This window comes from Oncorhynchus nerka, linkage group LG11 (genome assembly GCF_034236695.1).
Source record: "Oncorhynchus nerka isolate Pitt River linkage group LG11, Oner_Uvic_2.0, whole genome shotgun sequence".
Classification (NCBI taxonomy): Eukaryota; Metazoa; Chordata; class Actinopteri; order Salmoniformes; family Salmonidae; genus Oncorhynchus; species Oncorhynchus nerka.
The window spans coordinates 3,539,607-3,611,695 of NC_088406.1; positions in this window are offsets into that span (position 1 = coordinate 3,539,607).

Here is a 72,089-nt window from a genome sequence, read left to right on the forward strand (position 1 = left end):
TTATATCAGAGTTTAAGATAAGACAGCTACGGTAACAGAACATGTAGGTGTGCTGTCCCTCCTGAGCTAATAACAAAAGCATTATCCTCCGTGCAACGTGACTATTCTTCAGTTTTATTTAGACAAAGCTGACGAGGCACAGGGGTCATATTCTCCATGAGAGTGACTCCACCATCCACAGTGCAGGAAGCGGTTCCCGTACTAGGATATAACTCTTGAGTCTATAGTAGTTCGCAGTGTAAACTGTTCAGTGTAGAGTCAGTAGAGGAGAGGTAGAGGAGGGGAGAGGAGAGGAAAGGTAGAGGAAAGGAAAGGAAAGGAGAGGAGCAGTAGAGGAAAGGTAGAGGAAATGTACAGGAGAGGAGAAGAGAAGAGAAGAGAAGAGAGGCGAGGAGAGGAGAGGAGAGGAGAGGAGAGGGAGAGGAGAGGAGAGGGAGAGGAGAGGGAGAGGGAGAGGAGAGGAGAGGAGAGGAGAGGAGAGGGAGAGGAGAGGAGAGGGAGGGAGAGGAGAGGAGAGGGAGGAGAGGGAGAGGGAGAGAGAGGGAGAGGAGGAGGAGAGGAGAGGAGAGGAGGGGAGAGAGAGGGAGAGGAGAGGAGAGGGAGGAGAGGAGAGAGGAGAGGGAGAGGGAGAGGAGAGGGAGAAGAGGGGAGAGGAGAGGAGAGGGAGAGGAGAGGAGAGGAGGAGAGGAGAGGAGAGGAGAGAGAGAAGAGGAGAGGAGAGGGAGAGGAGAGGAGAGAGGAGGGGAGAGGAGAGAGGAGAGGGAGAGGAGAGAGAGGAGAGAAGAGAAGAGGGAGAAGAGGGGAGAGGAGAGGAGAGGAGAGGAGAGGAGGGAGAGGAGAGAGAGAGGAGAGAAGAGAAGAGGGAGGGAGAGGAGGAGAGAGAAGAGAGAGAGGGAGAGGAGAGGAGAGGAGAGGAGAGGAGAGGAGAGGAGGGGAGAGGAGAGAAGAGAAGAGGGAGAAGAGGGGAGACGAGAGGGAGAGGAGGGGACAGGAGAGAAGAGAAGAGGGGAGAGGAGAGGGAGAGGAGGGGAGAGGAGAGAAGAGAAGAGGGAGAGGAGAGGAGGGGAGAGAAGAGAAGAGGGAGAGGAGGGGAGAGGAGAGAAGATGGAGAAGAGGAGAGAGGAGAGAAGCGGGAGAGGGGGAGGAGGAAAAAATCCAGTCCCCATCCATCTTCTTCAAAACACACAGACATACATACACAGATACACATACACAGATACACATACACACACACACAGACGGACGGACGGACGGACGGAGGGAGGGAGGGAGGGTTGTTGTGTCCTGCAGAACAAGGCTGCTGAGCACAATGCTGTTTTGAAATAACAGTAAAACAACTGTGTAAAACAACATCCATGTTTTCTCCTAAGTGGAGATGATCTTTTCTCCCTCTCTCACTTGTCCATCTCCTCAGTTGAATTCCATGCTGTCGCTGTCACACGTCCAGCTTAACATTGTTGTTATCTATCGCCCACCAGGTGCCCTTGGAGAGTTCCTCAATGAGCAGGACTCCTTGACTCCTCATTTCCTGCTGATGGCTCATCACTCTTCGTACTTTGGCGACTTCAACCTCCCAACGTCTGCCTTTGATGTCTTTCTTTCCAAGCCTCTCTTTCCCCTCCCAGGTCTTTGTTCTCCTACTAATCTCACTACCCCCCCCCCAGGTCTCTGTTCTCCTACTAATCTCACTGTAACCCCCCCCAGGTCTCTGTTCTCCTACTAATCTCACTGTAACCCCCCCCAGGTCTCTGTTCTCCTACTAATCTCACTGTAACCCCCCCCAGGTCTCTGTTCTCCTACTAATCTCACTGTAACCCCCTCCCCCTCCAGGTCTCTGTTCTCCTACTAATCTCACTGTAACCCCCCCCCCTCCAGGTCTCTGTTCTCCTACTAATCTCACTGTAACCCCCCCAGGTCTCTGTTCTCCTACTAATCTCACTGTAACCCCTCCCCCTCCAGGTCTCTGTTCTCCTACTAATCTCACTAACCCCCCCCCCAGGTCTCTGTTCTCCTACTAATCTCACTGTAACCCCCCCCAGGTCTCTGTTCTCCTACTAATCTCACTGTAACCCCCCCCAGGTCTCTGTTCTCCTACTAATCTCACTGTAACCCCCTCCCCCTCCAGGTCTCTGTTCTCCTACTAATCTCACTGTAACCCCCCTCCCCCCAGGTCTCTGATCACTACTTTGTTTTCTCTTCTGTCTCCCGGTCCTCCAATCCTAGCCATCATCTCTCCCTTCTGTCTGCTGAATCTACCTCTTCAGCCCTACTCTCCTTCCTTTCCTGAATACTATGACTCTCAGTGTTCCGTTTCCTCCTGGCCGGCCATCCCCTCCTGCTCCGTGGCTGAGTGACTCATTGTGAGCTTACAGGACAGGGCTGTGGATCATCCTTCCACTGTCTACCTTCTGTTCTTCTGTATCCACTGCTAAAGCCACTTTCTATCACTCTAAATGTCAAGATTCTGCCTCTAACCTCTAGAAAACTATGTTCCACCTTCTCCTCCCTCCTTAATCCTCCACCTCATCCTCCTCCCCCTCCAACTCATCCTCTCCCCTCCACCTCATCCCCTCCCCCTCCACCTCATCCCCTCCCCTCATCCCCTCCCCCTCCCTCCTCCCTCCTTAATCCTCCACCTCATCCCTCTCTGCGGACAACTTTGTCAACCACTTTGAAAAGAAGGTTGACAACATCCTCATTAGCTCAGCCTACTGAGTCCACTGGTCCCACTCACACAGAACTAACCTATGCCTCGACCTCTTTCTCTCCTCTCTCTCTCCAGAACTAACCTACGCCTCGACCTCTTTCTCTCCTCTCTCTCTCCAGAACTAACCTACGCCTCGACCTCTTTCTCTCCTCTCTCTCTCCAGAACTAACCTACGCCTCGACCTCTTTCTCTCCTCTCTCTCTCCAGAACTACCCTACGCCTCGACCTCTTTCTCTCCTCTCTCTCTCCAGAACTACCCTATGCCTCGACCTCTTTCTCTCCTCTCTCTCTCCAGAGGACATCCTGCGACCAGTGAGGTCCGGGCGCCTAACATCCTGCCCGCTCGACCCCTTCCCCATCCCCTCCTCCCTCCTCCATCCCCTCCTCCCTCCTCCATCCCCTCCTCCCTTCTCCATCCCCTCCTCCCTTCCCCATCCCCTCCTCCCTTCTCCATCCCCTCCTCCCTCCTCCATCCCCTCCTCCCTCCTCCATCCCTTCTCCATCCCCTCCTCCCTCCTCCATCCCCTCCTCCCTTCTCCATCCCCTCCTCCCTTCTCCATCCCCTCCTCCCTCCTCCCTTCCTCCATCCCCTCCTCGCTCCTCCATCCCCTCCTCCTTTCTCCATCCCCTCCTCCCTTCTCCATCCCGTCCTCCCTCCTCCATCCCCTCCTCCCTCCTCCATCCCCTCCTCCCTTCTCCATACCCTCCTCCCTCCCCTCCTCCCTTCCCCATCCCCTCCTCCCTCCTCCCTCCTCCATCCCCTCCTCCCTTCTCCAGACCAAAATGGCACGAGTCGCTCCCCTCCTCAAGAAACCCTTGACTCCGCTGACGTCAAAAACAGACCGGCATCCTTTCTTTCTTTCCAAAACATTTTGGCGTTCTGTCTCTGACCAACTGTCTCACTATATCTCTCAGAACGATCTCCTTGACCCTTCACCAAAGACGGGTCATTCAACTGAGACTGCTCTTCTCTGTGTCATAGAGGATCTCCGCTCTGCCAAAGCTGACTCTCTCTCCTCTGTTCTCATCCTGCTAGATCTATCCGCTGCCTTTGAGACAGTGAACCATCAGATTCTCCTCTCCACCCTCTCAGGGCTGGGTATCTCAGGATCTGCCTCCTTTCCACCCTCTCAGGGCTGGGTGTCTCAGGATCTGCCTCCTCTCCACCCTCTCAGGGCTGGGTGTCTCAGGATCTGCCTCCTCTCCACCCTCTCAGGGCTGGGTGTCTCAGGATCTGCCTCCTCTCCACCCTCTCAGGGCTGGGTGTCTCAGAATCTGCCTCCTCTCCACCCTCTCAGGGCTGGGTGTCTCAGAATCTGCCTCCTCTCCACCCTCTCAGGGCTGGGCGTCTCAGAATCTGCCTCCTCTCCACCCTCTCAGGGCTGGGTGTCTCAGGATCTGCCTCCTCTCCACCCTCTCAGGGCTGGCCGTCTCAGAATCTGCCTCCTCTCCACCCTCTCAGGGCTGCGTGTCTCAGAATCTGCCTCCTCTCCACCCTCTCAGGGCTGGGTGTCTCAGAATCTGCCTCCTCTCCACCCTCTCAGGGCTGGGTGTCTCAGGCTCTGCCTCCTCTCCACCCTCTCAGGGCTGGCCGTCTCAGAATCTGCCTCCTCTCCACCCTCTCAGGGCTGGGTGTCTCAGAATCTGCCTCCTCTCCACCCTCTCAGGGCTGGGTGTCTCAGAATCTGCCTCCTCTCCACCCTCTCAGGGCTGGGTGTCTCAGAATCTGCCTCCTCTCCACCCTCTCAGGGCTGGGTGTCTCAGAATCTGCCTCCTCTCCACCCTCTCAGGGCTGGCCGTCTCAGGATCTGCCTCCTCTCCACCCTCTCAGGGCTGGCCGTCCCAGGATCTGCCTCCTCTCCACCCTCTCAGGGCTGGCCATCTCAGGATCTGCCTCCTCTCCACCCTCTCAGGGCTGGCCATCTCAGGATCTGCCTCCTCTCCACCCTCTCAGGGCTGGGTGTCTCAGAATCTGCCTCCTCTCCACCCTCTCAGGGCTGGGTGTCTCAGAATCTGCCTCCTCTCCACCCTCTCAGGGCTGGGTGTCTCAGAATCTGCCTCCTCTCCACCCTCTCAGGGCTGGGTGTCTCAGAATCTGCCTCCTCTCCACCCTCTCAGGGCTGGGTGTCTCAGAATCTGCCTCCTCTCCACCCTCTCAGGGCTGGGTGTCTCAGAATCTGCCTCCTCTCCACCCTCTCAGGGCTGGGCGTCTCAGGATCTGCCTCCTCTCCACCCTCTCAGGGCTGGGTGTCTCAGAATCTGCCTCCTCTCCACCCTCTCAGGGCTGGGTGTCTCAGAATCTGCCTCCTCTCCACCCTCTCAGGGCTGGCCATCTCAGGATCTGCCTCTTCTCCACCCTCTCAGGGCTGGGCGTCTCAGGATCTGCTCCAACCCTACACCCCAACCCATCCACTACAAGACCATGGAGATTACCTACGGAGCAGAAAGAGGAACTGTCCCTCCCTACCTTCAGGCTCTGCTCCAACCCTGTACCGAACACGAGCACTCCGTTCTGGTCTCTTGGCCCCCCTAACCCTACGGGAGTCATCTCCCACTTAGCCCAGTCAAAGCATTGCTCTGTCCTGGCAACCCAATGGCGAAACCAGCTTCCCCCTGAAGCTAGGACAGCAGACTCCCTGCCCATCTTACAATAGTCAGTATTCTAGCATGGCGTTCTGAGAGATAATCAGGATGCTAGCACGGTGTTCTGAGAGATAATCAGGATGCTAGCACGGTGTCCTGAGAGATAATCAGTATGCTAGCATGGTGTTCTGAGAGATAATCAGTATGCTAGCACGGTGTTCTGAGAGATAATCAGTATGCTAGCATGGTGTTCTGAGAGATAATCAGGATGCTAGCACGGTGTTCTGAGAGATAATCAGTATGCTAGCATAGCGTAGCATAGCATGGTGTTCTGAGAGATAGCATAGCGTAGCATAGCATGGTGTTCTGACAGATAGCATAGCGTAGCATAGCATGGTGTTCTGAGAGATAGCATAGCGTAGCATAGCATGGCGTGCACACTCTTACAGCCAAACCGCACCGTCCACGTTGAGTGTGCGAGCGTTGCAAAGTAAATGCACGTGTTATTCAATCATTTTCATCCACACTGCTCTCGTAGCCGGGAGCTAAAATAGAACTTGGTTCAATTTGAGACGCTTGATGCACTGCAAGGCCCGCCTCTCCCATCTCCTCATTGGTTTTCAGGAGCGTACAACCCCACGTGGGTGATTGAAAGATGAACGGGGAGAGATTAATCATAGATTAACTAACTAAAAGCCAACTGCATCTGTTGATTAACACTAGAAGGTATAATCAACACGTTGTCGTTGTTAGAAATTTCAATTTCAACACACATAGTTTGTGTTATAAGACCCCCCACCCCCACCCCCGCACCCGCCCTTCACCTGACACTTGACTGCCATCTGACAACGGCCCCTCGAAACTACACCTAAATTATATTGAAACTCATTTCACACATAGGCCTGTACTAAATACACGTAGCTTAAAGACCAGACTAAATGGATAAGTCTGATGCGTGACAATATTAGCAACTACCTTTAGCACAGTATTGGGTAATTAACAAAAGAAGGTATATTAGCAACTACCTTTAGCACAGTATTGGGTAATTAACAAAAGAAGGTAATATTAGCAACTACCTTTAGCACAGTACTGGGTAATTAACAAAAGAAGGTAATATTAGCAACTACCTTTAGCACAGTATTGGGTAATTAACAAAAGAAGGTAATATTAGCAACTACCTTTAGCACAGTACTGGGTAATTAACAAAAGAAGGTAATATTAGCAACTACCTTTAGCACAGTACTGGGTAATTAACAAAAGAAGGTAATATTAGCAACTACCTTTAGCACAGTACTGGGTAATTAACAAAAGAAGGTAATATTAGCAACTACCTTTAGCACAGTATTGGGTAATTAACAAAAGAAGGTAATATTAGCAACTACCTTTAGCACAGTACTGGGTAATTGATAAAAGAAGGTAATATTAGCAACTACCTTTAGCACAGTACTGGGTAATTGATAAAAGAAGGTAATATTAGCAACTACCTTTAGCACAGTACTGGGTAATTAACAAAAGAAGGTAATATTAGCAACTACCTTTAGCACAGTACTGGGTAATTAACAAAAGAAGGTAATATTAGCAACTACCTTTAGCACAGTACTGGGTAATTAACAAAAGAAGGTAATATTAGCAACTACCTTTAGCACAGTATTGGGTAATTAACAAAATAAGGTAATATTAGCAACTACCTTTAGCACAGTACTGGGTAATTGATAAAAGAAGGTAATATTAGCAACTACCTTTAGCACAGTACTGGGTAATTAACAAAAGAAGGTAATATTAGCAACTACCTTTAGCACAGTATTGGGTAATTAACAAAAGAAGGTAATATTAGCAACTACCTTTAGCACAGTACTGGGTAATTGATAAAAGAAGGTAATATTAGCAACTACCTTTAGCACAGTACTGGGTAATTGATAAAAGAAGGTAATATTAGCAACTACCTTTAGCACAGTATTGGGTAATTAACAAAAGAAGGTAATATTAGCAACTACCTTTAGCACAGTACTGGGTAATTGATAAAAGAAGGTAACGGAGTTTCCCAAACAAGCAGGTAAGATCGTCTGATTTCGTAGCCTGCCGTTAAGAGTATGTTTCTAAAACACATACTTTTGCCAAGCCAATAAGTAATTAAAATAACGGCGTGGGCTCTATTTCACAATATCCCTTCATTTGTAGAATAACCACTGTTTCACATGAACACGTGTAGCAGCTTAGCCTGGGCTACTGCATGGGCTCTATTTCACAATATCCCTTCATTTGTAGAATAACCACTGTTTCACATGAACACGTGTAGCAGCTTAGCCTGGGCTACGGCATGGGCTCTATTTCACAATATCCCTTCATTTGTAGAATAACCACTGTTTCACATGAACACGTGTAGCAGCTTAGCCTGGGCTACTGCATGGGCTCTATTTCACAATATCCCTTCATTTGTAGAATAACCACTGTTTCACATGAACACGTGTAGCAGCTTAGCCTGGGCTACTGCATGGGCTCTATTTCACAATATCCCTTCATTTGTAGAATAACCACTGTTTCACATGAACACGTGTAGCAGCTTAGCCTGGGCTACTGCATGGGCTCTATTTCACAATATCCCTTCATTTGTAGAATAACCACTGTTTCACATGAACACGTGTAGCAGCTTAGCCTGGGCTACTGCATGGGCTCTATTTCACAATATCCCTTCATTTGTAGAATAACCACTGTTTCACATGAACACGTGTAGCAGCTTAGCCTGGGCTACTAACATCATAAAACGTAAAATATCATCTAAAACATCTAAAAACATATTCATATCTGACAACAAGACATGTGAAAAATGGCACGTTTCCATGGAAAAATGTACATGTTTTACTACAAGACATAGAAACTTGCCATTTTCACATACACTGGAGTATACCAAACACTGGGGTATACTATAATATTTGTCGGAGCACGGACTCTACAAGGTGTCGAAAGCGTTCCACAGGGCCAATGTTGACTCCAATGGTTCCCACAGTTGTCAAGTCTGGCTGGATGTCCTTTGGGTGGTGGATCATTCTTGATACACTCGGGGAAACTGCTGAGCGTGGAAATCCCCAGCAGTGTTGCTACCCTTTTCAAAGGCACTTCAATCATTTCAATCATTCACCCTCTGAATGACACACACACACAATCCATATCGCAATTCTCTCAAGGCTTGAAAATCCTTCTTCAACCCGTCTCCTCCCCTTCATCTACATGTCTCCTCCCCTTCATCTACATGTCTCCTCCCCTTCATCTACATGTCTCCTCTCCTTCATCTACACTGATAGAAGTGGATTTAACCAAGTGACATCAATAAGGGATCGTAACTTTCACCTGGATTCACCTGATCAGTCGATGTCATGGAAAGAGCAGGCGTTCTTAATGTTTTGTGTACTCAGTGTATGTTGATGAGGTGGTGCTGGAGATGACGAATATATAGAATCATTTGTTTAAGTTGAAAAATAATATCCCTTTAAGACCTGCCTAAACACTTGAATTGTGGTGAAGGGGAGGCTCTACGGGGCGGCAGATATTTCAGCTTGGTGGTGTCGGCCCACCACGTCAAGCCCAACCTCGACAAGGCAGAGCCCCATAAACCTGAAATCATTACCATGTCCGGTAGCACAGACCGGAACAAGAGGTGTCACGTATCCTAACCACTCCGGCTGCTCATTATTACGCACACCTGTCACCATCGTTACCAGCGCCTCATCAGACTCACCTGGACTCCTTTACCTGCCTGATTACCTCCCCTATATCTGTCACTCCCTTTGCTTCTTTCCTCAGGCGTTATTGTGTTTCTGTTAGTTTCATGTCTGTACGTTACTCTTGTTTCTTGTTTTGCTCCTCGTGTTATATATTATTAAAAGTAACTCCCTTGAACTTGCTTACCGACTCCCAACACGTTACAAGAGACTATATGCCTGTGTGCGCTCATGATCTGAGGGGGGATGTAATATTTAGTAGTTAAAATGGTAAAATACATTCTGATTGTCATAAGGTACCGCTTATTTTTTACCTTGTAAAAAAATAAAAACGCAAAACGCAACAATTTCAAAGATTTTACTGTGTTCAGAAATCAGTCAATTGCTATGAATTCATTTGGCAGGACGGCCAGTTGGACATAAGATAAATGAACATTTAAGTATCTGCCAACAGCTCCGGTGGACATTCCTGCAGTCAGCATTCCAATTGAACGCTGCCTCAAAACTTGAGACATCTGTGGCATTGTGTTGTGTGACAAAACTGCACATTTTAGAGTGGCCTTTTATTGTCCCCTCTTTGACGAGACATGGTCAGTAAATCATCTCCATGGTAACCAGAGACTCTTTCTGCCATATACGCCTTCAAACTACTGTAAAATCCTTACATTATGCCCTTCCCTACGGAAGTGGTTTAGAGGCTCTGTGCAACCTCGTAAACAATTCCCTTAGGTATTCCTGATTCAAACAGAGAGAGAGAGAGATACAGAGAGAGAGAGAGAGAGAGAGAGAGAGAGAGAGAAAGAGAGAGAGAAAGAGAGAGAGAGAGAGAGAGAGAGAGAGAGAGAGAGAGAGAGAGAGAGAGAGAGAGAGAGAGAGAGAGAGAGAGACAGAGACAGAGAGACGAAGACAGAGACAGAGAGACAAAGACAGAGAGAGAGAGAGAGAGAGAGAGAGAGAGAGACAGAGACAGAGAGAGAGAGAGAGACAGAGACAGAGAGACAGAGAGAGACAGAGAGAGAGAGAGAGAGAGAGAGTAAACTATAGGACAAAATACAAACCCTCCAACCCAAAAAGGCCTGTGGGGTTGATGATATCCTCAATGAAATGATAAAATATACAGAAATATACAGACAACATATTCCAATTGGCTATACTAAAACTCTTTAACATCATCCTCAGCTCTGGCATCTTCCCTAATAATTTGAACCAAAGACTGATCACCCCAATCTACAAAAGTGGAGACAAATTTGCCCCCAATAACTACCATGGGATATGCTTTAAGAAACCTTGGGGAAATCCTCTGCATTATCATTAACAGCAGACTCGTACATTTCCTCAGTGAAAACAACGTACTGAGCAAATGTCAAATAGTATTTTTACCAAATTACTGTACGACAGACCACGTATTCACCCTGCACACCCTAATTGACAAACAAACAAACCAAAACAAAGGCAGTCTTCTCATGCTTTGTTGATTTAAAAACAACTTTTGACTCAATTTGGCATGAGGGTCTGCTATACAAACTGATGGAAAGTGGTGTTGGGGAAAAACATACGACATTATAAAATCCATGTACACAAACAACAAGTGTGCCGTTAAAATGAGCAAAAAACACACATTTCTTTCCACAGGGCCGTGGGGTGAGACAGGGATGCAGCTTAAGCCCCACCCTCTTCAACATATATATCAACGAATTGGCACGGGCACTAGAACAGTCTGCAGCACCCGGCCTCACCCTACTAGAATCTGAAGTCAAATGTCTGCTGTTTGCTGATGATCTGGTGCTTCTGTCCCCAACCAAGGAGGGCCTACAGCAGCACCTAGATCTTCTGCACAGATTCTGTCAGACCTGGGGCCTGACAGTAAATCTCAGTAAGACCAAAATAATGGTGTTCCAAAAAAGGTCTAGTCGCTAAGACCACAAATACAAATTCCATTTAGACACTGTTGCCCTAGAGCAGACAAAAAACTAGACATACCTTGGCCTAAACATCAGCACCACAGGTAACTTCCACAAAGCTGTGAAAGATTTGAGAGACAAGGCAAGAAGGGCCTTCTATGCCATCAAAAGAAACATAAAATTTCAACATACCAATTAGGATTTGGCTAAAAATACTTGAATCAGTCATAGAACCCATTGCCCTTTATGGTTGTAGTGGTCTGGGGTCCGCTCACCAACCAAGACTTCACAAAATGGGACAAACACCAAATTGAGGCTCTGCCTGCAGAATTCTGCAAAAATATCCTCTGTGTACAACGTAGAACACCAAATAATGCATGCAGAGCAGAATTAGGCCGATACCCACTAATTATCAAAATCCAGAAAAGAGCCGTTAAATTCTATAACCACCTAAAAGGAAGCGATTCCCAAACCTTCCACAACAAAGCCATCACCTACAGAGAGATGAACCTGGAGAAGAGTCCCCTAAGCAAGCTGGTCCTGGGGCTCTGTTCACAAACCCAAACACACCCTACAGAGCCCCAGGACATCAGCACAATTAGACCCAACCAAATCATGAGAAAACAAAAAGATAATTATTTGACACATTGGAAAGAATTAACAAAAAAAACAGAGCAAACTAGAATGCTATTTGGCCCTAAACAGAGAGTACACAGCGGCAGAATACCTGACCACTGTGACTGATCTAAACTTAAGGAAAGCTTTGACTACGTACAGACTCAGCGAGCATAGCCTTGCTATTGAGAAAGGCCGCCGTAGGCAGACCTGGCTCCCAAGAGAAGGCAGGCTATGTGCTCACTGCCCACACAATGAGGTGGAAACTGAGCTGCACTTCCTAACCTCCTGTCAAATCTATGACCATATTAGAGAGACATGTTTCCCTCAGATTACACAGACCCACAAAGAATTAGAAAACAAATCCAAATTTGATAAACTCCCATATCTACTGGGTGAAATATCAGTGTGCATCACAGCAGCAAGATGTGTGACCTGTTGCCACGAGAAAAGGGCAACCAGTGAAGAACAAACACCATTGTAAATACAACCCATATTTATGCTTATTTATTTTCCCTTTTGTACTTTAACTATTTGCCCATCGGTACAATACTGTATATAGACATAATATTACATTTGAAATGTCTTTATTCTTTTGGAACTTCTGTGAGTGTAATGTTTACTGGTAATTTTGATTGGTTATTATGTTCTTCACTTGCTTTGGTAATGTTAACATATGTTTCCAATGAAGCCCCTTGAATAGAATTGGGAGAGAGAGGGTAAGGAGCAGAGCAGCTACCATCCTAAACTGTCCACTAGGACCACTAAAGCACTGATCTGAGCGGCAACTAATACAGCAGACGTTCTTAGAGTGGGGGAGTGCAGTGTAATTAATCACAGCTGAGGTTTGCCGGTTTGTCCAATCCACTGGTGACTCTAAAGCTTTGAAGTGTTATTCTGAGTCTTTCAGCTTCTTCATCTCTCTCTCTCTGGTTGTGACCAATGTTTAGAGTCTTTCAGCTTCTTCATCTCTCTCTCTCTCTGGTTGTGACCAATGTTTAGAGTCTTTCAGCTTCTTCATCTCTCTCTCTGGTTGTGACCAATGTTTAGAGTCCTTCAGCTCCTTCATCTCTCTCTGGTTGTGACCAATGTTTAGAGTCTTTCAGCTCCTTCATCTCTCTCTGGTTGTGACCAATGTTTAGAGTCCTTCAGCTCCTTCAGCTCTCTCTCGCTGGTTGTGACCAATGTTTAGAGTCTTTCAGCTCCTTCATCTCTCTCTCTCTGGTTGTGACCAATGTTTAGAGTCCTTCAGCTCCTTCATCTCTCTCTCTCTGATTGTGACCAATGTTTAGAGTCGTTCAGCTCCTTCATCTCTCTCTCTGGTTGTGACCAATGTTTAGAGTCCTTCAGCTCCTTCATCTCTCTCTGGTTGTGACCAATGTTTAGAGTCCTTCAGCTCCTTCATCTCTCTCTCTCTGGTTGTGACCAATGTTTAGAGTCCTTCAGCTTCTTCATCTCTCTCTCTCTGGTTGTGACCAATGTTTAGAGTCTTTCAGCTCCTTCATATTTTTCTCTGGTTGTGACACAACAAGACAAGCATCCATGTTGAATCCCACTTGGACATGAAGAAGTCAAATCAAAAGACTCTTTAGAATCTTCTAAGTGGAATGTTGTAAATGTTTAAGTGGAATGGTGTAAATGTTTCTAAGTGGAATGTTGTAAATGTTTCTAAGTGGAATGTTGTACATGTTTCTAAGTGGAATGTTGTACATGTTTCTAAGTGGAATGTTGTACATGTTTCTAAGTGGAATGTTGTACATGTTTCTAAGTGGAATGTTGTAAATGTTTCTAAGTGGAATGTTGTAAATGTTTCTAAGTGGAATGGTGTAAATGTTTAAGTGGAATGGTGTAAATGTTTCTAAGTGGAATGTTGTAAATGTTTCTAAGTGGAATGTTGTACATGTTTCTAAGTGGAATGTTGTACATGTTTCTAAGTGGAATGTTGTACATGTTTCTAAGTGGAATGTTGTAAATATTTCTAAGTGGAATGTTGTACATGTTTCTAAGTGGAATGTTGTAAATGTTTCTAAGTGGAATGGTGTAAATGTTTAAGTGGAATGGTGTAAATGTTTCTAAGTGGAATGTTGTAAATGTTTCTAAGTGGAATGTTGTACATGTTTCTAAGTGGAATGTTGTACATGTTTCTAAGTGGAATGTTGTACATGTTTCTAAGTGGAATGTTGTAAATGTTTCTAAGTGGAATGTTGTACATGTTTCTAAGTGGAATGTTGTACATGTTTAAGTGGAATGTTGTAAATGTTTCTAAGTGGAATGTTGTAAATGTTTCTAAGTGGAATGTTGTACATGTTTCTAAGTGGAATGTTGTACATGTTTCTACATGGAATGTTGTAAGTGTTCTATAGAACAGAATGTGTTGTCCCCCTCTCTGCAAGTAGCCGAACCAGTAACTATATCAAATGCACCCGGCACCAAAATATACTGCAGAAAGTCTAAATTAAATACTGCATTCATTAATAATAAATATGCCTAGAATATCTATATTAAATGTAACACACCACACAGAGGCTGGGAAGATGAGGGAACATCTAGTTCAATGTGGATTCGTCCTCAACACTACATAACATTAAAATCTAAGCACCATTGAGGTGAATCCGGGTAGATTACATGCTACTAAAATATAAATCTATTAAGTGGAATAATGGACTAAATGAAGTAAGATTTCAGCTGTTAAAGGTGTGTCTGAACTTCATATTAATCACAAGTGTTTTTTTTCCCAGTTAATTTATTTCTTCTCCTTATAGGTTGTTCATTTAAAACTGATTTTAATGCATATTAAGAGTCAAATATAGCATAAAAACAGATGTGAAAATACAGATCAATAATATACTATATTCAGAGATTGAAAATAATATACTATATTCAGAGATTGAAAATAATATACTGTATTCAGAGATTGAAAATAATATACTATATTCAGAGATTGAAAATAATATACTATATTCAGAGATTGAAAATAATATACTATATTCAGAGATTGAAAATAATATACTATATTCAGAGATTGAAAATAATATACTGTATTCAGAGATTGAAAATAATATACTGTATTCAGAGATTGAAAATAATATACTATATTCAGAGATTGAAAATAATATACTATATTCCGATATTGAAAATGATATACTGTATTCCGATATTGAAAATAATATACTATATTCAGATATTGAAAATAATATACTATATTCAGATACATTTTTGTAATCTAGCAGACGCTCTTATCCAGAGCGACTTACAGGAGCAATTAGGGTTAAGTGCCTTGCTCAAGGGCACATCGGCAGATTTTCACCTAGTCGCGTCAGTGACTGGAACCAGAAACCTTTTGTTTACCGGGCCAAAACTAACCGCTAGGCTACCTGCCAGCCAGTCTATAACCAGATTTCTCCGTCAGTCGATCCAGCTCGAAGACGCCAGAAACCACTGAACACCCCTCTCTCCATCCTCTCCACTCCAGGGGAAAACAATGACGTGCTCATCGTAGCGTTGCATAGATTTGTTGGGATAAATGGTTATTCAGTTTATCAGTAAACACAGGGGCACTGTTGTGCTCATTCAGATCTGACAACTGATTTTCCTATAAAATTATTACTGCATTACTGCTCAGACGGTCATTACTGCTCGATGTGTGTGTGTGTGTGTGTGTGTGTGTGTGTATGCTTACGTGTCTGTGTGTGAATCGTCCCGTCACCACTTTCTCACCAAGCCAAAGTCACATAGAGACAGAGGTCAACCTTCTACCCTGTCTGTTGTTGAGGTGTTCTACTGTAACCCCTAATGAAACCCTCCCTCTACCCTGTCTGTTGTTGAGGTGTTCTACTGTAACCCCTAATGAAACCCTCCCTCTACCCTGTCTGTTGTTGAGGTGTTCTACTGTAACCCCTAATGAAACCCTCCCTCTACCCTGTCTGTTGTTGAGGTGTCACAGTGTTCTACTGTAACCCCTAATGAAACCCTCCCCTCTACCCTGTCTGTTGTTGAGGTGTTCTACTGTAACCCCTAATGAAACCCTCCCTCTACCCTGTCTGTTGTTGAGGTGTTCTACTGTAACCCCTAATGAAACCCTCCCTCTACCCTGTCTGTTGTTGAGGTGTTCTACTGTAACCCCTAATGAAACCCTCCCTCTACCCTGTCTGTTGTGGAGGTGTCACAGTGTTCTACTGTAACCCCTAATGAAACACTCCCTCTACCCTGTCTGTTGTGGAGGTGTCACAGTACCCTGTCTGTTGTGGAGGTGTCACAGTGTTCTACTGTAACCCCTAATGAAACCCTCCCCTCTACCCTGTCTGTTGTGGAGGTGTCACAGTGTTCTACTGTAACCCCTAATGAAACCCTCCCTCTACCCTGTCTGTTGTTGAGGTGTCACAGTGTTCTACTGTAACCCCTAATGAAACCCTCCCTCTACCCTGTCTGTTGTTGAGGTGTCACAGTGTTCTACTGTAACCCCTAATGAAACCCTCCCTCTACCCTGTCTGTTGTTGAGGTGTCACAGTGTTCTACTGTAACCCCTAATGAAACCCCTCCCTCTACCCTGTCTGTTGTTGAGGTGTTCTACTGTAACCCCTAATGAAACCCTCCCCTCTACCCTGTCTGTTGTCGAAGTGTTCTACTGTAACCCCTAATGAAACCCTCCCCTCTACCCTGTCTGTTGTTGAGGTGTCACAGTGTTCTACTGTAACCCCTAATGAAACCCTCCCTCTACCCTGTCTGTTGTTGAGGTGTTCTACTGTAACCCCTAATGAAACCCTCCCTCTACCCTGTCTGTTGTTGAGGTGTTCTACTGTAACCCCTAATGAAACCCTCCCCTCTACCCTGTCTGTTGTCGAGGTGTTCTACTGTAACCCCTAATGAAACCCTCCCCTCTACCCTGTCTGTTGTTGAGGTGTCACAGTGTTCTACTGTAACCCCTAATGAAACCCTCCCCTCTACCCTGTCTGTTGTTGAGGTGTCACAGTGTTCTACTGTAACCCCTAATGAAACCCTCCCCTCTACCCTGTCTGTTGTTGAGGTGTCACAGTGTTCTACTGTAACCCCCAATGAAACCCTCCCCTCTACCCTGTCTGTTGTTGAGGTGTCACAGTGTTCTACTGTAACCCCAAATGAAACCCTCCCTCTACCCTGTCTGTTGTTGAGGTGTCACAGTGTTCTACTGTAACCCCTAATGAAACCCTCCCTCTACCCTGTCTGTTGTTGAGGTGTTCTACTGTAACCCCTGATGAAACCCTCCCTCTACCCTGTCTGTTGTTGAGGTGTCACAGTGTTCTACTGTAACCCCTAATGAAACCCTCCCCTCTACCCTGTCTGTTGTTGAGGTGTCACAGTGTTCTACTGTAACCCCTAATGAAACCCTCCCTCTACCCTGTCTGTTGTTGAGGTGTCCCAGTGTTCTACTGTAACCCCTAATGAAACCCTCCCCTCTACCCTGTCTGTTGTTGAGGTGTCACAGTGTTCTACTGTAACCCCTAATGAAACCCTCCCCTCTACCCTGTCTGTTGTTGAGGTGTTCTACTGTAACCCCTAATGAAACCCTCCCTCTACCCTGTCTGTTGTTGAGGTGTTCTACTGTAACCCCTAATGAAACCCTCCCTCTACCCTGTCTGTTGTTGAGGTGTTCTACTGTAACCCCTAATGAAACCCTCCCTCTACCCTGTCTGTTGTGGAGGTGTCACAGTGTTCTACTGTAACCCCTAATGAAACACTCCCTCTACCCTGTCTGTTGTGGAGGTGTCACAGTGTTCTACTGTAACCCCTAATGAAACCCTCCCCTCTACCCTGTCTGTTGTGGAGGTGTCACAGTGTTCTACTGTAACCCCTAATGAAACCCTCCCCTCTACCCTGTCTGTTGTTGAGGTGTCACAGTGTTCTACTGTAACCCCTAATGAAACCCTCCCTCTACCCTGTCTGTTGTTGAGGTGTCACAGTGTTCTACTGTAACCCCTAATGAAACCCTCCCTCTACCCTGTCTGTTGTTGAGGTGTCACAGTGTTCTACTGTAACCCCTAATGAAACCCCTCCCTCTACCCTGTCTGTTGTTGAGGTGTTCTACTGTAACCCCTAATGAAACCCTCCCCTCTACCCTGTCTGTTGTCGAAGTGTTCTACTGTAACCCCTAATGAAACCCTCCCCTCTACCCTGTCTGTTGTTGAGGTGTCACAGTGTTCTACTGTAACCCCTAATGAAACCCTCCCTCTACCCTGTCTGTTGTTGAGGTGTTCTACTGTAACCCCTAATGAAACCCTCCCTCTACCCTGTCTGTTGTTGAGGTGTTCTACTGTAACCCCTAATGAAACCCTCCCCTCTACCCTGTCTGTTGTCAGGTGTTCTACTGTAACCCCTAATGAAACCCTCCCTCTACCCTGTCTGTTGTTGAGGTGTCACAGTGTTCTACTGTAACCCCTAATGAAACCCTCCCCTCTACCCTGTCTGTTGTTGAGGTGTCACAGTGTTCTACTGTAACCCCTAATGAAACCCTCCCCTCTACCCTGTCTGTTGTTGAGGTGTCACAGTGTTCTACTGTAACCCCAATGAAACCCTCCCCTCTACCCTGTCTGTTGTTGAGGTGTCACAGTGTTCTACTGTAACCCCAAATGAAACCCTCCTCTACCCTGTCTGTTGTTGAGGTGTCACAGTGTTCTACTGTAACCCCTAATGAAACCCTCCCTCTACCCTGTCTGTTGTTGAGGTGTTCTACTGTAACCCCTAATGAAACCCTCCCTCTACCCTGTCTGTTGTTGAGGTGTCACAGTGTTCTACTGTAACCCCTAATGAAACCCTCCCCTCTACCCTGTCTGTTGTTGAGGTGTCACAGTGTTCTACTGTAACCCCTAATGAAACCCTCCCTCTACCCTGTCTGTTGTTGAGGTGTCCCAGTGTTCTACTGTAACCCCTAATGAAACCCTCCCCTCTACCCTGTCTGTTGTTGAGGTGTCACAGTGTTCTACTGTAACCCCTAATGAAACCCTCCCTCTACCCTGTCTGTTGTTGAGGTGTTTTACTGTAACCCCTAATGAAACCCTCCCCTCTACCCTGTCTGTTGTTGAGGTGTTCTACTGTAACCCCTAATGAAACCCTCCCTCTACCCTGTCTGTTGTTGAGGTGTCACAGTGTTCTACTGTAACCCCTAATGAAACCCTCCCCTCTACCCTGTCTATTGTGGAGGTGTCACAGTGTTCTACTGTAACCCCTGATGAAACCCTCCCTCTACCCTGTCTGTTGTTGAGGTGTCACAGTGTTCTACTGTAACCCCTAATGAAACCCTCCCTCTACCCTGTCTGTTGTTGAGGTGTCACAGTGTTCTACTGTAACCCCTAATGAAACCCTCCCCTCTACCCTGTCTGTTGTTGAGGTGTCACAGTGTTCTACTGTAACCCCTAATGAAACCCTCCCCTCTACCCTGTCTGTTGTCGAGGTGTTCTACTGTAACCCCTAATGAACCCCCCCTCTACCCTGTCTGTTGTTGAGGTGTCACAGTGTTCTACTGTAACCCTAATGAAACCCCCTCTACCCTGTATGTTGTGGAGGTGTCACAGTGTTCTACTGTAACCCCTAATGAAACCCTCCCCTCTACCCTGTCTGTTGTTGAGGTGTCACAGTGTTCTACTGTAACCCCTAATGAAACCCTCCCTCTACCCTGTCTGTTGTGGAGGTGTCACAGTGTTCTACTGTAACCCCTAATGAAACCCTCCCTCTACCCTGTCTGTTGTTGAGGTGTCACAGTGTTCTACTGTAACCCCTAATGAAACCCTCCCCTCTACCCTGTCTGTTGTCGAGGTGTTCTACTGTAACCCCTAATGAAACCCTCCCTCTACCCTGTCTGTTGTTGAGGTGTCACAGTGTTCTACTGTAACCCCTAATGAAACCCTCCCCTCTACCCTGTCTGTTGTGGAGGTGTCACAGTGTTCTACTGTAACCCCTAATGAAACCCTCCCTCTACCCTGTCTGTTGTCGAGGTGTTCTACTGTAACCCCTAATGAAACCCTCCCTCTACCCTGTCTGTTGTTGAGGTGTCACAGTGTTCTACTGTAACCCCTAATGAAACCCCTCCCTCTACCCTGTCTGTTGTTGAGGTGTTCTACTGTAACCCCTAATGAAACCCCCCCTCTACCCTGTCTGTTGTTGAGGTGTTCTACTGTAACCCCTAATGAAACCCTCCCTCTACCCTGTCTGTTGTTGAGGTGTCACAGTGTTCTACTGTAACCCCTAATGAAACACTCCCTCTACCCTGTCTGTTGTTGAGGTGTCACAGTGTTCTACTGTAACCCCTAATGAAACCCTCCCCTCTACCCTGTCTGTTGTTGAGGTGTCACAGTGTTCTACTGTAACCCCTAATGAAACCCTCCCTCTACCCTGTCTGTTGTTGAGGTGTTTTACTGTAACCCCTAATGAAACCCTCCCCTCTACCCTGTCTGTTGTTGAGGTGTTCTACTGTAACCCCTAATGAAACCCTCCCTCTACCCTGTCTGTTGTTGAGGTGTCACAGTGTTCTACTGTAACCCCTAATGAAACCCTCCCCTCTACCCTGTCTGTTGTCGAGGTGTTCTACTGTAACCCCTAATGAAACCCTCCCTCTACCCTGTCTGTTGTTGAGGTGTCACAGTGTTCTACTGTAACCCCTAATGAAACCCTCCCCTCTACCCTGTCTGTTGTGGAGGTGTCACAGTGTTCTACTGTAACCCCTAATGAAACCCTCCCTCTACCCTGTCTGTTGTTGAGGTGTCACAGTGTTCTACTGTAACCCCTAATGAAACCCTCCCTCTACCCTGTCTGTTGTTGTTGAGGTGTCACAGTGTTCTACTGTAACCCCTAATGAAACCCTCCCTCTACCCTGTCTGTTGTTGAGGTGTCACAGTGTTCTACTGTAACCCCTAATGAAACCCTCCCCTCTACCCTGTCTGTTGTTGAGGTGTCACAGTGTTCTACTGTAACCCCTAATGAAACCCTCCCTCTACCCTGTCTGTTGTTGAGGTGTCACAGTGTTCTACTGTAACCCCTAATGAAACCCTCCCTCTACCCTGTCTGTTGTTGAGGTGTCACAGTGTTCTACTGTAACCCCTAATGAAACCCTCCCCTCTACCCTGTCTGTTGTTGAGGTGTCACAGTGTTCTACTGTAATCCCTAATGAAACCCCCCCCTCTACCCTGTCTGTTGTTGAGGTGTTCTACTGTAACCCCTAATGAAACCCTCCCTCTACCCTGTCTGTTGTTGAGGTGTCACAGTGTTCTACTGTAACCCCTAATGAAACCCTCCCTCTACCCTGTCTGTTGTTGAGGTGTCACAGTGTTCTACTGTAACCCCTAATGAAACCCTCCCTCTACCCTGTCTGTTGTTGAGGTGTCACAGTGTTCTACTGTAACCCCTAATGAAACCCTCCCTCTACCCTGTCTGTTGTGGAGGTGTCACAGTGTTCTACTGTAACCCCTAATGAAACCCTCCCCTCTACCCTGTCTGTTGTTGAGGTGTCACAGTGTTCTAATGTAACCCCTAATGAAACACTCCCTCTACCCTGTCTGTTGTGGAGGTGTCACAGTGTTCTACTGTAACCCCTAATGAAACCCTCCCTCTACCCTGTCTGTTGTGGAGGTGTCACAGTGTTCTACTGTAACCCCTAATGAAACCCTCCCTCTACCCTGTCTGTTGTTGAGGTGTCACAGTGTTCTACTGTAACCCCTAATGAAACCCTCCCCTCTACCCTGTCTGTTGTCGAGGTGTTCTACTGTAACCCCTAATGAAACCCTCCCTCTACCCTGTCTGTTGTTGAGGTGTCACAGTGTTCTACTGTAACCCCTAATGAAACCCTCCCCTCTACCCTGTCTGTTGTGGAGGTGTCACAGTGTTCTACTGTAACCCCTAATGAAACCCTCCCTCTACCCTGTCTGTTGTCGAGGTGTTCTACTGTAACCCCTAATGAAACCCTCCCTCTACCCTGTCTGTTGTTGAGGTGTCACAGTGTTCTACTGTAACCCCTAATGAAACCCCTCCCTCTACCCTGTCTGTTGTTGAGGTGTTCTACTGTAACCCCTAATGAAACCCCCCCTCTACCCTGTCTGTTGTTGAGGTGTTCTACTGTAACCCCTAATGAAACCCTCCCTCTACCCTGTCTGTTGTTGAGGTGTCACAGTGTTCTACTGTAACCCCTAATGAAACACTCCCTCTACCCTGTCTGTTGTTGAGGTGTCACAGTGTTCTACTGTAACCCCTAATGAAACACTCCCTCTACCCTGTCTGTTGTTGAGGTGTCACAGTGTTCTACTGTAACCCCTAATGAAACCCTCCCCTCTACCCTGTCTGTTGTTGAGGTGTCACAGTGTTCTACTGTAACCCCTAATGAAACCCTCCCTCTACCCTGTCTGTTGTTGAGGTGTCACAGTGTTCTACTGTAACCCCTAATGAAACCCGTGGTCTCTGTGATCCAGGAAGTGTGATATCTCTTCCCTCCACAGGGCTGGCTGGTAATATGGTGGCAGGCCGGGCACAGAGGAGGGAGAGAGTTCTGAGGACAAGCTGCAGATATAAAATGCATTTGAAATGTAGAGCATCAGTGGAACAATGGGATATGCCTGTTCCTGCTTCTTCTTCTTCTGTTACAACGACTACCCCTCCAGGTGGGAGATTACCCCTCCAGGTGGGAGGTTACCCCTCCAGGTGGGAGATTACCCCTCCAGGTGGGAGATTACCCCTCCAGGTGAGAGGTTAACCCTCCAGGTGGGAGGTTAACCCTCCAGGTGGGAGGTTACCCCTCCAGGTGGGAGGTTACCCCTCCAGGTGGGAGATTACCCTCCAGGTGGGAGGTTACCCCTCCAGGTGGGAGATTACCCCTCCAGGTGGGAGGTTACCCCTCCAGGTGAGAGATTACCCCTCCAGGTGGGAGGTTACCCCTCCAGGTGGGAGGTTAACCCTCCAGGTGGGAGATTACCCCTCCAGGTGAGAGATTACTCCTCCAGGTGAGAGATTACCCCTCCAGGTGAGAGATTACCCCTCCAGGTGGGAGGTTACCCCTCCAGATGGGAGGTTACCCCTTCAGGTGGGAGGTTACCCCTCCAGGTGGGAGGTTACCCCTCCAGGTGGGAGGTGATATCAGAGGCATCTCAGCTTTACCATGAAAACCAGCTGTGGTACAGCACAGAAAATATATGAATGATTTATTATTGCTTCATTGGTATAAGTCATCTGGTAGATTACATTTTCGTAGATAAATGCTAAATTGAGAGATTGACTACGAACAAAAATGCATTGTTTACTGCTCAGTTATTCAATTTTATTTATTTATTTCACCTTCATTTAACCAGGTAAGCCAGTTGAGAACAAGTTCTCATTTACAACTGCGATCTGGCCAAGATAAAGCAAAGCAGTTCGACACAAACAACACAGAGTTACACGTGGAGTAAAAGAAACGTACAGTCAATAATGCAGTAGAAGAATAAGTCTATATACGATGTGAGCAAATGAGGTAAGATAAGGGAGGTAAAGGCAACAAAAAAAAGGCCTTGGTGGCGAAGTAAATACAATATAGCAAGTAAAACACTGGAATGGTAGTTTTGTGGAAGATTGTGCAAAGTAGAGATATAAATAATGGGGTGCAAAGGAGAAAAATAAATCAATAAATACAGTACAGGGTAGTTGTTTGGGCTAAATTATAGGTGGGCTATGTACAGGTGCAGTAATCTGGGAGCTGCTCTGACAGTTGGTGCTTAAAGCTAGTGAGGGAGATAAGTGTTTCCAGTTTCAGAGATTTGTGTAGTTCGTTCCAGTCATCTTTCCCTCTCTCTGAATACACCCATAGAGCAGAATGCTGCTCATGGTATGAGCCCATTGTATTAGCCCATGGTATGAGCCCATGGTATGAGCCCATGGTATGAGCCCATGATATTAGCCCATGGAATTAGCTCATGGTATTACCTCATGGTATTAGCCCATGGTATGAGCCCATGGTATGAGCCCATGGTATTAGCTCATGGTATTAGCCCATGGTATTAGCCCATGGTATGAGCCCATGGTATGAGCCCATGGTATTAGATCATGGTATTAGCTCATGGTATTAGCCCATGGTATTAGCTCATGGTATGAGCCCATGGTATGGGCCCATGGTATGAGCCCATGGTATGAGACCATGGTATTAGCTCATGGTATTAGCCCATGGTATTAGCCCATGGTATGAGCCCATGGTATGAGCCCATGGTATTAGATCATGGTATTAGCTCATGGTATTAGCCCATGGTATTAGCTCATGGTATGAGCCCATGGTATGGGCCCATGGTATGAGCCCATGGTATTAGCTCATGGTATTAGCTCATGGTATTAGCTCATGGTATTAGCCCATGGTATGATATCATGGTATTAGCTCATGGTATTAGCTCATGGTATTAGCCCATGGTATTAGCTCATGGTATGAGCCCATGGTATGGGCCCATGGTATGAGCCCATGGTATTAGCTCATGGTATTAGCTCATGGTATTAGCTCATGGTATTAGCCCATGGTATGATATCATGGTATTAGCTCATGGTATTAGCTCATGGTATTAGCCCATGGTATGATATCATGGTATTAGCTCATGGTATTAGCCCATGGTATGAGCTCATGGTATTAGCTCATGGTATGAGCCCATGGTATTCGCTCATGGTATTAGCCCATGGTATTAGCCCATGGTATAAGCCCATGGTATTAGCCGATGGTATTAGCTCATGGTATTAGCCCATGGTATTAGCTCATGGTATTAGCCCATGGTATTAGCTCATGGTATGAGCCCATGGTATGAGCCCATGGTATGAGCCCATGGTATTAGCTCATGGTATTAGCTCATGGTATTAGCTCATGGTATTAGCTCATGGTATTATCCCATGGTATTATCCCATGGTATTAGCTCATGGTATTAGCTCATGGTATTAGCCCATGGTATTAGCCCATGGTATTAGCTCATGGTATTAGCCCATGTTATTAGCTCATGGTATTAGCTCATGGTAATAGCCCATTGTAATAAGCCCATTGTATTAGCCTACACAATGGACAATTATGTTCTATCAACACTGCTTGGTTGTCCTTCAGTCAGTCATGAACAACACAACACAAATGCCACAAATAAGACATTGCATCAATGGTAGTCATAAACATAACACATTGTCTCTATGTCAGATACATTAACCATCTCACAAATTACAAAATGGCACCCTATTCCCTATGAAGTACACTACTTTAGACCAGAGCACCCTATTCCCTATGAAGTACACTACTATAGACCAGAGCACCCTATTCCCTATGAAGTACACTACTATAGACCAGAGCACCCTATTCCCTATGAAGTACACTACTATAGACCAGAGCACCCTATATAGTACACTACTATAGACCAGAGCACCGTATATAGTACACTACTATAGACCAGAGCACCCTATATAGTACACTACTATAGACCAGAGCACCGTATATAGTACACTACTATAGACCAGAGCACCCTATATAGTACACTACTATAGACCAGAGCACCGTATATAGTACACTACTATAGACCAGAGCACCGTATATAGTACACTACTATAGACCAGAGCACCGTATATAGTACACTACTATAGACCAGAGCACCGTATATAGTACACTACTATAGACCAGAGCACCGTATATAGTACACTACTATAGACCAGAGCACCGTATATAGTACACTACTATAGACCAGAGCACCCTATATAGTACACTACTATAGACCAGAGCACCCTATATAGTACACTACTATAGACCAGAGCACCGTATATAGTACACTACTATAGACCAGAGCACCGTATATAGTACACTACTATAGACCAGAGCACCCTATATAGTACACTACTATAGACCAGAGCACCCTATATAGTACACTACTATAGACCAGAGCACCGTATATAGTACACTACTATAGACCAGAGCACCTATATAGTACACTACTATAGACCAGAGCACCGTATATAGTACACTACTATAGACCAGAGCACCCTATATAGTACACTACTATAGACCAGAGCACCGTATATAGTACACTACTATAGACCAGAGCACCGTATATAGTACACTACTATAGACCAGAGCACCCTATATAGTACACTACTATAGACCAGAGCACCCTATATAGTACACTACTATAGACCAGAGCACCGTATATAGTACACTACTATAGACCAGAGCACCCTATATAGTACACTACTATAGACCAGAGCACCGTATATAGTACACTACTATAGACCAGAGCACCGTATATAGTGCACTACTATAGACCAGAGCACCGTATATAGTACACTACTATAGACCAGAGCACCCTATATAGTACACTACTATAGACCAGAGCACCGTATATAGTACACTACTATAGACCAGAGCACCCTATATAGTACACTACTATAGACCAGAGCACCGTATATAGTACACTACTATAGACCAGAGCACCGTATATAGTACACTACTATAGACCAGAGCACCGTATATAGTACACTACTATAGACCAGAGCACCGTATATAGTACACTACTATAGACCAGAGCACCGTATACAGTACACTACTATAGACCAGAGCACCCTATATAGTACACTACTATAGACCAGAGCACCGTATATAGTACACTACTATAGACCAGAGCACCGTATATAGTACACTACTATAGACCAGAGCACCGTATATAGTACACTACTATAGACCAGAGCACCGTATATAGTACACTACTATAGACCAGAGCACCGTATATAGTACACTACTATAGACCAGAGCACCGTATATAGTACACTACTATAGACCAGAGCACCGTATATAGTACACTACTATAGACCAGAGCACCGTATATAGTACACTACTATAGACCAGAGCACCGTATATAGTACACTACTATAGACCAGAGCACCCTATATAGTACACTACTATAGACCAGAGCACCGTATATAGTACACTACTATAGACCAGAGCACCGTATATAGTACACTACTATAGACCAGAGCACCCTATATAGTACACTACTATAGACCAGAGCACCGTATATAGTACACTACTATAGACCAGAGCACCGTATATAGTACACTACTATAGACCAGAGCACCCTATATAGTACACTACTATAGACCAGAGCACCCTATATAGTACACTACTATAGACCAGAGCACCGTATATAGTACACTACTATAGACCAGAGCACCCTATATAGTACACTACTATAGACCAGAGCACCGTATATAGTACACTACTATAGACCAGAGCACCGTATATAGTGCACTACTATAGACCAGAGCACCGTATATAGTACACTACTATAGACCAGAGCACCCTATATAGTACACTACTATAGACCAGAGCACCGTATATAGTACACTACTATAGACCAGAGCACCTATATAGTACACTACTATAGACCAGAGCACCGTATATAGTACACTACTATAGACCAGAGCACCGTATATAGTACACTACTATAGACCAGAGCACCGTATATAGTACACTACTATAGACCAGAGCACCGTATATAGTACACTACTATAGACCAGAGCACCTATATAGTACACTACTATAGACCAGAGCACCGTATATAGTACACTACTATAGACCAGAGCACCCTATATAGTACACTACTATAGACCAGAGCACCGTATATAGTACACTACTATAGACCAGAGCACCGTATATAGTACACTACTATAGACCAGAGCACCGTATATAGTACACTACTATAGACCAGAGCACCGTATATAGTACACTACTATAGACCAGAGCACCGTATATAGTACACTACTATAGACCAGAGCACCGTATATAGTACACTACTATAGACCAGAGCACCGTATATAGTACACTACTATAGACCAGAGCACCCTATATAGTACACTACTATAGACCAGAGCACCCTATATAGTACACTACTATAGACCAGAGCACCGTATATAGTACACTACTATAGACCAGAGCACCCTATATAGTACACTACTATAGACCAGAGCACCCTATATAGTACACTACTATAGACCAGAGCACCCTATATAGTACACTACTATAGACCAGAGCACCGTATATAGTACACTACTATAGACCAGAGCACCGTATATAGTACACTACTATAGACCAGAGCACCGTATATAGTACACTACTATAGACCAGAGCACCGTATATAGTACACTACTATAGACCAGAGCACCGTATATAGTACACTACTATAGACCAGAGCACCCTATAAACCGGGAATTAAAATAGATTTGGGGGGGTTGTATCATTTGATTTACACAACATACCACTTTGAAGATGCAATTTTAAAAAAAATTGTGAAACAAACAAGAAATAAGAACAAAAAACCCGGAAAACTTGAGCGTGCATAACTAATCACCCCCACAAAGTCAATACTTTGTAGAGCCACCTTCTGCAGCAATTACAGCTGTAAGTCTCTTGGGGTATGTCTCTATTAGCTTGGCACATCTAGCCACTGGGATTTTTGCCCATTCTTCAAGTCAAAACTGCTCCAGCTCCTTCAAGTTGGATGGGTTCCACTGGTGTACAGCAATCTTTAAGTCATACCATAGATTCTTAATTGAATTGGGGTCTGGACTTTGACTAGGCCATTCCAAGACATTTAAATGTTTGCCCTTAAACCCTTCAAGTGTTACTTTAGCAGTATGCTTAGGGTCATTGTCCTGCTGGAAGGTGAACCTCCGTCCCAGTCTCAAATCTCTAGAAGACAAACTGTTTCCCTCATCATTCCTTCAAATCTGATCAGTTTTCCAGTCCCTGCCGATGAAAAACGGATGGTGTTCTCTGGGTGATGCGAGGTGTTGGGATGGCGCCAGACATAGCATTTTCCTTAATGGCCAAAAAGCTCAATTTTAGTCTCATCTGACCAGAGTACCATCTTCCATATGTTTCAGGAGTCTCCCACATGACTTTTGGCGAACACCAAACATGCTTGCTTATTTTTTTTCTGGCCACTCTTCCGTAAAGCCCAGCTCTGTGGAGTGTACGGATATCCTATGGACAGATACTCCAATTGTCATTGGTCCCTTTGTTGCCTCTCTGTTTAATGCCCTCCTTGCCTGGTCCGTGAGTTTTGGTGGGCGGCCCTCTGTCCTCCTTGCCTGGTCCGTGAGTTTTGGTGGGCGGCCCTCTGTCCTCCTTGCCTGGTCCGTGAGTTTTGGTGGGCGGCCCTATGTCCTCCTTGCCTGGTCCGTGAGTTTTGGTGGGCGGCCCTCTGTCCTCCTTGCCTGGTCCGTGTGTTTTGGTGGGCGGCCCTCTCTTGGCAGGTTTGTTGTGGTGCCATATTCTTTCCATTTTTGAATAATGGATATAATGGTGCTCCGGGGGATGCTCAAAGTTTCGGATATTTTTTTATACCCCAACCCTGATCTGTACTTCTCCACAACTTTGTCCCTGACCTGTTTGGAGAGCTCCTTGGTCTTCATGGTGTCGCTTGCTTGGTGGTGCCCCTTGCTTAGGGGTGTTGCAGACTCTGGGGCCTTTCAGAACAGGTACATTCAGTTGAAGTCGGAAGTTTACATCCACTTAGGTTGGAGTCATTAAAACTAGTTTACATCCACTTAGGTTGGAGTCATTAAAACTAGTTTACATCCACTTAGGTTGGAGTCATTAAAACTAGTTTACATCCACTCAGGTTGGATTCATTAAAACTAGTTTACATCCACTTAGGTTGGAGTCATTAAAACTAGTTTACATCCACTCAGGTTGGATTCATTAAAACTAGTTTACATCCACTTAGGTTGGAGTCATTAAAACTAGTTTACATCCACTTAGGTTGGAGTCATTAAAACTAGTTTACATCCACTTAGGTTGGAGTCATTAAAACTAGTTTACATCCACTCAGGTGAAATTACAGATTGTAATGCAACAAAAACAGGAAAAACGTCAAGGGGGTTGAATACTTTTGCAAGGCACTGTAGTACATAATATTGGGAATAGGGTGGAGGTATCTAAAGAACATCACATTCAGGTCATTGTCGTTTGCTGTGACATTTGTAAAAGCTCTCATTTATTCCAACCATCATGTAACATCCCATGTTACATTCATTGGAATGATGATGTTTGTGCAACGTTTGAGCAATCATGGTAGAACGTAGAACGTACTGCAGAGCACCCCTTCCTCCCCGGGCGGGGGGTTATTTCCCCACGATAAGATGACTGAATAAACATGTTGTATAGCTGTACACACACACACAGACGCCATAGTCTGATACAGCTACTAACGACTAGCACCTACAATAACACAGAGAGGGAATTAACCGCACAACATCTGGTCCTGCAATAAGACCTAGATTCAGCTTCTTGTCAGGTTTATCAGGAGGGCTGCTGAATGGCTGAGCTGTGACGAGGTTAAACTCCCTGAAGTCCTCTTTCATGCACTGAAAACTACAAGAACATGATGATGATTTGTCTGGGGTTGTCTATCTCCACACGAAGAACCTCCCCTGCACACACACACACACACACACACACAGGCACACAGAGAGAGAGAGAGAGAGAGAGAGAGAGGGGGAGAGAGAAATACACCCTCCCTCAGCCTCAGAGAGATGGATAAGGCACCACCCTGGAGCTGCTCTTAGCCTCAATCGTTTAGGCAGTTCAAAGGTCTCTCTGCGTCGGCAGCATCTTGAAGGTGACACCTACCATCACCCAGGACGGGGGAGAACTAACAACGAACAGAGCTACAGAATCCTCACTGTGAAACGTGCTAACAAACCAAACCTATTCGTCTCTCTCTTCAATACAACTGTGAATCTAGTGAAGATGATTCCCACTTTAAATACACACAAGGGAAGCACATACAGTATACTGACTCAAAACCCTTCCACTTGTTTTGTGTTACTAACAGCCAGACTCAGCACACATGCAGTTAACTAGAAAGGGCCTCCTGTAAAGGGCCTCCTGTAAAGGGCCTCCTGTAAAGGGCCTGCTGTAAAGGGCCTGCTGTAAATGGACTCCTGTAAAGGGACTCCTGTAAAGGGCCTGCTGTATATGGCCTGCTGTAAAGGGCCTGCTGTAAAGGGCCTCCTGTAAAGGGCCTCCTGTAAAGGGCCTCCTGTAAAGGGCCTGCTGTAAAGGGCCTGCTGTAAATTGACTCCTGTAAAGGGCCTGCTGTAAAGGGCCTGCTGTAAAGGGCCTGCTGTAAAGGGCCTGCTGTAAAGGGCCTGCTGTAAATGGACTGCTGTAAAGGGCCTGCTGTAAAGGGCCTGCTGTAAAGGGCCTGCTGTAAAGGGCCTCCTGTAAAGGGCCTGCTGTAAAGGGCCTGCTGTAAAGGGCCTCCTGTAAAGGGCCTCCTGTAAAGGGCCTGCTGTAAATGGCCTCCTGTAAAGGGACTCCTGTAAAGGGCCTGCTGTAAAGGGCCTGCTGTAAAGGGCCTGCTGTAAAGGGCCTGCTGTAAAGGGCCTGCTGTAAATGGACTCCTGTAAAGGGCCTGCTGTAAAGGGCCTGCTGTAAAGGGCCTGCTGTAAAGGGCCTGCTGTAAATGGACTCCTGTAAAGGGACTCCTGTAAAGGGCCTGCTGTAAAGGGCCTGCTGTAAAGGGCCTGCTGTAAAGGGACTCCTGTAAAGGGACTCCTGTAAAGGGCCTGCTGTAAATGGACTCCTGTAGGGGGACTCCTTTAAAGGGACTCCTGTAAAGGGCCTGCTGTAAATGGACTCCTGTAAAGGGCCTCCTGTAAAGGGCCTCCTGTAAAGGGCCTCCTGTAAAGGGCCTCCTGTAAAGGGCCTGCTGTAAAGGGCCTGCTGTAAAGGGCCTGCTGTAAAGGGCCTCCTGTAAAGGGCCTGCTGTAAATGGACTCCTGTAAAGGGCCTGCTGTAAAGGGCCTGCTGTAAAGGGCCTCCTGTAAAGGGCCTGCTGTAAAGGGCCTGCTGTAAAGGGCCTCCTGTAAAGGGCCTGCTGTAAATGGCCTCCTGTAAAGGGACTCCTGTAAAGGGACTCCTGTAAAGGGCCTGCTGTAAAGGGCCTGCTGTAAAGGGCCTGCTGTAAAGGGCCTGCTGTAAATTGACTCCTGTAAAGGGCCTGCTGTAAAGGGCCTGCTGTAAAGGGCCTGCTGTAAAGGGCCTGCTGTAAATGGACTCCTGTAAAGGGCCTGCTGTAAAGGGCCTGCTGTAAAGGGCCTGCTGTAAAGGGCCTGCTGTAAATGGACTCCTGTAAAGGGACTCCTGTAAAGGGCCTGCTGTAAAGGGCCTGCTGTAAAGGGCCTGCTGTAAAGGGACTCCTGTAAAGGGACTCCTGTAAAGGGCCTGCTGTAAATGGACTCCTGTAGGGGGACTCCTTTAAAGGGACTCCTGTAAAGGGCCTGCTGTAAATGGACTCCTGTAATGGGCCTCCTGTAAAGGGCCTCCTGTAAAGGGCCTCCTGTAAAGGGCCTCCTGTAAAGGGCCTGCTGTAAAGGGCCTGCTGTAAAGGGCCTCCTGTAAAGGGCCTGCTGTAAAGGGACTCCTGTAAAGGGACTCCTGTAAAGGGTCTGCTGTAAATGGACTCCTGTAAAGGGCCTGCTGTAAAGGGCCTCCTGTAAAGGGCCTTGTGTAAAGGGACTCCTGTAAAGGGCCTGCTGTAAAGGGCCTGCTGTAAAGGGACTACTGTAAAGGGCCTGCTGTAAAGGGACTCCTGTAAAGGGCCTGCTGTAAAGGGCCTGCTGTAAAGGGACTCCTGTAAAGGGACTCCTGTAAAGGGACTCCTGTAAAGGGCCTGCTGTAAAGGGACTCCTGTAAAGGGCCTGCTGTAAATGGACTCCTGTAAATGGACTCCTGTAATGGGCCTGCTGTAAAGGGCCTCCTGTAAAGGGCCTCCTGTAAAGGGCCTCCTGTAAAGGGCCTGCTGTAAAGGGCCTGCTGTAAATGGACTCCTGTAAAGGGCCTGCTGTAAAGGGCCTCCTGTAAAGGGCCTGCTGTAAAGGGACTCCTGTAAAGGGACTCCTGTAAAGGGCCTCCTGTAAAGGGCCTCCTGTAAAGGGCCTGCTGTAAATGGCCTGCTGTAAAGGGCCTGCTGTAAAGGGCCTGCTGTAAAGGGCCTCCTGTAAAGGGCCTCCTGTAAAGGGACTCCTGTAAAGGGACTCCTGTAAAGGGCCTCCTGTAAAGGGCCTGCTGTAAAGGGCCTCCTGTAAAGGGCCTCCTGTAAAGGGACTCCTGTAAAGGGACTCCTGTAAAGGGCCTGCTGTAAAGGGCCTGCTGTAAATGAACTCCTGTAATGGGCCTGCTGTAAAGGGCCTCCTGTAAAGGGCCTGCTGTAAATGGACTCCTGTAAAGGGCCTCCTGTAAAGGGCCTGCTGTAAAGGGCCTCCTGTAAAGGGCCTGCTGTAAATGGACTCCTGTAAAGGGCCTGCTGTAAAGGGCCTGCTGTAAAGGGACTCCTGTAAAGGGCCTGCTGTAAAGGGCCTGCTGTAAAGGGCCTGCTGTAAAGGGACTCCTGTAAAGGGCCTGCTGTAAAGGGCCTGCTGTAAAGGGCCTGCTGTAAATGGACTCCTGTAAAGGGCCTGCTGTAAATGGACTCCTGTAAAGGGCCTGCTGTAAAGGGCCTCCTGTAAAGGGCCTCCTGTAAAGGGCCTCCTGTAAAGGGCCTGCTGTAAAGGGTCTGCTGTAAAGGGACTCCTGTAAAGGGACTCCTGTAAAGGGACTCCTGTAAAGGGCCTCCTGTAAATGGACTCCTGTAAAGGGCCTCCTGTAAAGGGACTCCTGTAAAGGGCCTGCTGTAAATGGACTCCTCTAAAGGGCCTCCTGTAAAGGGCCTGCTGTAAAGGGCCTGCTGTAAAGGGCCTGCTGTAAATGGCCTGCTGTAAAGGGCCTGCTGTAAAGGGCCTGCTGTAAAGGGCCTCCTGTAAATGGCCTCCTGTAAAGGGCCTCCTGTAAAGGGCCTCCTGTAAAGGGCCTCTTGTAAAGGGCCTCTTGTAAAGGGCCTCCTGTAAAGGGCCTCCTGTAAAGGGCCTCCTGTAAATGGACTCCTCTAAAGGGCCTCCTGTAAAGGGCCTGCTGTAAAGGGCCTGCTGTAAAGGGCCTGCTGTAAATGGCCTGCTGTAAAGGGCCTGCTGTAAAGGGCCTGCTGTAAAGGGCCTCCTGTAAATGGCCTCCTGTAAAGGGCCTCCTGTAAAGGGCCTCCTGTAAAGGGCCTCTTGTAAAGGGCCTCCTGTAAAGGGCCTCTTGTAAAGGGCCTCTTGTAAAGGGCCTCCTGTAAAGGGACTCCTGTAAAGGGCCTCCTGTAAAGGGCCTCCTGTAAAGGGCCTGCTGTAAATGGACTCCTGTAAAGGGCCTGCTGTAAATGGACTCCTGTAAAGGGCCTGCTGTAAAGGGCCTCCTGTAAAGGGCCTCCTGTAAAGGGCCTCCTGTAAAGGGCCTGCTGTAAAGGGCCTGCTGTAAAGGGACTCCTGTAAAGGGACTCCTGTAAAGGGACTCCTGTAAAGGGCCTCCTGTAAATGGACTCCTGTAAAGGGCCTCCTGTAAAGGGACTCCTGTAAAGGGCCTGCTGTAAATGGACTCCTCTAAAGGGCCTCCTGTAAAGGGCCTGCTGTAAAGGGCCTGCTGTAAAGGGCCTGCTGTAAATGGCCTGCTGTAAAGGGCCTGCTGTAAAGGGCCTGCTGTAAAGGGCCTCCTGTAAATGGCCTCCTGTAAAGGGCCTCCTGTAAAGGGCCTCTTGTAAAGGGCCTCTTGTAAAGGGCCTCCTGTAAAGGGCCTCCTGTAAAGGGCCTCCTGTAAATGGACTCCTGTAAAGGGCCTGCTGTAAAGCCGGGTAACAATGGACAGACAGAACAGGTAACGATCATCAACGATATGACTCTGCAGCGTGTCTAATCCCCCACTACACACACACACACACACACACACACACACACACACACACACACATCGTACCAATGGGGAGTCAGAAAACAACCAAGGTACCCTTCAAGACATATGGATGCGTTACGTACACTCACTATGGTAGATAGGCTACATGTTAGACAACAGTGGATTTACTGTGTTGTGGAACCCTATTCCCTATAGATAGGCTACATGTTAGACAACAGTGGATTTACTGTGTTGTGGAACCCTATTCCCTATAGATAGGCTACATGTTAGACAACAGTGGATTTACTGTGTTGTGGGACCCTGTTCCCTATAGATAGGCTACATGTTAGACAACAGTGGATTTACTGTGTTGTGGAACCCTGTTCCCTATAGATAGACAACAGTGGATTTACTGTGTTGTGGAACCCTATTCCCTATAGATAGGCTACATATTAGACAACAGTGGATTTACTGTGTTGTGGAACCCTATTCCCTATAGATAGGCTACATGTTAGACAACAGTGGATTTACTGTGTTGTGGAACCCTGTTCCCTATAGATAGGCTACATGTTAGACAACAGTGGATTTACTGTGTTGTGGAACCCTGTTCCCTATAGATAGGCTACATGTTAGACAACAGTGGATTTACTGTGTTGTGGAACCCTGTTCCCTATAGATAGGCTACATGTTAGACAACAGTGGATTTACTGTGTTGTGGAACCCTGTTCCCTATAGATAGGTTACATGTTAGACAACAGTGGATTTACTGTGTTGTGGAACCCTGTTCCCTATAGATAGGCTACATGTTAGACAACAGTGGATTTACTGTGTTGTGGAACCCTGTTCCCTATAGATAGGCTACATGTTAGACAACAGTGGATTTACTGTGTTGTGGAACCCTGTTCCCTATAGATAGGCTACATGTTAGACAACAGTGGATTTACTGTGTTGTGGAACCCTGTTCCCTATAGATAGGCTACATATTAGACAACAGTGGATTTACTGTGTTGTGGAACCCTGTTCCCTATAGATAGGCTACATATTAGACAACAGTGGATTTACTGTGTTGTGGAACCCTATTCCCTATAGATAGGCTACATATTAGACAACAGTGGATTTACTGTGTTGTGGAACCCTATTCCCTATAGATAGGCTACATATTAGACAACAGTGGATTTACTGTGTTGTGGAACCCTGTTCCCTATAGATAGGCTACATATTAGACAACAGTGGATTTACTGTGTTGTGGAACCCTGTTCCCTATAGATAGGCTACATGTTAGACAACAGTGGATTTACTGTGTTGTGGAACCCTGTTCCCTATAGATAGGCTACATATTAGACAACAGTGGATTTACTGTGTTGTGGAACCCTATTCCCTATAGATAGGCTACATATTAGACAACAGTGGATTTACTGTGTTGTGGAACCCTGTTCCCTATAGATAGGCTACATGTTAGACAACAGTGGATTTACTACAACACAAACCAGTGGCCTGTGGCTCACCTCTTTTCATGACATGGGCCCTTTTTGGATGCAACTAAGTATGCCAACTACAACTACGGTGGCATCCCAAAATGGCAAAAGACCAGCCCTATTTCCTATATAGTACACTACTAATGACCAGCCCTATTCCCTATATAGTGCACTACTAATGACCAGCCCTATTTCCTATATAGTACACTACTAATGACCAGCCCTATTCCCTATATAGTACACTACTTACGACCAGCCATATTCCCTATATAGTACACTACTTACGACCAGCCCTATAGAACCCTATTCCCTATATAGTACACTACTTACGACCAGCCCTATAGAACCATATTCCCTATATAGTACACTACTTATGACCAGCCCTATAGAACCCTATTCCCTATATAGTACACTACTTATGACCAGCCTTATTCCCTATATAGTACACTACTTACGACCAGCCCTATAGAACCATATTCCCTATATAGTACACTACTTACGACCAGGCCTATGGGCCCTGGTAAAAACGGTCCACTTAATCGGGGATAGGGTCCCATATGAAACATAACTATGGGTCCCTCCCTGGTTTGGCTCTAAACAGACATCTACATGAAGTCAACCAGCTCCAGCTCCAGCTCCCACCCCCAGATCCAGCTCCCACCCCCAGATCCAGCTCCTACCCCCAGATCCAGCTCCCACCCCCAGATCCAGCTCCTAACCCCAGATCCAGCTCCCACCCCCAGATCCAGCTCCTAACCCCAGATCCAGCTCCCACCCCCAGATCCAGCTCCTAACCCCAGATCCAGCTCCTAACCCCAGATCCAGCTCCTAACCCCAGATCCAGCTCCAAACCCCACCTCCTACCCCCAGATCCAGCTCCTAACCCCAGATCTAGCTCCTAACCCCACCTCCTACCCCCAGATCCAGCTCCTAACCCCAGATCCAGCTCCTACTCCCTAGATCCAGCTCCTACTCCCTAGATCCAGCTCCTACCCCCAGATCCAGCTCCTATCCCCAGCTCCAACCCCCAGATCCAGCTCCTACCCCCAGATCCAGCTCCTAACCCCAGATCCAGCTCCTACCCCCAGATCCAGCTCCTATCCCCAGATCCAGCTCCGATCCGCCTCCTACCCCCAGATCCGCCTCCTACCCCAGATCCGCCTCCTACCCCCAGATCCGCCTCCTACCCCCAGATCCGCCTCCTACCCCCAGATCCGCCTCCTACCCCCAGATCCTATTTACACCACAGGACCAGAAGTATGTGGACACCTGCTCATCGAACATCTTGTTCCAAAATCATGGGCATTAATATGGAGTTGGTCCCCCCCTTTGCTGCTATAACAGCCTCCACTCTTCTGGGAAGGCTTTCCACTAGATGTTGGAACATTGCTGCTATAACAGCCTCCACTCTTCTGGGAAGTCATTAAAATGGAGTTGGTCCCCCTTTTGCTGCTATAACAGCCTCCACTCTTCTGGGAAGGCTTTCCACTAGATGTTGGAACATTGCTGCTATAACAGCCTCCACTCTTCTGGGAAGGCTTTCCACTAGATGTTGGAACATTGCTGCTATAACAGCCTCCACTCTTCTGGGAAGGCTTTCCACTAGATGTAGGAACATTGCTGCTATAACAACCTCCACTCTTCTGGGAAGGCTTTCCACTAGATGTTGGAACGTTGCTGCGGGGACTTGCATCCTGGCTCGCAGTCGGCGTTCCAATTCATCCCAAAGGTGTTCGATGGGGTTGAGGTCAGGGCTCTGTGCAGGCCAGTCAAGCTCTTCCACACTGATGTTGACAAACCATTTCTGTATGAACCTTGCTTTGTGCACGGGGCCATTGTCATGCTGGAACAGGAAAGGTCCTTCCCCAAACTGTTGCCACATTGTTGGTAGCCCAGAATCGTCTAGAATGTTATTGTGTGTTGTAGCATTAAGATTTCCCTTTACTGGAACTAAGGGGCCCGAATCATGAAAAATAGACCCAGACCATTATTCCTCCTCCACCAAACATGTAGAGAGGTAAAGGGGTCTCAGGCTTGAATACAGCAGGGTCAGGTTGGTCACATGTAGAGAGGTAGAGGGGTCTCAGGCTTGAATACATTAGAGGGAAAGTACACGGTTTGTTGATTTAAGGAGATTAAAGCACACGCAAGCAAAGCAGCTCAATGGATTTTAATTAACTTGCCATGTATGAAATGTATGTTATTAAGGCATTACTAGATTAAATGGCAAACGCAATAGAAAGCCATTTAGAAGCAGGTCTAGTTTCCTACAGACAAATAGAGTGTGATGCTAGTAGGGCTGCTACTGCTGCTGGCTTGGTGAATAGGACAGGCCTACATACAATCTGAAACACGGTCTCCTCCTAACAACCATGCAGGGGGATCCAGCTGCATTATGTATAATAGACATACATTCTAGTTCCAAGTTCCATATTCCTCATTATAGTTCCAGGTTCCACATTCCAGGTTCCACGTTCCAGTTCCAGGTCCCACATTCCAGTTCCAGGTTCCACATTCCAGTTCCAGGTTCCACATTCCAGTTCCAGGTTCCACATTCCAGTTCCAGGTTCCACATTATAGTTCCAAAGTTCCATGTTCTCTCTGGAAATCAAGCAGAGGCCTGGCTGAATGAGTGAGTGAGTGACTAACTGGCTGGCTGGCTGTCCCATTACTCTGAGTCATTCAGGGTGAATGGGATGCCCTGGCAGGAGTCCTGTCTGGTCAAATCGCCAGAGGGGGTGTGGCCAAACACCCAAGGTGCCTTATTGCTGTTATAAACTGGTCACCAATGTAATTAGAGCAGTAAAAATACATGTTTTGTCAACCCCCTTGTTATACAGCCTGATATACCACGGCTTTCAGCCAATCAGCATTCATGACTCAGAACCACTCTGAATTGCTAAACTATCAACAAGGCTCTCTGCACAGCTGTTCTGCACCCATGGCAATTACAATGTTGCAGCAAGGCTCTCTGCACAGCTGTTCTGCACCCATGGCAACTACAATGTTGCAGCAAGGCTCTCTGCACAGCTGTTCTGCACCCATGGCAATTACAATGTTGCAGCAAGGCTCTCTGCACAGCTGTTCTGCACCCATGGCAACTACAATGTTGCAGCAAGGCTCTCTGCACAGCTGTTCTGCACCTATGGCAACTACAATGTTGCAGCAAGGCTCCTGGATGAGTCGCTAAACTGTGTCCGGTGTTCTGGAGGTGCTGTGACCTAGTGCTGTGACCTAGTGCTGTGACCTAGTGCTGTGACCTAGTGCTGTGACCTAGTGCTGTGACCTAGTGCTGCTAGTACTGTGACCTAGTGCTGCTAGTGCTGTGACCTAGTGCTGTGACCTAGTGCTGTGACCTAGTGCTGTGACCTAATGCTGCTAGTGCTGTGACCTAGTGCTGTGACCTAGTGCTGTGACCTAATGCTGCTAGTACTGTGACCTAGTGCTGCTAGTGCTGTGACCTAGTGCTGCTAGTGCTGTGACCTAATGCTGCTAGTACTGTGACCTAGTGCTGCTAGTGCTGTGACCTAGTGCTGTGACCTAGTGCTGTGACCTAATGCTGCTAGTACTGTGACCTAGTGCTGCTAGTGCTGTGACATAGTGCTGTGACCTAGTGCTGTGACCTAATGCTGCTAGTACTGTGACCTAGTGCTGCTAGTGCTGTGACCTAGTGCTGCTAGTGCTGTGACCTAGTGCTGCTAGTGCTGCTAGTGCTGTGACCTAGTGATGTGACCTAGTGCTGCTAGTGCTGTGACCTAGTGCTGTGACCTAATGCTGCTAGTACTGTGACCTAGTGCTGCTAGTGCTGTGACCTAGTGCTGCTAGTGCTGTGACCTAGTGCTGTGACCTAGTGCTGCTAGTGCTGTGACCTAGTGTTGTGACCTAGTGCTGTGACCTAGTGCTGTGAACTAATGCTGCTAGTGCTGTGACCTAGTGCTGCTAGTACTGTGACCTAATGCTGCTAGTGTTGTGACCTAGTGCTGCTAGTGCTGCTAGTGCTGCTAGTGCTGCTAGTGCTGTGACCTAGTGCTGTGACCTAGTGCTGCTAGTGCTGTGACCTAGTGCTGCTAGTGCTGTGACCTAATGCTGCTAGTGCTGTGACCTAGTGCTGTGACCTAGTGCTGCTAGTGCTGTGACCTAGTGCTGCTAGTGATGTGACCTAGTGCTGCTAGTGCTGTGACCTAATGCTGCTAGTGCTGTGACCTAGTGCTGTGACCTAGTGCTGCTAGTACTGTGACCTAGTGCTGTGACCTAGTGCTGCTAGTGCTGTGACCTAGTGCTGCTAGTGCTGTGACCTAGTGCTGCTAGTGCTGTGACCTAATGCTGCTAGTACTGTGACCTAATGCTGCTAGTGCTGTGACCTAGTGATGTGACCTAGTGCTGCTAGTGATGTGACCTAGTGCTGTGACCTAGTGCTGTGACCTAGTGCTGCTAGTACTGTGACCTAGTGCTGTGACCTAGTGCTGCTAGTACTGTGACCTAGTGCTGTGACCTAGTGCTGCTAGTGCTGTGACCTAGTGCTGCTAGTGCTGTGACCTAGTGCGGTGACCTAGTGCTGCTAGTGCTGTGACCTAGTGCTGTGACCTAGTGCTGCTAGTACTGTGACCTAGTGCTGTGACCTAGTGCTGCTAGTACTGTGACCTAGTGCTGTGACCTAGTGCTGCTAGTACTGTGACCTAGTGCTGTGACCTAGTGCTGCTAGTACTGTGACCTAGTGCTGTGACCTAGTGCTGCTAGTGCTGTGACCTAGTGCTGGTAGTGCTGTGACCTAGTGCTGTGACCTAGTGCTGCTAGTGCTGTGACCTAGTGCTGCTAGTGCTGTGACCTAGTGCTGCTAGTGCTGTGACCTAGTGCTGTGACCTAGTGCTGTGACCTAGTGCTGCTAGTGCTGTGACCTAGTGCTGTGACCTAGTGCTGTGACCTAATGCTGCTAGTGCTGTGACCTAGTGCTGCTAGTGCTGTGACCTAGTGCTGCTAGTGATGTGACCTGATGTGACCTAGTGCTGTGACCTAGTGCTGTGACCTAGTGCTGTGACCTAGTGCTGCTAGTGCTGTGACCTAATGCTGTGACCTAGTGTTGTGAGCTAGTGCTGCTAGTGCTGTGACCTAGTGCTGTGACCTAATGCTGCTAGTGCTGTGACCTAGTGCTGTGACCTAGTGCTGTGACCTAGTGCTGCTAGTGCTGTGACCTAGTGCTGTGACCTAGTGCTGCTAGTGCTGTGACCTAGTGCTGTGACCTAGTGTTGCTAGTGCTGTGACCTAGTGCTGCTAGTAATGTGACCTAGTGCTGTGACCTAGTGCTGTGACCTAGTGCTGCTAGTACTGTGACCTAGTGCTGCTAGTACTGTGACCTAGTGCTGTGACCTAGTGCTGCTAGTGCTGTGACCTAGTGCTGCAAGTACTGTGACCTAGTGCTGTGACCTAGTGCTGCTAGTGCTGTGACCTAGTGCTGCTAGTGCTGTGACCTAGTGCTGCTAGTGCTGTGAACTAGTGCTGCTAGTGATGTGACCTAGTGCTGCTAGTGCTGTGACCTAGTGCTGCTAGTGCTGTGACCTAGTGCTGTGACCTAGTGCTGTGACCTAGTGCTGCTAGTGCTGTGACCTAATGCTGCTAGTGCTGTGACCTAGTGCTGCTAGTGCTGTGACCTAATGCTGCTAGTGCTGTGACCTAGTGCTGTGACCTAGTGCTGCTAGTGCTGTGACCTAGTGCTGCTAGTGCTGTGACCTAATGCTGCTAGTGCTGTGACCTAGTGCTGTGACCTAGTGCTGCTAGTGATGTGATCTAATGCTGCCAGTACTGTGACCTAGTGCTGTGACCTAGTGCTGCTAGTGCTGTGACCTAATGCTGCCAGTACTGTGACCTAGTGCTGTGACCTAGTGCTGCTAGTACTGTGACCTAGTGCTGTGACCTAGTGCTGCTAGTACTGTGACCTAATGCTGCTAGTGCTGTGACCTAGTGCTGCTAGTACTGTGACCTAATGCTGCTAGTGCTGTGATCTAGTGCTGCTAGTACTGTGACCTAGTGCTGCTAGTGCTGTGACCTAGTGCTGCTAGTGCTGTGACCTAGTGCTGCTAGTGCTGTGACCTAGTGCTGCTAGTGCTGTGACCTAATGCTGCTAGTGCTGTGATCTAGTGCTGTGACCTAGTGCTGCTAGTGATGTGACCTAGTGCTGCTAGTACTGTGACCTAATGCTGCTAGTGCTGTGACCTAGTGCTGTGACCTAGTGCTGCTAGTGCTGTGACCTAGTGCTGCTAGTGCTGTGACCTAGTGCTGCTAGTACTGTGACCTAGTGCTGTGACCTAGTGCTGTGACCTAGTGCTGTGACCTAATGATGTGACCTAATGCTGCTAGTGCTGTGACCTAGTGCTGCTAGTGCTGTGACCTAGTGCTGCTAGTGCTGTGACCTAGTGCTGCTAGTGCTGTGACCTAGTGCTGTGACCTAGTGCTGTGACCTAATGCTGCTAGTGCTGTGACCTAGTGCTGCTAGTGCTGTGACCTAGTGCTGTGACCTAGTGCTGCTAGTGCTGTGACCTAGTGCTGTGACCTAATGCTGCTAGTGCTGTGACCTAGTGCTGCTAGTACTGTGACCTAGTGATGTGACCTAGTGCTGTGACCTAATGCTGCTAGTGCTGTGACCTAGTGCTGCTAGTACTGTGACCTAGTGCTGCTAGTGCTGTGACCTAATGCTGCTAGTGCTGCTAGTACTGTGACCTAGTGCTGCTAGTGCAGTGACCTAATGCTGCTAGTGCTGTGACCTAGTGCTGCTAGTGCTGTGACCTAATGCTGCTAGTACTGTGACCTAGTGATGTGACCTAGTGCTGCTAGTGCTGTGACCTAATGCTGCTAGTGCTGTGACCTAATGCTGCTAGTGCTGTGACCTAGTGCTGCTAGTGCTGTGACCTAGTGCTGCTAGTGCTGTGACCTAATGATGTGACCTAGTGCTGCTAGTGCTGTGACCTAGTGCTGCTAGTGATGTGACCTAATGCTGCTAGTGATGTGACCTAGTGCTGCTAGTGCTGTGACCTAGTGCTGTGACCTAGTGCTGCTAGTGATGTGACCTAATGCTGCTAGTGATGTGACCTAATGCTGCTAGTGATGTGACCTAGTGCTGCTAGTGCTGTGACCTAGTGCTGTGACCTAGTGCTGTGACCTAGTGCTGCTAGTGCTGTGACCTAGTGCTGCTAGTGATGTGACCTAATGCTGCTAGTGATGTGACCTAGTGCTGCTAGTGCTGTGACCTAGTGCTGTGACCTAATGGTGCTAGTGCTGTGACCTAATGCTGCTAGTGCTGTGACCTAATGCTGCTAGTGATGTGACCTAGTGCTGCTAGTGCTGTGACCTAGTGCTGCTAGTGCTGTGACCTAGTGCTGCTAGTGCTGTGACCTAGTGCTGCTAGTGCTGTGACCTAATGCTGCTAGTACTGTGACCTAGTGCTGTGACCTAGTGCTGCTAGTGCTGTGACCTAATGCTGCTAGTGCTGTGACCTAATGCTGCTAGTGATGTGACCTAGTGCTGCTAGTGATGTGACCTAGTGCTGCTAGTGCTGTGACCTAGTGCTGCTAGTGATGTGACCTAGTGCTGCTAGTGCTGTGACCTAGTGCTGCTAGTGCTGTGACCTAATGCTGCCAGTACTGTGACCTAGTGCTGCCAGTGCTGTGACCTAATGCTGCTAGTGCTGTGACCTAATGCTGCTAGTACTGTGACCTAGTGCTGTGACCTAGTGCTGTGACCTAGTGCTGTGACCTAGTGCTGTGACCTAATGCTGCTAGTGCTGTGACCTAGTGCTGTGACCTAGTGCTGCTAGTGCTGTGACCTAATGCTGCTAGTGCTGTGACCTAATGCTGCTAGTGCTGTGACCTAGTGCTGTGACCTAGTGCTGTGGCCTAGTGCTGTGACCTAGTGCTGCTAGTGCTGTGACCTAATGCTGCTAGTGCTGTGACCTAATGCTGCTAGTGCTGTGACCTAGTGCTGCTAGTGCTGTGACCTAGTGCTGTGACCTAGTGCTGCTAGTGCTGTGACCTAGTGCTGTGACCTAGTGCTGCTAGTGCTGTGACCTAGTGCTGTGACCTAGTGCTGTGACCTAGTGCTGTGACCTAGTGCTGCTAGTGCTGTGACCTAGTGCTGTGACCTAGTGTTGCTAGTACTGTGACCTAATGCTGCTAGTGCTGTGAACTAGTGCTGCTAGTGCTGTGACCTAGTGCTGTGACCTAATGCTGCTAGTGCTGTGAACTAGTGCTGCTAGTGCTGTGACCTAGTGCTGCTAGTGCTGTGACCTAGTGCTGCTAGTACTGTGACCTAGTGCTGCTAGTGGTGTGACCTAGTGCTGCTAGTGCTGTGACCTAGTGCTGCTAGTGCTGTGACCTAGTGCTGCTAGTACTGTGACCTAGTGCTGCTAGTGCTGTGACCTAGTGCTGCTAGTGCTGTGACCTAGTGCTGTGACCTAGTGCTGCTAGTGCTGTGACCTAGTGCTGCTAGTGATGTGACCTAGTGCTGTGACCTAGTGCTGTGACCTAGTGCTGTGACCTAGTACTGTGACCTAGTGCTGCTAGTGCTGTGACCTAGTGCTGTGACCTAGTACTGTGACCTAGTGCTGCTAGTGCTGTGACCTAGTACTGTGACCTAGTGCTGCTAGTGCTGTGACCTAGTGCTGTGACCTAGTGCTGCTAGTGCTGTGACCTAGTGCTGCTAGTGCTGTGACCTAGTGCTGCTAGTGCTGCTAGTACTGTGACCTAGTGCTGCTAGTGCTGTGACCTAGTGCTGCTAGTGCTGTGACCTAAATGTCTGAAAATCTAATTTCATGTAAAAGGACAGGACCAAGTCATCAGCTAAGGTATTGTAAACTATGACTGTTCAGTGCTGCACAGTATGCAACACAAGTAACATTTTATTTTAGCAATTCATTTCTAAATAACCAAATAACTTGCCAAGACAGCAGCTACTCTTCCTGGGCTCCAGCAAAATTAAGGCAGTTTATTGTCATGTTTTAAAAACATGACAATACATTCACAGATTTCACAACACACTGTGTCCCCTCAGGCCCCTACTCCACCACTACCACATATCTACAACACACTGTGTGCCCTCAGGCCCCTACTCCACCACTACCACATATCTACAACACACTGTGTGCCCTCAGGCCCCTACTCCACCACTACCACATATCTACAACACACTGTGTGCCCTCAGGCCCCTACTCCACCACTACCCACTACCACATATCTACAACATATCTACAACACACTGTGTGCTCTCAGGCCCCTACTCCACCACTACCACATATCTACAACACACTGTGTGCTCTCAGGCCCCTACTCCACCACTACCACATATCTACAACACACTGTGTGCCCTCAGGCCCCTACTCCTCCACTACCACATATCTACAACACACTGTGCCCTCAGGCCCCTACTCCACCACTACCACATATCTACAACACACTGTGTGCCCTCAGGCCCCTACTCCACCACTACCACATATCTACAACACACTGTGTGCTCTCAGGCCCCTACTCCACCACTACCACATATCTACAACACACTGTGTGCCCTCAGGCCCCTACTCCTCCACTACCACATATCTACAACACACTGTGTGCTCTCAGGCCCCTACTCCACCACTACCACATATCTACAACACACTGTGTGCTCTCAGGCCCCTACTCCACCACTACCACATATCTACAACACACTGTGTGCCCTCAGGCCCCTACTCCTCCACTACCACATATCTACAACACACTGTGTGCCTCAGGCCCCTACTCACCACTACCCATCTACACACTGTGTGCTCTCATATCTACCACATATCTACAACACACTGTGTGCCCTCAGGCCCCTACTCCACCACTACCACATATCTACAACACACTGTGTGCCCTCAGGCCCCTACTCCACCACTACCACATATCTACAACACACTGTGTGCCCTCAGGCCCCTACTCCACCACTACCACATATCTACAACACACTGTGTGCCCTCAGGCCCTCAGGCCCCTACTCCTCCACTACCACATATCTACAACACACTGTGTGCATATCTACAACACACTGTGTGCCACTCAGGCCCCTCTCCACCACTACCCTCTACAACACTGCCCACTCCACCACTACCACATATCTACAACACACTGTGTGCTCTCAGGCCCCTACTCCACCACTACCACATGTCTACAGTACTACATCCGTGTGTGTGTGTGTGTGTGTGTGTGTGTGTGTGTGTGTGTGTGTGTGTGTGTGTGTGTGTGTGTGTGTACGCATGTGTCTCTGTCTATGTTTGTGTCTCTTCACAGTCCTCGTTGTTCCATAAGGTGTATTTGTATCTGTTTTTAAATCTGATTCTACTGCTGCTTCAGTTACCTGATGTGGAATAGAGTTCCATGTAGTCATGGCTCTATGTAGTACTGTGGAATAGAGTTCCATGTAGTCATGGCTCTATGTAGTACTGTGGAATAGAGTTCCATGTAGTCATGGCTCTATGTAGTAACTGTGGAATAGAGTTCCATGTAGTCATGGCTCTATGTAGTACTGTGGAATAGAGTTCCATGTAGTCATGGCTCTATGTAGTACTGTGGAATAGAGTTCCATGTAGTCATGGCTCTATGTAGTACTGTGGAATAGAGTTCCATGTAGTCATGGCTCTATGTAGTACTGTGGAATAGAGTTCCATGTAGTCATGGCTCTATGTAGTACTGTGGAATAGAGTTCCATGTTGTCATGGCTATATGTAGTACTGTGGAATAGAGTTCCATGTAGTCATGGCTCTATGTAGTACTGTGGAATAGAGTTCCATGTAGTACTGTGGAATAGAGTTCCATGTAGTCATGGCTCTATGTAGTACTGTGGAATAGAGTTCCATGTAGTCATGGCTCTATGTAGTACTGTGGAATAGAGTTCCATGTAGTCATGGCTCTATGTAGTACTGTGGAATAGAGTTCCATGTTGTCATGGCTATATGTAGTACTGTGGAATAGAGTTCCATGTAGTCATGGCTCTATGTAGTACTGTGGAATAGAGTTCCATGTAGTCATGGCTCTATGTAGGACTGTGGAATAGAGTTCCATGTAGTCATGGCTCTATGTAGTACTGTGGAATAGAGTTCCATGTAGTCATGGCTCTATGTAGTACCGTGGAATAGAGTTCCATGTAGTCATGGCTCTATGTAGTACTGTGGAATAGAGTTCCATGTAGTCATGGCTCTATGTAGTACTGTGGAATAGAGTTGCATGTAGTCATGGCTCTATGTAGTACTGTGGAATAGAGTTCCATGTAGTCATGGCTCTATGTAGTACTGTGGAATAAAGTTCCATGTTGTCATGGCTATATGTAGTACTGTGGAATAGAGTTCCATGTAGTCATGGCTCTATGTAGTACTGTGGAATAGAGTTCCATGTAGTCATGGCTCTATGTAGTACTGTGGAATAGAGTTCCATGTCGTCATGGCTCTATGTAGTACTGTGGAATAGAGTTCCATGTAGTCATGGCTCTATGTAGTACTGTGGAATAGAGTTCCATGTAGTCATGGCTCTATGTAGTACTGTGGAATAGAGTTCCATGTAGTCATGGCTCTATGTAGTACTGTGGAATAGAGTTCCATGTAGTCATGGCTCTATGTAGTACTGTGGAATAGAGTTCCATGTAGTCATGTCTCTATGTAGTACTGTGGAATAGAGTTCCATGTAGTCATGGCTCTATGTTGTACTGTGGAATAGAGTTCCATGTAGTCATGGCTCTATGTTGTACTGTGGAATAGAGTTCCATGTAGTCATGGCTCTATGTAGTACCGTGGAATAGAGTTCCATGTAGTCATGGCTCTATGTAGTACTGTGGAATAGAGTTCCATGTAGTCATGGCTCTATGTAGTACTGTGGAATAGAGTTGCATGTAGTCATGGCTCTATGTAGTACTGTGGAATAGAGTTCCATGTAGTCATGGCTCTATGTAGTACTGTGGAATAAAGTTCCATGTTGTCATGGCTATATGTAGTACTGTGGAATAAAGTTCCATGTTGTCATGGCTATATGTAGTACTGTGGAATAGAGTTCCATGTAGTCATGGCTCTATGTAGTACTGTGGAATAGAGTTCCATGTAGTCATGGCTCTATGTAGTACTGTGGAATAGAGTTCCATGGCGTCATGGCTCTATGTAGTACTGTGGAATAGAGTTCCATGTAGTCATGGCTCTATGTAGTACTGTGGAATAGAGTTCCATGTAGTCATGGCTCTATGTTGTACTGTGGAATAGAGTTCCATGTAGTCATGGCTCTATGTTGTACTGTGGAATAGAGTTCCATGTAGTCATGGCTCTATGTAGTACTGTGGAATAGAGTTCCATGTAGTCATGCCTCTATGTAGTACTGTGGAATAAAGTTCCATGTAGTCATGGCTCTATGTAGTACTGTGGAATAGAGTTCCATGTAGTCATGGCTCTATGTAGTACTGTGGAATAGAGTTCCATGTAGTCATGGCTCTATGTAGTACTGTGGAATAGAGTTCCATGTAGTCATGGCTCTATGTAGTACTGTGGAATAGAGTTCCATGTAGTCATGGCTCTATGTAGTACTGTGGAATAGAGTTCCATGTAGTCATGGCTCTATGTAGTACTGTGGAATAGAGTTCCATGTAGTCATGGCTCTATGTAGTACTGTGGAATAGAGTTCCATGTAGTCATGGCTCTATGTAGTACTGTGGAATAGAGTTCCATGTTGTCAGGGCTCTATGTAGTACTGTGGAATAGAGTTCCATGTAGTCATGGCTCTATGTAGTACTGTGCACCTCCCATAGTCTGTTCTGGACTTGGGGACTGAAGAGACCCCTGGTGGCATGTCTTATGGGGTATGCATGGGTGTCTGAGCTGTGTGCCAGTAGTTTAGACAGACAGCTCGGTGCATTCAACATGTCAATACCTCTCATAAATACAAGTAGTGATGAAGTCGATCTCTCCTCCACTTTCAGCAAGGAGATATTGACATGCATATTATTAATATTAGCTCTCTGTGTTCAAACAAGGACCAGCCGTGCTGCCCTGTTCTGAACCTTTTTTGTGGCACCTGACCACACGACAAAACTAGGGCCTGTAGGACCTGCCTTGTTGATAGTGTTGTTAAGAAGGTAGAAACTAGGGCCTGTAGGACCTGCCTTGTTGATAGTGTTGTTAAGAAGGTAGCAACTAGGGCCTGTAGGACCTGCCTTGTTGATAGTGCTGTTAAGAAGGTAGAAACTAGGACCTGTAGGACCTGCCTTGTTGATAGTGTTGTTAAGAAGGTAGAAACTAGGGCCTGTAGGACCTGCCTTGTTGATAGTGTTGTTAAGAAGGTAGAAACTAGGGCCTGTAGGACCTGCCTTGTTGATAGTGTTGTTAAGAAGGTAGAAACTAGGGCCTGTAGGACCTGCCTTGTTGATAGTGTTGTTAAGAAGGTAGAAACTAGGGCCTGTAGGACCTGCCTTGTTGATAGTGTTGTTAAGAAGGTAGAAACTAGGGCCTGTAGGACCTGCCTTGTTGATAGTGCTGTTAAGAAGGTAGAAACTAGGGCCTGTAGGACCTGCCTTGTTGATAGTGTTGTTAAGAAGGTAGAAACTAGGGCCTGTATGACCTGCCTTGTTGATAGTGTGTTAAGAAGGTAGAAACTAGGGCCTGTAGGACCTGCCTTGTGATAGTGCTGTTAAGAAGGTAGAAACTAGGGCCTGTATGACCTGCCTTGTTGATAGTGTTGTTAAGAAGGTAGAAACTAGGGCCTGTATGACCTGCCTTGTTGATAGTGTGTTAAGAAGGTAGAAACTAGGGCCTGTAGGACCTGCCTTGTTGATAGTGCTGTTAAGAAGGTAGAAACTAGGGCCTGTAGGACCTGCCTTGTTGATAGTGTTGTTGAGAAGGTAGAAACTAGGGCCTGTAGGACCTGCCTTGTTGATAGTGCTGTTAAGAAGGTAGAAACTAGGGCCTGTAGGACCTGCCTTGTTGATAGTGCTGTTAAGAAGGTAGAAACTAGGGCCTGTAGGACCTGCCTTGTTGACAGTGTTGTTAAGAAGGTAGAAACTAGGGCCTGTAGGACCTTCCTTGTTGATAGTGCTGTTAAGAACGTAGAGCAGCACTTTATTATGGACAGACTCCTCCCCATCTTAGCTACTGTTGCATCAATATGTTTTGACCATGACAGTTTACGATCCAGGGTTAGTCCAAGCAGTTTAGTCACCTCAACTTTTCACATTATTCATTACAAGTTTTAGTTGAGGTTTAGTGAATGATTTGTCCCAAATACAATGCTTTTAGTTTTAGGACTAACTAGGACTCCCCATTTAGCTACTATTTGGATCAATATTTTTGACCATGAAGTTTACAATCCAGGGTTACTCCCAGTTTAAACTAACTCAGCTCTTTTTCACATTATTCATTACAAGTTTTAGTTGAGTGTTTAGTGAATGATTTGTCCCAAATCAATGCAGTTTTGGACTAACTAGGACGTGTTTAGTGTTAGGTTGCAGTCATTACAGGACTAATATTTAGGACGTGTATAGTGTTGAGTCATTACAGCCGCTGTAGTAGTTAACGTGTATAGTGTTGAGTGTTGCAGTCATTACAGCCGCTGTAGTAGTTAACGTGTATAGTGTTGAGTGTTGCAGTCATTACAGCCGCTGTAGTAGCTGCCGTGTTTAGTGTTGAGTGTTGCAGTCATTTCAGTCGCTGTAGTAGCTGACGTGTGTTTAGTGTTGCCGCTGTGTTGCGTGTTTAGTGTTCATTTCAGTCGCTGTAGTAGCTGACGTGTTTAGTGTTGAGTGTTGCAGTCATTTCAGTCGCTGTAGTAGCTGACGTGTTTAGTGTTGAGTGTTGAGTCATTACAGTCGCTGTAGTAGTTAATGTGTATAGTGTTGAGTCATTACAGCCGCTGTAGTAGTTAACGTGTATAGTGTTGAGTGTTGCAGTCATTACAGCCGCTGTAGTAGTTAACGTGTTTAGTGTTGAGTGTTGCAGTCATTTCAGTCGCTGTAGTAGCTGACGTGTTTAGTGTTGAGTGTTGCAGTCATTTCAGTCGCTGTAGTAGCTGACGTGTATAGTGTTGAGTGTTGCAGTCATTACAGCCGCTGTAGTAGCTGACGTGTATAGTGTTGAGTGTTGCAGTCATTTCAGTCGCTGTAGTAGCTGACGTGTTTAGTGTTGCAGTCATTACAGCCGCTGTAGTAGCTGACGTGTTTAGTGTTGAGTGTTGCAGTCATTTCAGCCGCTGTAGTAGCTGACGTGTTTAGTGTTGAGTGTTGAGTCATTACAGTCGCTGTAGTAGTTAACGTGTATAGTGTTGAGTCATTACAGCCGCTGTTAACGTGTATAGTGTTAGTGTTGCAGTGTTTAGTGTTGTATAGTGTTGAGTCATTACAGCCGCTGTAGTAGCTGACGTGTTTAGTGTTGAGTGTTGCAGTCATTTCAGTCGCTGTAGTAGCTGACGTGTATAGTGTTGAGTGTTGCAGTCATTACAGCCGCTGTAGTAGCTGACGTGTTTAGTGTTGAGTGTTGCAGTCATTACAGCCGCTGTAGTAGCTGACGTGTTTAGTGTTGAGTGTTGCAGTCATTTCAGTCGCTGTAGTAGCTGACGTGTTTAGTGTTGAGTGTTGCAGTCATTACAGTCGCTGTAGTAGCTGACGTGTTTAGTGTTGAGTGTTGCAGTCATTACAGTCGCTGTAGTAGCTGACGTGTTTAGTGTTGAGTGTTGAGTGATCCACATACATGAATTACGATTTTAAAAAGTAACCCTGGGGAATTCCTGATTCTACCTGGATTATGTTTGAGAGGCTTCCATTAAAGAACACTCTCTGTGTTCTGTTAGACAGGTAACTCTTTATCCACATTATAGCAGGGGGTGTAAAGCCATAACACCCTCTGTGTTCTGTTAGACAGGTAACTCTTTATCCACATTATAGCAGGGGGTGTAAAGCCATAACACCCTCTGTGTTCTGTTAGACAGGTAACTCTTTACCCACATTATAGCAGGGGGTGTAAAGCCATAACACCCTCTGTGTTCTGTTAGACAGGTAACTCTTTATTCACATTATAGCAGGGGGTGTAAAGCCATAACACCCTCTGTGTTCTGTTAGACAGGTAACTCTTTATCCACATTATAGCAGGGGGTGTAAAGCCATAACACCCTCTGTGTTCTGTTAGACAGGTAACTCTTTATCCACATTATAGCAGGGGGTGTAAAGCCATAACACCCTCTGTGTTCTGTTAGACAGGTAACTCTTTATCCACAATATATCAGGGGGTGTAAAGCCATAACACAAGTTTTTCCAGCACCAGACTATGATCGATAATGTCAAAAGCCGCACTGAAGTCTAACAAAACAGCCTCCACAATCTTTTTGTCATCAAATTCTCTCAGCCAATCATCAGTCATTTGTGTAAGTGCTGTACTTGTTGAGTGTCCTTCCCTATAAGCATGCTGAACGTTTGTTGTCAATTTGTTTACTGAGAAATAGCATTGTATCTGGTCAAACACCAAGTTTACTAAGGGTTGGTAACAGGCTGATTGGTCGGCTATTTGAGCCAGTAAAGGGGGCTTTTACTATTCTTAGGTAGAGGAATGACTTCAGCTTCCCTCCAGACCTGAGGGAACACACTCTCTAATAGGCTTAGATTGAAGGTGTGGCAAATAGGAGTGGCAATATCGTCCATTATTATCCTCAGTCATTTTCCATCCAAGTTGTCAGACCCCAGTGGCTTGTCATTGTTGATAAACAACAAAACTTTTTTCACCTCTTCCACACTCACTTTACAGAATTTAAAATGACAATTCTTGCCTTTTATAATTTGGTCAGTTATACTTGGATGTGTAGTGTCAGCGTTTGTTGCTGGCATGTCATGCCTAAGTTTGCTAATCGTGCCAATTAAAAACTCATTAAAGTAGTTGGTGATATCAGTTGGTTTTGTGATGAATGAGCCATCTGATTCAATGAATGATGGAGATGAGATTGCCCTTTTTCTGAAATTTTTATTGAAGATGCTCCAAAGCTTTTAACTATCATTCTTTATATAATTTATCTCTGTTTCATAGTGTAGTTTCTTCTTCTTTTTATTCAGTTTGGTCACATGATTTCTCAATTTGCAGGACGTTTGCCAATCGGTTGTTCAGCCAGACTTATTTGCCTTTCCTTTTGCCTCATCCCTCTCAACCATACAATGTTTCAATTCCTCATCCCTCTCAACCATACAATGTTTCAATTCCTCATCCCTCTCAACCATACAATGTTTCAATTCCTCATCCCCCTCAACCATACAATGTTTCAATTCCTCATCCCTCTCAACCATACAATGTTTCAATTCCTCATCCCTCTCAACCATACAATGTTTCAATTCCTCATCCCTCTCAACCATACAATGTTTCAATTCCTCATCCCTCTCAACCATACAATGTTTCAATTCCTCATCCCTCTCAACCATACAATGTTTCAATTCCTCATCCCTCTCAACCATACAATGTTTCAATTCCTCATCCCTCTCAACCATACAATGTTTCAATTCCTCATCCCTCTCAACCATACAATGTTTCAATTCCTCATCCCTCTCAACCATACAATGTTTCAATTCCTCATCCCTCTCAACCATACAATGTTTCAATTCCTCATCCCTCTCAACCATACAATGTTTCAATTCATCATCCCTCTCAACCATACAATGTTTCAATTCCTCATCCCTCTCAACCATACAATGTTTCAATTCCTCATCCCTCTCAACCATACAATGTTTAATTCCTCATCCATCCAAGGGGATTTGACCGTTTTTACAGTCGTTTTCTTAATGGGTGTTTATTAGTAACTGGAATAAGCACTTTCATAAATGTCTCAAGTGCAGCGTCTGGTTGCTCCTCATTACACACCACAGACCAGCAGCGTCTGGTTGCTCCTCATTACACACCACAGACCAGCAGCGTCTGGTTGCTCCTCATTACACACCACAGACCAGCAGCGTCTGGTTGCTCCTCATTACACACCACAGACCAGCAGCGTCTGGTTGCTCCTCATTACACACCACAGACCAGCAGCGTCTGGTTGCTCCTCATTACACACCACAGACCAGCAGAGTCTGGTTGCTCCTCATTACACACCACAGACCAGCAGAGTCTGGTTGCTTCTCATTACACACCACAGGCCAGCAGCGTCTGGTTGCTCCTCATTACACACCACAGACCAGCAGAGTCTGGTTGCTTCTCATTACACACCACAGGCCAGCAGCGTCTGGTTGCTCCTCATTACACACCACAGGCCAGCAGCGTCTGGTTGCTCCTCATTACACACCACAGACCAGCAGCGTCTGGTTGCTCCTCATTACACACCACAGACCAGCAGCGTCTGGTTGCTCCTCATTACACACCACAGACCAACAGATATTCTTTACATCAACAACATAGAAATCACTACAAAACTTTTTGTATGACCTCTTATACACTATATTAGGCCCAGCCTGACCTCATACACTAGATTAGGCCCAGCCTGACCTCATACACTAGATTAGCCCTATCCTGACCTCTTATACACTATATTAGGCCCAGCCTGACCTCTTATACACTATATTAGGCCCAGCCTGACCTCTTATACACTATATTAGGCCCAGCCTGACCTCTTATACACTAGATTAGGCCCAGCCTGACCTCTTATACACTAGATTAGGCCCAGCCTGACCTCTTATACACTAGATTAGGCCCAGCCTGACCTCTTATACACTAGATTAGGCCCAGCCTGACCTCTTATACACTAGATTAGGCCCAGCCTGACCTCTTATACACTATATTAGGCCCAGCCTGACCTCTTATACACTATATTAGGCCCAGCCTGACCTCTTATACACTATATTAGGCCCAGCCTGACCTCTTATACACTATATTAGGCCCAGCCTGACCTCTTATACACTATATTAGCCCAGCCTGACCTCTTATACACTATATTAGACCCAGCCTGACCTCTTATACACTATATTAGACCCAGCCTGACCTCTTATACACTATATTAGGCCCAGCCTTTGGAACGTTTATTTTCCTAGATATGGCTACTATATTGTGATGGCTACATCCTATGGATTTGGATACTGCTTTAAAGCTAATTTCTGCAGCATTAGTAAAGATGTGATCAATACATGTGGATGATTTCATGCCTGTGCTGTTTGTAACTACCCTGGTAGATTGACTGATAACCTGAACCAGGTTGCAGGCACTAGTTACAGTTTGAAGCTTTTTTCTTGAGTGGGCAGCTTGATGAAAGCCAGTCAATATTTAAATCACCAAGAAAATACACCTCTATTGATCTCACATAGATTATCAAGCATTTCACACATTATCCAGATACTGACTGTTAGCACTTGGTGGTCTATAGCAGCTTCCCACCAGAATGGGCTTTAGGTGAGGCAGATGGACCTGTAGCCATATTACTACAACAGTATTTAACATTATCCAGATACTGACTGTTAGCACTTGGTGGTCTATAGCAGCTTCCCACCAGAATGGGCTTTAGGTGAGGCAGATGGACCTGTAGCCATATTACTACAACAGTATTTAACATTATCCAGATCCAGAACTGACTGGTCTATCCAGCTTCCCACAGAATGACTTTAGCAGATGGTGGTCTATAGCAGCTTCCCACCAGAATGGGCTTTAGGTGAGGCAGATGGACCTGTAGCCATATTACTACAACAGTATTTAACATTATCCAGATACTGACTGGTCTATAGCAGCTTCCCACCAGAATGGGCTTTAGGTGAGGCAGATGAACCTGTAGCCATATTACTACAACAGTATTTAACATTATCCAGATACTGACTGTCTATAGCAGCTTCCCTCCAGAATGGGCTTTAGGTGAGGCAGATGAACCTGTAGCCATGTTACTACAACAGTATTTAACATTAACCACATACTGACTGTTAGCGCTTGGTGGTCTATAGCAGCTTCCCTCCAGAATGGGCTTTAGGTGAGGCAGATGAACCTGTAGCCAGATTACTACAACAGTATTTAACATTACCCAGATACTGACTGTCTATAGCAGCTTCCCACCAGAATGGGCTTTAGGTGAGGCAGATGAACCTGTAGCCATATTACTACAACAGTATTTAACATTATCCAGATACTGACTGGTCTATAGCAGCTTCCCTCCAGAATGGGCTTTAGGTGAGGCAGATGAACCTGTAGCCAGATTACCTCAACAGTATTTAACATTACCCAGATACTGACTGGTCTATAGCAGCTTCCCACCAGAATGGGCTTTAGGTGAGGCAGATGGACCTGTAGCCATATTACTACAACAGTATTTAACATTATCCAGATACTGACTGGTCTATAGCAGCTTCCCACCAGAATGGGCTTTAGGTGAGGCAGATGAACCTGTAGCCATATTACTACAACAGTATTTAACATTATCCAGATACTGACTGGTCTATAGCAGCTTCCCACCAGAATGGGGCTTTAGGTGAGGCAGATGAACCTGTAGCCATATTACTACAACAGTATTTAACATTATCCAGATACTGACTGGTCTACAGCAGCTTCCCACCAGAATGGGCTTTAGGTGAGGCAGATGGACCTGTAGCCATATTACTACAACAGTATTTAACATTATCCAGATACTGACTGGTCTACAGCAGCTTCCCTCCAGAATGGGCTTTAGGGGAGGCAGATGAACCTGTAGCCATATTACTACAACAGTATTTAACATTATCCAGATACTGACTGGTCTATAGCAGCTTCCCACCAGAATGGGCTTTAGGTGAGGCAGATGAACCTGTAGCCATATGACTTCAACAGTATTTAACATTATCCAGATACTGACTGTCTATAGCAGCTTCCCACCAGAATGGGCTTTAGGTGAGGCAGATGGACCTGTAGCCATATTACTACAACAGTATTTAACATTATCCAGATACTGACTGGTCTATAGCAGCTTCCCTCCAGAATGGGCTTTAGGGGAGGCAGATGAACCTGTAGCCATATTACTACAACAGTATTTAACATTATCCAGATACTGACTGTCTATAGCAGCTTCCCACCAGAATGGGCTTTAGGTGAGGCAGATGAACCTGTAACCATATTACTACAACAGTATTTAACATTATCCAGATACTGACTGGTCTATAGCAGCTTCCCTCCAGAATGGGCTTTAGGGGAGGCAGATGAACCTGTAGCCATATGACTTCAACAGTATTTAACATTATCCAGATACTGACTGTCTATAGCAGCTTCCCACCAGAATGGGCTTTAGGTGAGGCAGATGAACCTGTAACCATATTACTACAACAGTATTTAACATTATCCAGATACTGACTGGTCTATAGCAGCTTCCCACCAGAATGGGCTTTAGGTGAGGCAGATGAACCTGTAGCCATATTACTACAACAGTATTTAACATGAGATCCTCTCTAAGCTTTACAGGAATGTGGTTCTGAATATAATCAGCAACACCTCCACCATTGGCATTCCTGCCTTTTCTGTAGATGTTATAACCATGTATGTCAACCACTGTTTCATCAAAGGTATTGTCTAAGTGATTTTCAGAGATAGTCAGAATATGAATGTCATCTGTTACTAGTAAATTATTGATTTCAGGAACCTAGTTTCTTAAGCTACGCGTGCTAACGTGGGCTATTTTGAGCACTTTTCCATAAGTAGTAGGACACAAAGAAGAACGCATTCTTAAGACAGTCAGTATGGTGCTGGATGCTTCCACAGCCCACACAGGCTCAAACAGACTGCTGGATGCTTCCACAGGCCACACAGGCTCAACCAGACAGTCAGTATGGTGCTGGATGCTTCCACAGCCCACACAGGCTCAAACAGACAGTCAGTATGGTGCTGGATGCTTCCACAGCCCACACAGGCTCAACCAGACAGTCAGTATGGTGCTGGATGCTTCCACAGGCCACACAGGCTCAACCAGACAGTCAGTATGGTGCTGGATGCTTCCACAGGCCACACAGGCTCAAACAGACTGTGGATCCTTCCACAGGCCACACAGGCTCAACCAGACAGTCAGTATGGTGCTGGATGCTTCCACAGCCCACACAGGCTTAATCAGGTTCAGACTTGACATGCTTCATCTTGACACTTTCCCAGAACGCAATTAACTTCTATGCTAGCACAGAGACTCACTGGGCCCTGGGGAGCAATTTAGCAGCGTCAAGCCTCAGAGAGACAGAGATTGAGTCCCCAACGGCACCTTGTTCACTATATAGAGTGCACCAGAGCCCATGGTCAACAGTAGTGCGCTATATAGGGAACAAAGGTGCCCTTTCGGATACTGGCAGGAAAAACAGAGAGCTGGAGAGATGGATAAGATGGTTAAGATGGTTAAGATGGATAAGATGGTTATGAGGGTTAAGAGGGTTAAGATGGATAAGATGGATAAGATGGATAAGATGGTTATGAGGGTTATGAGGGTTAAGATGGTTAAGATGGATAAGATGATTAAGATGGATAAGATGGATAAGATGGTTAAGATGGATAAGATGATTAAGATGGATAAGATGGATAAGATGGTTAAGATGGATGAGATGATTAAGATGGTTAAGATGGTTAAGATGGTTAAGATGGTTAAGATGGATGAGATGATTAAGATGGATAAGATGATTAAGATGATTAAGATGGATAAGATGGATAAGATGATTAAGATGGATAAGATGGATAAGATGGTTAAGATGGTTAAGAGGGTTAAGATGGATAAGATGATTAAGATGGATAAGATGGATAAGATGGTTAAGATGGATGAGATGATTAAGATGGTTAAGATGGTTAAGATGGTTAAGATGGATGAGATGATTAAGATGGATGAGATGATTAAGATGGATGAGATGATTAAGATGGATAAGATGGATAAGATGGATAAGATGATTAAGATGGATAAGATGGATAAGATGGATAAGATGGTTAAGATGGTTAAGAGGGTTAAGATGGTTAAGAGGGTTAAGATGGATAAGAGGGTTAAGATGGTTAAGATGGTTAAGATGGATGAGATGATTAAGATGGATAAGATGATTAAGATGGTTAAGATGGATGAGATGATTAAGATGGATAAGATGATTAAGATGGATAAGATGGATAAGATGGATAAGATGATTAAGATGGATAAGATGGATAAGATGATTAAGATGATTAAGATGATTAAGAGGGTTAAGATGGATAAGATGGTTAAGATGGTTAAGATGGTTAAGATGGTTAAGAGGGTTAAGATGGATAAGAGGGTTAAGATGGATAAGAGAAAAGCTGCATCCCTTCCTGTCTTTTTCTGCCTCTGTCACCAAGCTGCCACGTGCCGAGCCTAGTCATCCGTGTCCACTCGTACACGCCTCATAACCACCACCTCATATTAATCCCCACTATCTGTGCGTCCCAAATGACACCCTATTCCCCTTTATAATGCACTACTTTATACCAGAGCCCTATGGTACCCTATTTCCCTTTTTTTAAGTGCACTAATTTGGACCAGAGCCCTATGGGTGCCCTGTGTAGGCAACAGCCAACAGGGTGCCGTTAACAGGGTGGCGTTTGGGATGTAGCCAGTCACTGTGTCACAGAAGAGAATATGATATGGCTATTACTTAATTACCATATCATGTCATTAAGGTTTAATATCAGTTCTGGAGAGGTCAAACACTCAAGGATTTTCTTCACTCAGAGACATTTTCTTCTCTAAAGTTTATAAACAGATATTAAAGGAACCTGTCATGATTCATCTGGTCAGACTGTAATAGATCTGTCTCCTGGGTCGTACACTCTGGTCAGACTGTAATAGATCTGTCTCCTGGGTCGTACACTCTGGTCAGACTGTAATAGGTCTGTCTCCTGGGTCGTACACTCTGGTCAGACTGTAATAGATCTGTCTCCTGGGTTGTACACTCTGGTCAGACTGTAATAGATCTGTCTCCTGGGTCGTACACTCTGGTCAGGCTGTAATAGATCTGTCTCCTGGGTCGTACACTCTGGTCAGGCTGTAATAGATCTGTCTCCTGGGTCGTACACTCCGGTCAGACTGTAATAGATCTGTCTCCTGGGTCGTACACTCCGGTCAGACTGTAATAGATCTGTCTACTGGGTCGTACACTCTGGTCAGACTGTAATAGATCTGTCTCCTGGGTCGTACACTCTGGTCAGACTGTAATAGATCTGTCTCCTGGGTCGTACACTCTTGTCAGACTGTAATAGCTCTGTCTCCTGGGTCGTACACTCTGGTCAGACTGTAATAGAGCTGTCTCCTGGGTCGTACACTCTGGTCAGACTGTAATAGATCTGTCTCTGGTCAGACTGTAAATAGACACTCTGGTCAGACTGTAATAGATCTGTCTCCTGGGTCGTACACTCTGGTCAGACTGTAATAGATCTGTCTCCTGGGTCGTACACTCTGGTCAGACTGTAATAGATCTGTCTCCTGGGTCGTACACTCTGGTCAGACTGTAATAGATCTGTCTCCTGGGTCGTACACTCTGGTCAGACTGTAATAGATCTGTCTCCTGGGTCGTACACTCTGGTCAGACTGTAATAGATCTGTCTCCTGGGTCGTACACTCTGGTCAGAGACTGTAACTCTGGTCAGATCTGTCTCCTGGGTCGTACACTCTGGTCAGACTGTAATAGATCTGTCTCCTGGGTCGTACACTCTGGTCAGACTGTAATAGATCTGTCTCCTGGGTCGTACACTCTGGTCAGACTGTAATAGATCTGTCTCCTGGGTCGTACACTCTGGTCAGGCTGTAATAGATCTGTCTCCTGGGTCGTACACTCTGGTCAGACTGTAATAGATCTGTCTCCTGGGTCGTACACTCTGGCGACCCAAATCCAAATTCATTTAGGTTGAGGAAAACAGAGATAGAATTGTATCAGTCGGGCAGCTTACAACCTAAGAGAAACACTGCACAAAAAGGAAATGGCCGTCACTTTCATCTTAAAAATGATGTAGTTGCATACCAGGGTAAATGCCATAGAGTATCACTACCTAATAAATTATTCAACAATTAATAAGAAGTCTCAATATGTAAATTAGTCTCTCTTGAGTCTTGCTGATCTCATGGACAATGTGGCACAATGCCAATTCAATACATATTTTTAGAGGGCAAAGAGTTAAGAAGAAGAGGAAGCAGCATTGAGTTCTAGAATAATTCATCGCTACATAATTCTTGAGTTCTAGAATAATTCATCGCTACATAATTCTTGAGTTCTAGAATAATTCATCGCTACATAATTCTTTAGTTCTAGAATAATTCATCGCTACATAATTCTTTAGTTCTAGAATAATTCATCGCTACATAATTCTTGAGTTCTAGAATAATTCATCGCTACATAATTCAGATTTTAACCCATCAACACTAAACACACATTGATCCGGTATGTAGTAGGTTAAGTAGCAGCACATTAACGAGAGCTATACGACGCTGCTGTTATCTCCTCTAAACTGTGTGACCTTTGACTGTGCTGCGCCCCATTCAGATGGCTGTGATTACCCTTTGACCCCCTGTGACATCGACCTACACTGAACACAAATATAAGCACAACATGTAACAATTTCATTGATTTTACTGAGTTACACTTCATATAAAGGAAATCAGCCAACTGAAATAAATTCATTAGGTCCTAATCTATGGATGTCACATGACTGGGAATACAGATATGCATCTGTTGGTTAGAGATACCTTAAATAAAAACTGGTATGGGCAGGCATAAACTAAGGACAACGAACATAATTGCCTTTCATCGATTGGCAATTTGAATGCACAAAAATACTGCAATAGGATCCTGAGGCCCATTGGCCTCACAACGGGCCTCACAACGGGCCTCACAACGGGCCTCACAACGGGCCTCACAATGGGCCTCACAATGGGCCTCAGGATTACATTGCAGTATTTTTGTGCATTCAAATTGCCAATCGATAAAACGCAATTACGTTCGTTGTCCGTGGGGCACTCTGCTCACAATGTTGACGTCAACAAACTTCTCGCCCACACGACTCTTTACACATGGTCTGCGGTTGTGAGGTCGGTTGGCCGTACTGCCAAAATCTCTAAAACGACATTGGAGGCGGCTTATTGTAGATAAATAAACATTCAATTCTATGCCAACAGCTCTGAAGGACGTTCCTGCAGTCAGCATGCCAATTGCACGCTCTCTCAAAACTTGAGACATCTGTGGCGTTGTGTTGTGTGGCAAAACTGCACACTTTCATTGTCCACAGCACAAAGTGCACCTGTGTAATGATCATGCTGTCAATCAGATTATTGATATTCCACACCTGTTGTGGGTAGTAGTTCTGTATATCTGATGGATCCTGTATGTAGTAGTATGCACACACATGGTACATCCAGTTCTATCCAAGGTATAATATCCAGTTCTATCCAAGGTATAATATCCAGTTCTATCCAAGGTATAATATCCAGTTCTATCCAGTTCTATCCAAGCTATAATATCCAGTTCTATCCAGTTCTATCCAAGGTATAATATCCAGTTCTATCCAGTTCTATCCAAGCTATAATATCCAGTTCTATCCAGTTCTATCCAAGGTATAATATCCAGTTCTATCCAGTTCTATCCAAGGTATAATATCCAGTTCTATCCAGTTCTATCCAAGGTATAATATCCAGTTCTATCCAGTTCTATCCAAGGTATAATATCCAGTTCTATCCAGTTCTATCCAAGGTATAATATCCAGTTCTATACAGTTCTATCCAAGGTATAATATCCAGTTCTATCCAGTTCTATCCAAGGTATAATATCCAGTTCTATCCAGTTCTATCCAAGGTATAATATCCAGTTCTATCCAGTTCTATCCAAGGTATAATATCCAGTTCTATCCAGTTCTATCCAAGGTATAATATCCAGTTCTATCCAGTTCTATCCAGTTCTATCCAAGGTATAATATCCAGTTCTATCCAAGGTATAATATCCAGTTCTATCCAGTTCTATCCAAGCTATAATATCCAGTTCTATCCAGTTCTATCCAAGGTATAATATCCAGTTCTATCCAGTTCTATCCAAGGTATAATATCCAGTTCTATCCAGTTCTATCCAAGGTATAATATCCAGTTCTATCCAGTTCTATCCAGTTCTATCCAAGGTATAATATCCAGTTCTATCCAAGGTATAATATCCAGTTCTATCCAGTTCTATCCAGTTCTATTCAGTTCTATCCAAGGTATAATATCCAGTTCATTGAGGTCCTAAAAGTGAAGCAGCCTTACCATTCTCGGTGCTTTCATGTTCAGCAATACATCCATTTCCCATACATCTAATACGTAGGTAAAGCAACAAGACACATACAGTAGCAAAGCAAGAGACACAAAAGTGGTTATCCTATAGCACAAAGTTGAAAGCTTCAGTTCCCTACCGTTCTCAGTGTTCTCATGCTCGGTGTCTGTGAGTGTCAGATTAGAGTTGGCCCTGCTGGACAGGCAGGAGCTGCGTCCTGACTTGGTGTTGCGACCCCACAGTCTAACAGCGTGCTCCGGGGACATGACCCCGTCCGGCTCCGTGTCGGCGTCCGAGCACATGCTCACAGAGTAGTCACGGTGAGGCAGACCCATGCCCAAACCACCACCAGAACCAAGACCCAGGTCGTCACGGTATGACGCCACATGAGGAGGGAGAGGATCCCCGAAACCTAGGTCTCTGAGAGAGAAATCTGCTCCTGGAGGAGGACAGGTACAATAGACACAGACAGACAGACACAAAACAGACAGACAGACAGACACAAAACAGACAGAAAGAGAAGAGAAAAATGTATCCACATTTGCAATTAATCAGTACAATACAGACAAGATGGTGTACTGTGAGGTACGGTATGAGAGAGAGGAATGGGACAGTAAGAGCCTACATAATGCCGTAGTTACACAGACATAATGCCGTAGTTACACAGACATAATGCCGTAGCTACACAGACATAATGCCGTAGCTACACAGACATAATGCCGTAGTTACACAGACATAATGCCGTAGTTACACAGACATAATGCCGTAGCTACACAGACATAATGCCGTAGTTACACAGACTTACCCTGCTTCCAGTGCTACTCCTTCCTATACAGTTAACATCCACAGTGTGGCTTTACGAGCACATCAGGTCGCTCCACTCATTACAGCTGTGGCCCAAATGGCACCCGATTCTCTACATGTGGCACTATTTATGACCAGGGCCGATAGGGGCACCATATAGGGAATAGGGTGCCATTTGGGATGCAGACCCTAGAAGGTCATAAGACATCAGGGAAGCATCAGATATAGGTCCCTCCTTATCTCCCCCTGCAGCCTTCCTACCCCTACAGCCGTCCCAACCGCTACAGCCTTCCTACCCCTACAGCCGTCCCAACCGCTACAGCCTTCCTACTCCTACAGCCGTCCCAACCCCTACAGCCGTCCCAACCGCTACAGCCTTCCTACTCCTACAGCCGTCCTAACCCCTACAGCCGTCCTAACCCCTACAGCCGTCCCAACCCCTACAGCCGTCCCAACCCCTACAGCCTTCCTACCCCTACAGCCGTCCCAACCCCGACAGCCGTCCTAACCCCTACAGCCTTCCTACTTCTACAGCCGTCCTAACCCCTACAGCCTTCCTACTCCTACAGCCGTCCTAACCCCTACAGCCGTCCCAACCCCTACAGCCGTCCCAACCCCTACAGCCGTCCCAACCCCTACAGCCGTCCCAACCCCTACAGCCGTCCCAACCCCTACAGCCCTCCTAACCCCTACAGCCCTAAACCCTAAGCCCTCCCCCTACAGCCCTCCTAAACCCTACAGCCCTCCTAAACCCTACAGCCCTCCTAAACCCTACAGCCCTCCTAACCCCTACAGCCCTCCTAACCCCTACAGCCTTCCTACTCCTACAGCCGTCCTAACCCCTACAGCCCTCCTAACCCCTACAGCGTTCCTAACCCCTACAGCCCCCTCCTAACCCCTACAGCCCTCCTAACCCCTACAGCCTTCCTAAACCCCTAACCCCTACAGCCCTCCTAACCCCTACAGCCCTCCTAACCCCTACAGCCCTCCTAACCCCTACAGCCTTCCTAACCCCTACAGCCTTAACCCCTACAGCCTTCCCTACAGCCTTCCTCCCCCTACAGCCTTCCTACCCCTACCCCTACAGCCCTCCTAACCCCTACAGCCTCCTAACCCCTACAGCCCTCCTAACCCCTACAGCGTTCCTAACCCCTACAGCGTTCCTAACCCCTACAGCCGTTCCTAACCCCTACAGCCTTCCTAACCCCTACAGCGTTCCTAACCCCTACAGCGTTCCTAACCCCTACAGCGTTCCTAACCCCTACAGCCCTCCTAACCCCTACAGCCTTCCTAACCCCTACAGCCTTCCTAACCCCTACAGCCCTCCTAACCCCTACAGCCCTCCTAACCCCTACAGCCGTCCTAACCCCTACAGCGTTCCTAACCCCTACAGCGTTCCTAACCCCTACAGCGTTCCTAACCCCTACAGCGTTCCTTCTTTGTAATTAAGGGGTATTGTGTGTAGATTGATGAGGAAAACAAATCATTTCATCCATTTTAGAATAAGGTTGTAACATGGAAAAAAGTGGAAAAAAATGAAAGGGACTTTCTGAAGTCACTGTATAAAAATAAAAATCATAAAAATCATAAATAATCGAAACACTTCTTCGCCCCTGAATAGGATCCTCTCATGGGGATGATTGTTGTTGTAAGGATGTGATGTGGGGAAAGTCGTGAGCGGGCAAGAGCCTTCATTATTATTGTTTTACCGTGCACTGCTACATGAGCGTCAACAACCATATCGACAGTAAAATGACGCCGAATTGATTCGGTTAGAAACAACAAATCTCGTTTTTTAATTTGTATTTTTTTTTTTTTTTAATTGCTTAATCATATTGTGACGATACGCACCGCAGAGCACCCATCACAGACATCGGACTCCATTTCTATCAACTGATGGCGCGCCAAACACAAATTGCTAAAGGTTTGTTCATGTTGTTAGCGTTTATAACCATATTTCGATTGATAGACATCTGTAACATTGATTATTCCAGATGTACGTTACTTTGGGAGAATCTCAATTTGTTTTGCTCGTCTCCTCTCCTCCGTCCACTTTGTAAAACGTCAAAGTTAATAGAAGGAGCGAAGGAGAGGAAACAACTACGCTTGTATGAAATTAGAATCTCCTGCGCTAGCTCGTCATCAGGTTAATGAGGTTTACAGGGGGAGGTATCTCCTGCGCTAGCTCGTCATCAGGTTAATGAGGTTTACAAGGGGAGGTATCTCCTGCGCTAGCTCGTCATCAGGTTAATGAGGTTTACAAGGGGAGGTATCTCCTGCGCTAGCTCGTCATCAGGTTAATGAGGTTTACAGGAGAGGTATCTCCTGTGCTAGCTCGTCATCAGGTTAATGAGGTTTACAGGAGAGGTATCTCCTGCGCTAGCTCGTCATCAGGTTAATGAGGTTTACAGGGGGAGGTATCTCCTGTGCTAGCTCGTCATCAGGTTAATGAGGTTTACAGGGGGAGGTATCTCCTGCGCTAGCTCATCATCAGGTTAATGAGGTTTACAAGGGGAGGTATCTCCTGCACTAGCTCATAATCAGGTTAATGAGGTTTACAGGAGAGGTATCTCCTGCGCTAGCTCGTCATCAGGTTAATGAGGTTTACAGGAGAGGTATCTCCTGCGCTAGCTCATAAACAGGTTAATGAGGTTTACAGGAGAGGTATCTCCTGCGCTAGCTCGTCATCAGGTTAATGAGGTTTACAGGAGAGGTATCTCCTGCGCTAGCTCGTCATCAGGTTAATGAGGTTTACAGGGGGAGGTATCTCCTGCGCTAGCTCGTCATCAGGTTAATGAGGTTTACAGGGGGAGGTATCTCCTGCGCTAGCTCATAATCAGGTTAATGAGGTTTACAGGGGAGGTATCTCCTGCGCTAGCTCGTCATCAGGTTAATGAGGTTTACAGGGGAGGTATCTCCTGCGCTAGCTCATAATCAGGTTAATGAGGTTTACAGGAGAGGTATCTCCTGCACTAGCTCATAATCAGGTTAATGAGGTTTACAGGGGGAGGTATCTCCTGTGCTAGCTCGTCATCAGGTTAATGAGGTTTACAGCTCGTCATCAGGTTAATGAGGTTTACAAGGGGAGGTATCTCCTGCGCTAGCTCGTCATCAGGTTAATGAGGTTTACAAGGGGAGGTATCTCCTGCGCTAGCTCATCATCAGGTTAATGAGGTTTACAGGGGAGATAATGTGTAATGCAATAAAAAGCTAGGAATGTAGCTAGTTGTGCAAAACATTTTCTAGATGAAGGATAAGTAGTGTTTTTAAATGTCTGTTTTTCTCCTCCCAGTAAACAACAGCTGATTCAAAAGGGGCAGATTTCAAACCTCCGAAAGATACATTTTAGTAGTAGGGGGACTATCGAGGTGAGGAGAACTACTAACTAAATCACACTCTCCTCGACCACTCAACCACTTTTTCCGGGTAACGGAGGAGAAGAGGACGGAGGAGTCGAGGAGAGGACAATTGAGAATCACCCATTGTTTCAGCGACCTGTACTCACCAACGTGGAGTGTTTGTGGACTGACTAGGATGTCGATCACGTTGTCACGGCTCTCGTCGTAATGAGAATCGGACCAAAACGCAGCGCGGTAAGTGTTCATGATTCATTAATAACCAAAACACTTGAAAAAAATAACAAAGTGAAAGAATTAATAAAATAAAAACAGTTCTGTAAGGTGCAATAAACTATCCAGAAAACAACTACCTACAAAACACAGGTGGGGAAAAAGGCTGCCTAAATATGATTCTCAATCAGAGACAACGATAGACAGCTGCCTCTGATTGAGAACCACACCCGGCCAAACACAAAGAAATATAAAACATAGAAATAAGGAAACTAGAATGCCCACCCTAGTCACACCCTGGCCTAACCAAAATAGAGCATAAAAGCCTCTCTATGGGGGTGACACACGTGCATTTAGAGATCCAGCGGCACAATCAGTCATTCAATGGTTCATACGTCCTACAATGCGGAGGACTGTTTTCCTAATATCTTTACTCGTTGAATGTTGAATAAAAGAATATATGTTTTAATGTATTACTTATTGATATGATTACTATTGATAAGTATTGATTGTGAAGGTAATGAATAATCTAAATTGATGAACTACCTGTTTTTAACGAGGTAAGTCAATGAACAACAAATTCTTATTTTCAATGGCGGCCTAGGAACAGTGGGTTAAACTGCCTTGTTCAGGAGGCAGATACAACAGATGTTTACCTTGTCGGCTCGGGGATTCGATCTTGCAACCTTTCGGGTTACTAGTCCAACGCTCTAACCACTAGGGTACACTGCCGCCTGCCATCCCTGTGTTAGGAGGTTGGGCATTAAACCTGTTAATTTGGCTCCTTTTCAGAAGAGTTTCGACTAACATGTCGTCCCAGGGCTCTTTTCAACTCAGTTGTGTGAGGAAATATTGATGATTGTTGTCGAAATGATACTATCTCTCTATATTCTCTCTCTCTCTCTCTCCCTGCTGCAGGACAAGGAACCTTCTGAATATCAGTAGGTCTACCGAGTACTGTTCTATTCATTCCCAATGCATTGTTGTTCATTTTATTTGAATGTTTTCCCTGAATGAATGAATACACGGTCTGCTCCTCACCTGGCCTACAGTACTCGTCTGCCTCGTGGTGAACCATGTCTTTGACCCGGCTGCCGTAGGCGGCCATCCTGGACTCCTGATCAAAAGCCTTCAGAGTCTCACTGGAGCTGTAACCTTTAGGGTTGACCTTCCCTCCATCCTCGCTGTCCGCTGAGGAGCTGGTGTAACGCCGCTCTGTGTCCCTCCGAGCCGTCAGCGAGCGGTAAGGTCTGCGTTCCTTCACTTCCATGGTGGATGCTACTTTGCTCTCTCTTTACACATCAACAGTAACACAGCCAAGTCAGTCACAGTGACTCTGAAACAGAGAAACACAGGAGAGGTGAGTGGAAACTGTTTGTTTTCGTTGGTTGGAGTTTGTTTGGGGTTAAGCGTGTTTGAAACACCAGTCCTCACACCGAGTGAGGACAATAGGGGTGAGAATTCAATTTGTTTCGGTCTGTAGAAACCCTGTCTTGCTAAATATACCTCTAGTCTAGACTAGATAACCTACTCCAATGTACCCTGAACAAAAATATAAACGCAACATTTAAAGTGTTGGTCCAATAATTCATGAGCAGAAATAAAACACCCCAGAAATGTTTCATAAGCACAAAAAGCTTATTTCTCTCAAATGTTGAGCACAAATTTGTTAACATCCCTGTTAGTGAGCATTTCTCCTTTGCCAAGATAATCCACCTGACAGGTGTGGTATCTCAAGAATCTGATTAAACAGCATGATCATCACACAGGTGCATCTTGTGCTGAGGACAATAAAAGTGTGCAGCTTTGTCATACAACACAATGCCACAGATGTCTCAAGTTTTGAGAGAGCCTGCAATTGGCATGCTGACTGCAGGAATGTCCTTCAGAGCTGTTGCCAGAGAATGTCATGTTTATTTATCTACCATAAGCCGCCTCCAATGTCGCTTTAGAGAATTTGGCAGTACGGCCAACCGACCTCACAACCGCAGACCATGTGTAATGAGTTGTGTGGGTGAGAAGTTTGTTGAGGTCAACGTTGTGAACAGAGTGCCCCATGGTGGCGGTGGGGTTATGATATGGTGTTTGTTGAGGTCAACGTTGTGAACAGAGTGCCCCATGGTGGCGGTGGGGTTATGGTGTTTGTTGATGTCAACGTTGTGAACAGAGTGCCCCATGGTGGCGGTGGGGTTATGGTATGGGGCAGGCACAAGCTACGGACAACGAACACAATTGCATTTTATCGATGGCAATTTGAATGCACAAAAATACCGTGACGAGATCCTGAGGCCCATTTTTTTTAAAAGGTATCTCTAACCAACAGATGCATATCTGTATTCCCAGGTCATGTGACATCCATAGATTAGGACCTAATGAATTTATTTCAGTTGGCTGATTTCCTTTATATGAAGTGTAACTCAGTAAAATCAATGAAATTGTTACATGTTGTGCTTATATTTGTGTTCAGTGTAGGTCGATGTCACAGGGGGTCAAAGGGTAATCACAGCCATCTGAATGGGGCGCAGCACAGTCAAAGGTCACACAGTTTAGGGGAGATAACAGCAGCGTCTGATAGCTCTCGTTAATGTGCTGCTACTAGAACAGAACCAAATTACCATAGTTATTAACATTAAAATAGGTTGCATCCCAAATGGGACTATATTTCTTATATAATACACTACCTTGACCTGAGCCCATAGAGCCCTATAGGGAATAGGGTACACTACTTTTGACCTGAGCCCATAGAGCCCTATAGGGAATAGGGTACACTACTTTTGACCTGAGCCCATAGAGCCCTATAGGGAATAGGGTACACTACTTTTGACCTGAGCCCATAGAGCCCTATAGGGAATAGGGTACACTACTTTTGACCTGAGCCCATAGAGCCCTATAGGGAATAGGGTACACTACTTTTGACCTGAGCCCATAGAGCCCTATAGGGAATAGGGTACACTACTTTTGACCTGAGCCCATAGAGCCCTATAGGGAATAGGGTACACTACTTTTGACCTGAGCCCATAGAGCCCTATAGGGAATAGGGTACACTACTTTTGACCTGAGCCCATAGAGCCCTATAGGGAATAGGGTACACTACTTTTGACCTGAGCCCATAGAGCCCTATAGGGAATAGGGTACACTACTTTTGACCTGAGCCCATAGAGCCCTATAGGGAATAGGGTACACTACTTTTGACCTGAGCCCATAGAGCGCTATAGGGAATATGGTACACTACTTTTGACCTGAGCCCATAGAGCCCTATAGGGAATAGGGTACACTACTTTTGACCTGAGCCCATAGAGCCCTATAGGGAATATGGTACACTACTTTTGACCTGAGCCCATAGAGCCCTATAGGGAATAGGGTACACTACTTTTGACCTGAGCCCATAGTGCCCTATAGGGAATAGGGTACACTACTTTTGACCTGAGCCCATAGTGCCCTATAGGGAATAGGGTACACTACTTTTGACCTGAGCCCATAGAGCCCTATAGGGAATAGGGTACACTACTTTTGACCTGAGCCCATAGAGCCCTATAGGGAATAGGGTGCCATTTGGGACTCGAAGAGTATGAAAAACACACTTCAAGGATGAAATATATATTGCCTGCATTTAGGGCTGCTCAAAGTAAGGTACGCTTTTATGTCGAAAAAAAAAAACGAATTATACACACACACACACAAACACACTATGCAAACCCACACTCAGAATATAAAATATTATTACCAACCCAATAGCACAAATACAAAACCCTCGAGAAAACACACACACCTGTTTAAAAAGCATCCAAGTCAAATCAAATCAAACTGAATTCGTCACCGAATACAACGGCTGCTGATGCTAACTTACAAACCAACAATGCAGTTTTGATATGAATGGATAACTGCCAGTATTGATATGAATGGATAACTGCTAGTATTGATAACTGCTAGTATTGATATGAATGGATAACTGCTAGTATTGATATGAATGGATAACTGCCAGTATTGATATGAATGGATAACTGCCAGTATTGATATGAATGGATAACTGCCAGTATTGATATGAATGGATAACTGCTAGTATTGATATGAATGGATAACTGCTAGTATTGATATGAATGGATAACTGCCAGTATTGATATGAATGGATAACTGCCAGTATTGATATGAATGGATAACTGCTACTATTGATATGAATGGATAACTGCTAGTATTGATATGCATGGATAACTGCTAGTATTGATATGAATGGATAACTGCCAGTATTGATATGAATGGATAACTGCCAGTATTGATATGAATGGATAACTGCTAGTATTGATATGAATGGATAACTGCTAGTATTGATAACTGCTAGTATTGATATGAATGGATAACTGCTAGTATTGATATGAATGGATAACTGCCAGTATTGATATGAATGGATAACTGCCAGTATTGATATGAATGGATAACTGCCAGTATTGATATGAATGGATAACTGCTAGTATTGATATGAATGGATAACTGCTAGTATTGATAACTGCTAGTATTGATATGAATGGATAACTGCTAGTATTGATATGAACGGATAACTGCCAGTATTGATATGAATGGATAACTGCTAGTATTGATATGAATGGATAACTGCCAGTATTGATATGAATGGATAACTGCCAGTATTGATATGAATGGATAACTGCCAGTATTGATATGAATGGATAACTGCTAGTATTGATATGAATGGATAACTGCTAGTATTGATATGAATGGATAACTGCCAGTATTGATATGAATGGATAACTGCCAGTATTGATATGAATGGATAACTGCCAGTATTGATATG